Source organism: Nelumbo lutea, chromosome 5 (assembly GCF_056320005.1).
Source record: "Nelumbo lutea isolate HS-2025 chromosome 5, American lotus-T2T, whole genome shotgun sequence".
Lineage (NCBI taxonomy): Eukaryota > Viridiplantae > Streptophyta > Magnoliopsida > Proteales > Nelumbonaceae > Nelumbo > Nelumbo lutea.
The window spans coordinates 26,804,349-26,871,436 of NC_142688.1; the positions used below are offsets into that span (position 1 = coordinate 26,804,349).

At 37.8% G+C, this 67,088-nt stretch overlaps 4 protein-coding genes, 1 non-coding gene and 3 pseudogenes across 7 annotated transcripts in view; 6 read left to right on the top strand and 2 right to left on the bottom strand.

Annotated features, from left to right (window-relative positions):
• The first annotated feature begins 3,297 nt into the window (after nt 1-3,297).
• On the top strand, nt 3,298-3,669 carry LOC148851212 (putative calcium-binding protein CML25 pseudogene; annotated as a pseudogene).
• Nucleotides 3,670-7,733: 4,064 nt separating this feature from the next.
• Nucleotides 7,734-15,048, top strand: LOC148851213 (calmodulin-like protein 12). The gene is made up of 6 exons (XM_088945669.1): nt 7,734-7,874; nt 8,767-8,949; nt 10,518-10,595; nt 10,677-10,850; nt 11,732-11,899; nt 14,800-15,048. The coding sequence occupies exons 1-6, from the start codon at nt 7,734-7,736 to the stop codon at nt 15,046-15,048; spliced, it is 993 nt and encodes a 330-aa protein (XP_088801795.1).
• A 12,931-nt stretch (nt 15,049-27,979) lies between these two features.
• On the top strand, nt 27,980-31,801 carry LOC148851214 (putative TPR repeat-containing protein At1g05150 pseudogene; annotated as a pseudogene). Of its 2 annotated transcripts, none has more exons than XR_016099924.1 (2): nt 27,980-28,234; nt 28,405-31,801. The product of XR_016099924.1 is annotated as a putative TPR repeat-containing protein At1g05150 pseudogene, transcript variant X1 (transcript). The 2 variants fall into 2 exon arrangements; XR_016099925.1 differs by having other exon boundaries at nt 28,116-28,309.
• Nucleotides 31,802-33,964: 2,163 nt separating this feature from the next.
• LOC148851215 (aspartic proteinase NANA, chloroplast-like) lies at nt 33,965-39,660 on the top strand (annotated as a pseudogene).
• LOC148851216 (protein FAR1-RELATED SEQUENCE 5-like) lies at nt 39,647-44,589 on the top strand. The gene is made up of 4 exons (XM_088942673.1): nt 39,647-39,805; nt 39,887-39,963; nt 40,044-40,140; nt 41,496-44,589. The coding sequence occupies exon 4, from the start codon at nt 41,499-41,501 to the stop codon at nt 43,827-43,829; it is 2,331 nt and encodes a 776-aa protein (XP_088798799.1). The 5' UTR covers nt 39,647-39,805; nt 39,887-39,963; nt 40,044-40,140; nt 41,496-41,498; the 3' UTR covers nt 43,830-44,589.
• A 6,758-nt stretch (nt 44,590-51,347) lies between these two features.
• On the bottom strand, nt 51,348-51,420 carry TRNAE-CUC (transfer RNA glutamic acid (anticodon CUC)). The gene has a single exon. It is a non-coding gene; the product is annotated as a tRNA-Glu (tRNA).
• A 1,477-nt stretch (nt 51,421-52,897) lies between these two features.
• Nucleotides 52,898-56,462, top strand: LOC148851218 (putative pectinesterase 53). Its single transcript, XM_088942849.1, has 4 exons — nt 52,898-53,603; nt 53,698-53,887; nt 54,729-55,171; nt 56,116-56,462. The coding sequence occupies exons 1-4, from the start codon at nt 53,194-53,196 to the stop codon at nt 56,258-56,260; spliced, it is 1,188 nt and encodes a 395-aa protein (XP_088798975.1). The 5' UTR covers nt 52,898-53,193; the 3' UTR covers nt 56,261-56,462.
• Nucleotides 56,463-66,610: 10,148 nt separating this feature from the next.
• Nucleotides 66,611-67,088, bottom strand: part of LOC148851219 (endoglucanase 23-like) — a 3,530-nt gene continuing 3,052 nt past the window's right edge. The window contains exon 5 of the mRNA XM_088942420.1: nt 66,611-67,088. This exon is cut by the window's right edge and continues 246 nt beyond it. Coding sequence (XP_088798546.1) covers nt 67,008-67,088 — 81 coding nt within the window. The 3' untranslated portion in view covers nt 66,611-67,007.

Sequence of the window (67,088 nt, forward strand, 5' to 3'; positions counted from 1 at the left end):
GAGAAAATCAATAATGAACTCATTTATTGGCACTTAAGTGACATTAAGCATCACATCAACAAAATAGTGAATAAACACCTACCCGTTGGAGGATGCACTAAAATGAAGCTTCCCCCAACGATAAGCACGCATATAAACCAAAGCCTACTTTTGTAAGTCCCTATGTGTACGGATTCACATAATGGGGGAAATGTTAAAATAGTGCCTATGTGGCAGTGTTTATTTAATAAATGCCCATGGTTCTTGATGATGCGCGATCCGGTGCTCCTAACTGGAAGGTAGCTTTGACATCGGTCTAACACGTGGCCGGTCAAACTGCAAGAAAAGCAGTATCAGAGGTCCTTAGGTGCTTTACCCGGTGTAGGCACTCCGATGCTTAAGTTAACGAAGAGTGTTGTAGCGAGTTAGTTTGCTTATAAGTATGAGAGTACGAGAGCTAAATCGCGCGTACCTCGTGAGTCTGGAGGTGATGCCCTTATATAGGCGAAATGTCGTAGGCCTCACAAAACATATCGGAGATCTCCGGCCCGCATAACCAAGAGTCCATTTTGCACTCGGAGATAGACTTCGTGTGAGCTAATAAGGCTTATCGAGTCCATCCGATCTAGGCGGGATAAGGATAAGGCTCGTTGACATGCGGTGTAATCCCGGAGAGGTTGGAGATGATTGGCTAGCTTCTAGAATAGGGCTATGTGGCACCTCGGCAGGTTGGGACACCACAAGCTACTCGGACCTTGGTCTTAGCCAAGGTATCTGAGATGCTCGAGCTAACCTAGCCTATTGAGGTGTTCGGAAATGTTGAGTTGTCATCTAATCATTAGGTTACTCCACGTGTTCGCGAACTAACGGGTTAGGCCAAATTACGCTTCATCAATTGCTTCCCACTCTTGTGCCTAAGGTGCTCAACTCGGGATGGGAGTTCATAATGAGTTTAGGTGAACTTGGCCCGATCACTAGTTTGGCTAAAATCTGACCTATGGGTCAAATTTGAACAACCCAAATGACTCAACCTTAGAGCAAGATTGTGTCTCAGGTATGCACGAACGTCACGTGGACTGTAAATTCCATGGATGTCAAAAACCCACTCAACCGATTTCAAACTCAAAATTTGAGCGATTACCTACCTAGGAGCCATTGGATCTAATCGATTTGGACAGTTCGTGATTAGAGCAATCACCATTTGGAGGTCGCGGAGCGTGTTGTCGTTGGTGGTTTCAGTATCATCAAGTCGGTCTTTCTTAGTTGGGTTCAATAATGGAGAACTTGGGAAACCCAGCGACAGAAGAAGAGTTGCAGAAGATGGTGAAGGTGGTTGATTTGGACGACAATGGGTTTATTGATTTAAACAAGTTTATTGACTTGAACATGAGTGAAGTTGATTCCGAAAAGGTTGTAAAGGATTTGAGACACGCGTTTATGATATTTGATGCAGATGGGAACGGGTGCATATCACCAGAAGAGTTGTAGGCGGTGTTCAAAAGTCTAGGGGACGATAAGTGTTCGATCGTAGACTGTAAGAAGATCATTCGTGGGGTTCATTCCAATGGAGATGGGTTGGTAAGTTTTGAAGACTTCAAGAGTATGATAATGGGCTCGTTCTCTCCTAGCTCGTGCTCTCCAATAATATTGTCAACGTTCCAGGCACGGGGTACCTACCTTCCTTCTAGATAATATTGGATAAGTACTTGAGGTCGGCGGTGGGCTGGTGAAATAGGTTGGCGTGCCTTTGGTAGTTATCACACTTTTGGACGAGCTCAAGTGCATCCACCTTTATCATAGGCCAATAATATCCTTGCCTTAATGCCTTTTGGACAAGCGCCCAGCCCCCTCCCCCCGGTGTCCTCCACAAAAACCATCGTGGATCCCGTGTAACACATGTCCTTCTCGTAACGTCACCTGCACTGGCCAACTTTGAAAGCGCATTGGCCTCTCCATAGAGTCCTAGAAAGAGTCTAAGATTTTCATTTTGAATAGGTTTAATCTCTATTTTAGTCAATAAATATGATGTAATTATAACACTAATTAATGCAATCTTTCTAACTTTCCTTATCATCAATCATAGTATTAGAGCCAAAAGTCTGAATCTAGAGGCCTCACACCATGCTTCCAATGTCTCTGGCGGGAGGCAAGAATCATAGCCACTCATTGGGTCCCCGCTGTCTATTGTTTCATTTAGACTTCCATTCATATCTCTTTTTTATATCCAATTCTAGTTTAACTTTTACTTAGGTTCGATAATGGAGAAGTTGGGAAACCCGGCGATGGAAGAAGAGTTGTAGAAAATGGCGAAGGTGGTTGATTTAGACGACAATGGGTTTATTGATTTAAACAAATTTATTGATGTGAAAATGAACAACGTTGATTCGGAAAAGGTTGTAGAGGATCTGAGACACACATCTATGATATTTAACGTAGATGCGAATGGATCCATATCACTAGAAGAGTTGGAGGAGGTACTCAGAAGTCTGGGGGACGATAAATGTTTGATCGCAGACAATAAGAAGATCATTCGTGTGGTTGATTCCGATGGAGATGGGTTGTTAAGTTTTGAAGAGTTCAAGAGTATGATGATGGACACGTGCTCTTCTGGTTCGTCCTCTTTAATAACATCATCACTTCAAACATTATTGAAGACATCATCAATCCTGAACTCATAAATAGTACTTGATTAGGTTGCCAAAGTTCTAAACGTAGGGTACCTACCTCCCTTCCAACGTCTCGAGCTCGTGCATCCCTTCACTGAGCACTTGTCATACTCTATAAGAACCTTTCCAATACGGTCCTAACTTACCTAGATTGGTCTCAAGCACCATAACTTTCTAAAGTCCAAGATTGTCAACTCGGAAAAGGGTTCTTAATAAATATAATTTGCTATGTTATGATAAGGGTGATTAAGAGTTCTTAATAAAATATAATTTGCTATGTTATGATAGACTTTGAAATGGATTAAGATAGACTACATAGAATGTAAGAGTTTGAGTTTGAATAGGTTTGATATCTGTTTCAATCTATAAATATGATATAATTATAACACTCATTAATGCAATTTTTCAAACTTTCCTTGTCTTCTATCATGGTATGAGAGCCAAAGGTTTGAATCTAGAGACCTCCCACTGTGCTTCCTATGTCTCTAGCGGGTGGACAGAATCGTAGCCACCCGCCGGGTCCTCGCTATTTCTTGTTTAATTTAGATTTCCATTCATATCTCTTTTTTATAACCAATTCTAGTTTAGCTTTTACTTGGGTTCGATAAAAGAGAACTTGATAAACACGGCAAAGGAAGAAGAGTTGTAGAAGATGGCGAAGGTGGTTCATTTGGACGGCAATTGGTTTATTGATTTAAACAAGTTTATTGACTTGAACATGAATTGGGTTCATTCGGAAAAGGTTGTAGACGATCCGAGACACGCGTCTATAGTATTTAACGTAGATGGGAATGGATCCATATCACTAGAAGAGTTGGAGGTACTCAGATGTTTGGGGGATGATAAGTGTTTGATTGCAGACTATAAGAAGAGCATTCGTGGGGTTGATTCCGATGGAGATGGGTTCGTAAGTTTTGAAGAGTTCAAGAGTATGATGATGGACATGCACCCTCCTGGTTCGTCCTCTCCAATAACATCATCACTTCAAACATTATTTAGGACATCATCAATACCAAACTCATAAATAGTACTTTCATTGGTTGCCAACGTTCTAGGCACGACGTACCAACCTCTCTTCCAACGTCTCAAGCTCGTGCATCCCTTCACCGAGCACTTGCCATACTCTATAAGGACCTTCCCAATTCGGTCCCAACTTACCTAGATCGGTCTCAAGCATCATAACCTTCTAAAAACCAAGATTGTCAACTCGGAAGTAGCATCTCTTGACTTGGGCATTATAATACCAGGTTACTAGCTTTTGGTAAGCCGTAGTAGTTCGGATATATGTATGGGCTGTTATGATAAGGGTTATTAACAATTCTTAATCACAGAGAATTTGTTATGTTATGATAGATTTTGAGATGGATTAAGATAAACTACAAACAGTCCTACATAGAGTCTAAGAGTTTGAGTTTGAATAAGTTTGATATCTGTTTCAATCTATAAATATGATGTAATTAAAACACACATTAATGCAAAATTTCAAACTTTCCTTGTCTTCAATCATGGTATGAGAGCCAAAGGTTTCAATCTAGAGGCATCCCACCGTGCTTCCTATGTCTCTAGCATGTTACCAGAATCGTAGCCAACCACCGAGTCCTCATTGTTTTTTGTTTAATTTAGATTTCCATTCATTTCTCTTTTTTATAGCCAATTCTAGTTTTGCTTTTACTTGGATTCGATAATGGAGAACTAGGGAAATCCGGCGATGGAAGAAGAGTTGTAGAAAATGGCGAAGGTGGTTGATTTGGACAGCAATTGGTTTATTGATTTAAACAATTTATTGACTTGAACACGAATAGAGTTCATTCAGAAAAGATTGTAGAGGATCCAAGACACGTGTCTATGATATTTAACATAGATGGGAACGGGTCCATATAACTAGAAGAATTGGAGGAGATACTCATAAGTCTAGGGGACGATAAGTATTTGATCGCAGACTATAAGAAGATCATTCGTGGGGTTGATTCCGATGGAAATGGGTTGGTAAATTTTGAAGAGTTCAAGACTATGATGATAGACGCGCACTCTCATTGTTCGTCCTCTCCAATAACATTATCATTCCAAACATTATTTAAGACATCATCAATCCCGAACTCATAAATAATATATTCTTAGGTTGCCAACGTTCTAGGCGCGGGGTACCTACCTCCCTTCCAACGTCTCGAGCTCGTGCGTCCCTTCACCGAGCATTTGTCATACTTTATAAAGACCTTCCCAATTCGGTCCCAACTTACCTAAATCGGTCTCAATCACCATAAGTTTCTAAATTCCAAAATTGTCAACTCGGAAGTAGCATCTCTGGCCTCGGGCATTATAATACCAGGCTACTAGCATTTCTTAAGCCGCAGTCCGAATATATGTATGGGTTGTTATAATAAGGGTTATTAACAGTTCTTAATCAGATAGAATTTGTTATGGTGGAATAGAGTTTGAGATGGATTAAGATTGACAACAAACAATCCTACATAGAGTCAAAGAATTTTAGTTTGAATAGGTTTGATATCTGTTTCAATCTATAATTCTGATGTAATTAAAACACTCATTAATGCAAATTTTCAAACTTTCCTTGTTTTTTATCATGGTATGAGAGCAAAAGGTTTGAATCTAGAGGCCTCCTACCGTGCTTCCTATGTCTCTAACAGGTGGTCGGAATAGTATCCACCCACCGAGTCCTCACTATTTCTTGTTTAATTTAGATTTCCATTCATATCTCTTTTTTATAACCAAATGTAGTTTAGCATTTACTTGGGTTCGATAATGGAGAACTTGGGAAACACAGCGATGGAGAAGAGTTGTAGAAGATGGCGAAGGTGGTTGATTTGGACGGCAATTGGTTTATTGATTTAAAGAAATTTATGGACTTGAACACAAATAGGGTTCATTGGAAAAGGATGTACAGGATCCGAGACACGCGTCTATGATATTTAACGTAGATGGGAACGGGTCCATATCACTAGAAGAGTTGGAAGAGGTGCTCAGAAATCTAGGGGACGATAAGTGTTTGATCATAAACTATAACAGAGCATTCATGGAGTTGATTCTGATGGAGATGGGTTGGTAAGTTTTGAAGAGTTCAAGAGTATGATGATGGACACGTGCCCTCCTGGTCGTCCTCTCAAATAACATCATCATTTCAAACATTATATAGGACATCATCAATCCCGAAATCATAAATAGTACTTTCATTGGTTGCCAAAGTTCTGGGCGCGGGGTACTTACCTCCCTTTCAACGTCTCGAACTCGTGCATCCCTTCACCAAGCATTTGTCAAACTCTATAAAGACTTCCAAATTCGGTCACAAATTTACCTAGATTGGTCACAAGCACCATAACTTTCAAAAGTCCAAGATTGTCAACTCGAAAATAGCATCTCTTGACCCGGGCATTATAATACCAGGCTACTAGCTTTTCCTAAGCCGCAGTCCGAATATATGTATGGGCTGTTATTATAAGGATTATTAGCAGTTCTTAATCATATAGAATTTGTTATGTTATAATAGATTTTGAGATGGATTAAGATAAACTACAAACAGTCCTACATAGAGTCTAAGAGCTTTAGTTTGAATAGGTTTGATATCTGTTTCAATATATAAATATGATGTAATTAAAACACTCATTAATGCAAATTTTCAAACTTTCCTTGTCTTCTATCATGGTATGAGAGTCAAAGGCTTGAATCTAGAGGCCCCCTACTGTGCTTCCAATGTCTCTAGTAGGTGGCCGGAATCGTAATCACTCGCCGAGTCCTTGCTATTTCTTCTTTAATTTTGATTTCCATTCATATCTCTTTTTTATATCCAATTCTAGTTTAGCTTTTACTTGGATTCGATAATGGAGAACTTGGGAAACCCGGCGATAGAAGAAGAGTTGTACAAGATGGCGAAAGTGGTTGATTTGGACGGAAATTGGTTTATTGATTTAAACAAGTTTATTGACTTGAGCACGAATAGGGTTCATTCAGAAAACATTGTAGAAGATCCGAGACACAAATCTATGATATTTAATGTATATGGGAACGGGTCCATATCAATAGAAGAGTTAGAAGAGGTACTCTGAAATCTAGGGGACGATAAATGTTTGATCGTAGACTATAAGAAAATCATTCATGGAATTGATTCCGATGGAGATGGGTTGGTAAGTTTTGAAGAGTTAAAGAGTATGATGATGGACACGTGCCCTCCTTGTTCATCATCTCCAATAACATCATCACTTCAAACATTATTTAAGACATCATCAATCCCGAACTCATAAATAGTACTTTCATTGGTTGCCAACATTCTATGCGCGAGGTAACTACCTCTTTTCCAACGTCTAGAACTCGTGTATCTTTTCACCGAGCACTTGCCATATTCTATAAGGACCTTCCCAATTTGGTCCCAATTTACCTAGATCGGCCTCAAGCATCATAATTTTCTAAAATCCAAGATTGTCAACTCGGAAGTAGCGTCTCTTGACTCGAGCATTATAATACCAGGCTACGAGCTTTTGGTAAACCGCAGTCCGGATATATGTATGGGCTGTTATGATAAGGGTTATTAGCAGTTCTTAATCAGATAGAATTTGTTATGTTAATATAGATTTTGAGATGAATTAAGATAGGCTACAAACAGTCCTACATAGAGTCTAAGAGTTTGAGTTTGTATAAATCGATATCTGTTTCAATCTATAAATATGATATAATTAAAACACTCATTAATGCAAATTTTCAAACTTTCCTTGTCTTCTATCAAGGTATGAGAGCCAAAGGTTTGAATCTGGAGGCCTCCTACCGTGCTCCCTATGTCTCTAGCAGGTGGTGGGAATAGTAACCACCCGCTGAGTCCTCGCTATTTCTTGTTTAATTTAGATTTCCATTCATATCTCTTTTTTCTGGCCAATTCTAGTTTAACTTTTACTTGGGTTAGATAATGGAGAACTTGGGAAACCCTGCGATGGAAGTTTATTGATTTAAACAATAAACTTTTTTCTGGCCAATTCTAGTTTAACTTTTCTGGCCAATTGATTTATTGATTTAAACAAGTTTATTGACTTGTACACGAAATGGGATCATTTAGAAAATGTTGTAAAGAATTCGAGACACGCGTCTATGATATTTAACGTAGATGGAAACGGGTCCATATCACTAGAAGATTTGGAGGAGGTACTTAGAAATCTGGCGGACGATAAGTGTTTGATCGCAAACTATAAGAAGATCATTCGTGGGGTTGATTCCGATGGAGATGGATTGGTAAGTTTTGAAGAGTTCAAGAATATGGTGATGGACATGCACTCTCTTGGTTCATTCTTTCCAATAACATCATCATTTCAAATATTATTTAGGACATCATCAATCCCGAACTTATAAATAGTACTTTCATTGGTTGTCAGCGTTCTATGTGCGAAGTACCTACCTATATTCCAACGTCTCGAGCTCATGTGTCCCTTCACCGAGCACTTGTCGTACTCTCTGAGGACTTTCCCAATTTGGTCCCAACTTACCTAGATCGGTGTCAACAACCATAACTTTCTAAAGTCCAATATTCTCAATTCGGAAATAGTGTCTCCTGACTCGGGCATTATAATACCAGGCTACTATCTTTTGTTAATTCGTTGTCCGGATATATGTATAGGCTGTTATGATAAGGGTTATTAACAGTTGTTAATCACATAGAATTCGTTATGTTAGGATAGATTTTGAGATGGATTAAGATAGACTACAAATAGGCCTACATAAAGTCTAAGAATTTTAGTTTGAATAGGTTTGATATCTGTTTCAATCTATAATTCTGATGTAATTAAAACACTCATTAATGCAAATTTTCAAACTTTCCTTGTTTTCTATCATGGTACGAGAGCAAAAGGTTTGAATCTTGAGGCCTCCTACCGTGCTTCCTATGTCTCTAGCAGTTGGTCGGAATAGTAACCACCCACCGAGTCCTCACTATTTCTTGTTTAATTTAGATTTCCATTCATATCTCTTTTTTATAACCAAATGTAGTTTAGCATTTACTTGTGTTCGATAATGGAGAACTTGGGAAACCCAACGATGGAGAAGAGTTGTAGAAGATGGCGAAGGTGGTTGATTTGGACGGCAATTGGTTTATTGATTTAAAGAAATTTATTGACTTGAACACATATAGGGTTCATTGGAAAAGGATGTACAGGATCCGAGACACGCGTCTATGATATTTAACGTAGATGGGAACGGGTCCATATCACTAGATGATTTGGAGGAGGTATTCAGAAATCTGGGGGACGATAAGTGTTTCATCGCAGATTATAAGAAGATCATTTGTGGGGTTGATTCCGATGGAGATGGGTTGGTAAGTTTTGAAAAGTTCAAGAGTATGATGATGGACACGCGTTCTCCTGGTTCGTTCTCTCCAATAACATCATCACTTCAAACATTATTTAAGACATCATCAATCCCGAACTCATAAATAGTACTTTCACTGGTTGCCAACGTTCTAGGTGCGAGGTAGCTACATGTCTTCCAACGTCTCGAGCTCGTGCATCTTTTCACTGAGCACTTGCTACAAACAGTCCTACATAGAGTCTAAGAGTTTTAGTTTTATTAGGTTTGATATCTGTTTCAATATATAAATATGTAATTAAAAAACTCATTAATGCAAATTTTCAAACTTTCCTTGTCTTCTATCATGGTATGAGAGCCAAAGGATTGAATCTAGAGGCCACCTACCGTGCTTCCAATGTCTCTAGCTGGTGGCCGGAATCGTAACCACCCGCCGGGTCCTCGCTATTTCTTGTTAAATTTTGATTTCCATTCATATCTCTTTTTTATATCCAATTCTAGTTTAGCTTTTACTTGGGTTCGATAATGGAGAACTTGGGAAACCCGATGATGGAAGAAGAGTTGTAGAAGATGGCGAAGGTGGTTGATTTGGACGGAAGTTGGTTTATTGATTTAAACAAGTTTATTGACTTGAACACGAATAGGGTTCATTTGGAAAAGGTTGTAGAGGATCCGAGACATGCGTCTATGATATTTAACATAGATGGGAACGAGTCAATATCAATAGAAGAGTTGGAAGAGGTACTCTGAAATCTAGGGGACGATAAATGTTTGATCGTAGACTATAAGAAAATCATTCATGGAATTGATTCCGATGGAGATGGGTTGGTAAGTTTTGAAGAGTTAAAGAGTATGATGATGGACACGCGCCCTCCTTGTTCATCATCTCCAATAACATCATCACTTCAAACATTATTTAAGACATCATCAATCCCGAACTCATAAATAGTACTTTCATTGGTTGCCAATATTCTAGGCGCGAGGTAACTACCTCTTTTCCAACATCTCGAGCTCGTGTATCTTTTCACCGAGCACTTGCCATATTCTATAAGAAACCTTCCCAATTTGGTCCCAATTTACCTAGATCGGCCTCAAGCATCATAATTTTCTAAAATCCAAGATTGTCAACTCGGAAGTAGCGTCTCTTGACTCGGGCATTATAATACCAGGCTATTAGCTTTTGGTAAACCGCAGTCCGGATATATGTATGGGCTGTTATGATAAGGGTTATTAGCAGTTCTTAATCAGATAGAATTTGTTATGTTAATATAGATTTTGAGATGAATTAAGATAGGCTACAAACAGTCCTACATAGAGTCTAAGAGTTTGAGTTTGTATAAGTTGATATCTGTTTCAATCTATAAATATGATGTAATTAAAACACTCATTAATGCAAATTTTCAAACTTTCCTTGTCTTCTATCAAGGTATGAGAGCCAAAGGTTTGAATCTGGAGGCCTCCTACCGTGCTCCCTATGTCTCTAGCAGGTGGTGGGAATAGTAACCACCCGTTGAGTCCTCGCTATTTCTTGTTTAATTTAGATTTCCATTCATATCTCTTTTTTCTGGCCAATTCTAGTTTAACTTTTACTTGGGTTCGATAATGGAGAACTTGGGTAACCCTGCGATGGAAGAAGAGTTGTATAAAATGGCGAAGGTGATTGATTTGGACGGCAATTGGTTTATTGATTTAAAAAAGTTTATTGACTTGAACACGAATTTGGTTCATTCTGAAAAGGTTGTAGAGGATCCGAGACACGCGTCTATGATATTTAACGTAGATGGGAACGGGTCCATATCACTTGAAGAGTTGGAGGAGATACTCAGAAATCTGGGGGACTATAATAAGATCATTCGTGGGGTTGATTCCGATGGAGATGGGTTGATAAGTTTTGAAGAGTTCAAGAATATGGTGATGGACACGCGCCTTCCTAGTTCATTTTCTCCAATAACATCATCACTTCCAACATTATTCAGGACATCATCAATCCCGAACTCATAAATAGTACTTTCATTGGTTGCAAACATTCTAAGTGTGAGATACCTACATGTCTTCCAACGTCTAGAGCTCGTGCGTCCCTTCACCGAGCACTTGTCGTACTCTCTAAGGACCTTCCCAATTCGGTCCCAACTTACCTAGATCAGTGTCAACCACCATAACTTTCTAAAGTCCAAAATTCTCAATTCGGAAATAGTGTCTCTTGACTCGGGCGTTGAAATACCAGGCTACTATCTTTTGGTAATCCGCAGTCCGGATATATGTATGGGGTGTTATGATAAAGGTTATTAGCAGTTCTTAATCACATAGAATTCGTTATGTTAGGATAGATTTTCAAATGGATTAAGATAGACTACAAACGGTCCTGCATAGAGTCTAAGAGTTTTAGTTGAATAGGTTTGATATCTGTTTGAATCTATAAATTTGATGTAATTAAAACACTCATTAATGCAAACTTTCAAACTTTCCTTGTCTTCTATCATGGTATGAGAGCCAAAGGTTTGAATCCAGAGGCCTATTACCATGCTTCCTATGTCTCTAGCAAGGGAACGGAATCGAAAACACCCGTCGAGTCCTTGCTATTTCTTGTTTAATTTTCATTTTCATTCATATCTCTTTTTTATAGCCAATTCTAGTTTTGTTTTTACTTGGGTTCGATAATGGAGAACTTGAGAAACCCGGCGATGGAAGAAGAGTTATAGAAGATGGCGAAGGTGGTTGATTTGGACGGCAATTGGTTTATTAATTTAAACAAGTTTATTGACTTGAACACGAATAAGGTTCATTCGGAAAAGGTTGTAGAGGATCCAAGACACGCGTCTATGATATTTAACGTAGATGGGAATGGGTCCATATCACTAGAAGAGTTGGAAGAGGTACTCAGAAATTTAGGGGACGATAAGTGTTTGATCGCAGGCTATAATAAGATCATTCGTGGAGTTGATTCCGATGGAGATGGGTTGGTAAGTTTTGAAGAGTTCAAAAAGTATGATGATGGACACGCGCCCTCCTGGTTGTCCTCTCCAATAACATCATCACTTCAAACATTATTTAGGACATCATCAATCTCGGACTCATAAATAGTACTTTCATTGGTTGCCAACATTCTAGGCGCGAGGTACCTACCTCTCTTCCAACGTTTCGAGCTCGTGCATCCCTTCACCGAGCACTTTCCATACTCTATAAAGACCTTCGCAATTTGGTCCCAATTTACCTAAATCGGTCTCAAACATCATAACTTTCTAAAATCCAAAATTGTCAACTCGGAAGTAGCGTCTCTTGACTCGGGCATTATAATACCAGGCTACTAGCTTTTGGTATGCCGCTGTCCTGATATATGTATGGGCTGTTATGATAAGGGCTATTAGCAGTTCTTAATCAGATAGAATTTGTTATGTTAGGATAGATTTTGAGATGGATTAAGATAGGCTACAAACAGTCCTACATAGAGTCTAAGAGTTTGAGTTTGAATAAGTTTGATATCTGTTTCAATCTATAAATATGATGTAATTAAAACACTCATTAATGCAAATTTTCAAACTTTCCTTGTCTTCTATCATGGTATGAGAGCCAAAGGTTTGAATCTAGAGGCCTCCTACCATGCTTCCTATGTCTCTAGCAGGTGGTCGGAATAGTGGCCACCTGTCGAGTCCTCGCTATTTCTTGTTTAATTTAGATTTCCATCAATATCTCTTTTTTTATAGCCAATTATAGTTTAGCTTTTACTTGGGTTCGATAATGGAGAATTTGGGAAACCCGACGATGGAAGAAGAGTTGTAGAAGATGGCGAAGGTGGTTTATTTGGACGGCAATTGGTTTATTGATTTAAATAAATTTATTGGCTTGAACATGAATTGGGTTCATTCGAAAAAGGTTGTAGAGCACCCGAGACACGAGTCTATGATATTTAACGTAGATGGGAACGGGTTCATATCACTAGAAGAGTTGGAGGAGGTACTCAGAAATCTGGGGACGATAAATGTTTGATCACAGATTATAAGAAAATCATTCGTGGGGTTGATTGCGATGGAGATGGGTTGGTAAGTTTTGAAGAGTTCAAATGTATGATGATGGACACGCGCACTCCTGGTTTGTCCTCTCCAATATCAGCATCACCTCAAACATTATTTAGGACATCATCAATCCCGAACTCATAAATAGTATTTTCATTGGTTGCCAACGTTCTAGGCACGAGTTACCTACCTCTATTCCAACGTCTCGAGCTCGTGCATCCCTTCACCGAACACTTTCCATACTGTATAAGGACCTTCCCAATTCGGTCCCAACTTACATAAATCGGTTTCAAACATCATAACTTTCTAAAATACAAGATTGTCAACTCGGAAGTAGCGTCACTTCATTCGGGCATTATAATACCAGGCTACTAGTCTTTTTGTAAACCGCAGTCCGAATATATGTATGGGCTGTTATGATAAGGGTTATTAGCAGTTCTTACATAGATATAATTTGTTATGTTACGATAGATTTTGAGATGGATTAAGATAGGCTACAAACAGTCCTACATAGAGTCTAAGAGTTTGAGTTTGAATAAGTTTGATATCTGTTTCAATCTATATATATGATGTAATTAAAACACTCGTTATTGCAAATTTTACTTTCCTTGTCTTCTATCATGGTATGAGAGCCAAAGGTTTGAATCTAGAGGCCTCCTACCATGCTTCCTATGTCTCTAGCAGGTGGTCGGAATATTAACCACCCGCCAAATCCTCGCTATTTCTTGTTTAATTTAGATTTCCATTCATATCTCTTTTTTATAGGCAATTCTAGTTTAGCTTTTACTTGGGTTCAATAATGGAGAACTTGGGAAACCTGGCGATGGAAGAAGAGTTGTAGAAGATGATGAAAGTGGTTGATTTGCACGGAAGTTGGTTTATTGATTTAAACAAGTTTATTAACTTGAACATGAATAGGGTTCATTCGGAAAAGGTTGTACAGGATCTGAGATACGCGTATATGGTATTTAACGTAGATGGGAACGGGTCCATATCACTAGAAGAGTTGGAAGAGGTGCTCAGAAATCTAGGGGACGATAAGTGTTTGATCATAAACTATAACAGAGCATTCATGGAGTTGATTCCGATGGAGATGGGTTGGTAAGTTTTGAAGAGTTCAAGAGTATGATGATGGACACGTGCCCTCCTGGTCGTCCTCTCCAATAACATCATCATTTCAAACATTATTTAGGACATCATCAATCCCGAACTCATAAATAGTACTTTCATTGGTTGCCAAAGTTCTGGGCGCGGGGTACTTACCTCCCTTTCAACGTCTCGAACTCGTGCATCCCTTCACCAAACATTTGTCAAACTCTACAAAGACTTCCAAATTCGGTCACAAATTTACCTAGATTGGTCACAAGCACCATAACTTTCTAAATACCAAGATTGTCAACTCGGAAATAGCATCTCTTGACTCGGGCATTATAATACCAGGCTACTAGCTTTTCCTAAGCCGCAGTCCGGATATATGTATGGGTTGTTATTATAAGGATTATTAGCAGTTCTTAATCATATAGAATTTGTTATGTTATAATAGATTTTGAGATGGATTAAGATAAACTACAAACAGTCCTACATAGAGTCTAAGAGCTTTAGTTTGAATAGGTTTGATATCTGTTTCAATATATAAATATGATGTAATTAAAACACTCATTAATGCAAATTTTCAAACTTTCCTTGTCTTCTATCATGGTATGAGAGTCAAAGGCTTGAATCTAGAGGCCCCCTACTGTGCTTCCAATGTCTCTAGTAGGTGGCCGGAATCGTAATCACTCGTCGGGTCCTTGCTATTTCTTCTTTAATTTTGATTTCCATTCATATCTCTTTTTTATATCCAATTCTAGTTTAGCTTTTACTTGGATTCGATAATGGAGAACTTGGGAAACCCGGCGATAGAAGAAGAATTGTACAAGATGGCGAAAGTGGTTGATTTGGACGGAAATTGGTATATTGATTTAAACAAGTTTATTGACTTGAGCACGGATAGGGTTCATTCGGAAAACATTGTAGAAGATCCGAGACACGCGTCTATGATATTTAATGTAGATGGGAACGGGTCCATATCAATAGAAGAGTTGGAAGAGGTACTCTGAAATCTAGGGGACGATAAATGTTTGATCGTAGACTATAAGAAAATCATTCATGGAATTGATTCCGATGGAGATGGGTTGGTAAGTTTTGAAGAGTTAAAGAGTATGATGATGGACACGCGCCCTCCTTGTTCATCATCTCCAATAACATCATCACTTCAAACATTATTTAAGACATCATCAATCCCGAACTCATAAATAGTACTTTCATTGGTTGCCAATATTCTAGGCGCGAGGTAACTACCTCTTTTCCAACGTCTCGAGCTCGTGTATCTTTTCACCGAGCACTTGCCATATACTAGTACTCAGAGATCTTGGGGACTATAATAAGATCATTCGTGTGGTTGATTACGATGGAGATGGGTTGATAAGTTTTGAATAGTTCAAGAATATGGTGATGGATACGCGCCTTCCTAGTTCATTTTCTCCAATAACATCATCACTTCCAACATTATTCAGGACATCATCAATCCCGAACTCATAAATAGTACTTTCATTGGTTGCAAACATTCTAAGTGTGAGATACCTACATGTCTTCCAACGTCTCAAGCTCGTGCGTCCCTTCACCGAGCACTTGTCGTACTCTCTAAGGACCTTCCCAATTCGGTCCCAACTTACCTAGATCAGTGTCAACCACCATAACTTTCTAAAGTCCAAAATTCTCAATTCGGAAATAGTGTCTCCTGACTCGGGCATTGAAATACCAGGCTATTATCTTTTGGTAATCCGCAGTCCGGATATATATATGGGCTGTTATGATAAAGGTTATTAGCAGTTCTTAATCACATAGAATTCTTTATGTTAGGATAGATTTTCAAATGGATTAAGATAGACTACAAACGGTCCTGCATAGAGTCTAAGAGCTTTAGTTGAATAGGTTTGATATCTGTTTGAATCTATAAATTTGATGTAATTAAAACACTCATTATTGCAAAATTTCAAACTTTCCTTGTCTTCTATCATGGTATGAGAGCCAAAGGTTTGAATCCAAAGGCCTATTACCATGCTTCCTATGTCTCTAGCAAGTGAACGGAATCGAAAACACCCGTCGAGTCCTTGCTATTTCTTGTTTAATTTTCATTTTCATTCATATCTCTTTTTTATAGCCAATTCTAGTTTTGTTTTTACTTGGGTTCGATAATGGAGAACTTGAGAAACCCGGCGATAAATGAAGAGTTATAGAAGATGGCGAAGGTGGTTAATTTGGACGGCAATTGGTTTATTAATTTAAACAAGTTTATTGACTTGAACACGAATAAGGTTCATTCGGAAAAGGTTGTAGAGGATCCGAGACACGCGTCTATGATATTTAACGTAGATGGGAATGGGTCCATATCACTAGAAGAGTTGGAAGAGGTACTAAGAAATTTAGGGGACAATAAGTGTTTGATCGCAGACAATAATAAGATCATTCGTGGAGTTGATTCCGATGGAGATGGGTTGGTAAGTTTTGAAGAGTTCAAAAAGTATGATGATGGACATGCGCCCTCCTGGTTGTCCTCTCCAATAACATCATCACTTCAAACATTATTTAGGACATCATCAATCCCGGACTCATAAATAGTACTTTCATTGGTTGCCAACATTCTAGGCGCGAGGTACCTACATCTCTTCCAACATTTCGAGCTCGTGCATCCCTTCACCGAGCACTTTCCATACTCTATAAATACCTTCGCAATTTGGTCCAATTTACCTAAATCGGTCTCAAACATCATAACTTTCTAAAATCCAAAATTGTCAATTCGGAAGTAGCGTCTCTTGACTCGGGCATTATAATACCAGGCTACTAGCTTTTGGTATGCCGCAGTCCTGATATATGTATGGGCTGTTATGATAAGGGCTTTTAACAGTTCTTAATCAGATAGAATTTGTTATGTTAGGAGAGATTTTGACATGGATTAAGATAGGCTACAAACAGTCCTACATAGAGTCTAAGAGTTTGAGTTTGAATAAGTTTGATATCTGTTTCAATCTATAAATATGATGTAATTAAAACACTCATTAATGCAAATTTTCAAACTTTCCTTGTCTTCTATCATGGTATGAGAGCCAAAGGTTTGAATCTAGAGGCCTCATACCATGCTTCCTATGTCTCTAGCAAGTGGTCGGAATAGTAGCCTCCTGTCGAGTCCTCGCTATTTCTTGTTTAATTTAGATTTCCATCAATATCTCTTTTTTTATAGCCAATTATAGTTTAGCTTTTACTTGGGTTCGATAATGGAGAATTTGGGAAACCCGACGATGGAAGAAGAGTTGTAGAGGATGGCGAAAGTGGTTTATTTGGACGGCAATTGGTTTATTGATTTAAATAAATTTATTGGCTTGAACATGAATTGGGTTCATTCGAAAAAGGTTGTAGAGGACCCGAGACACGAGTCTATGATATTTAACCTAGATGGGAACGGATTCATATCACTAGAAGAGTTGGAGGAGATACTCAGAAATCTGGGGACGATAAATGTTTGATCATAGATTATAAGAAAATCATTCGTGGGGTTGATTGCGATGGAGATGGGTTGGTAAGTTTTGAAGAGTTCAAATGTATGATGATGGACACGCCCACTCCTAGTTAGTCCTCTCCAATATCAGCATCACCTCAAACATTATTGAGGACATCATCAATCCCGAACTCATAAATAGTATTTTCATTGGTTGCCAACGTTCTAGGCACGAGTTACCTACCTCTATTCCAACGTCTCGAGATCGTGCATCCCTTCACCGAACACTTTCCATACTCTATAAGGACCTTCCCAATTCGGTCCCAACTTACATAAATCGGTTTCAAACATCTTAACTTTCTAAAATACAAGATTGTCAATTCGGATGTAGCGACACTTCATTTGGGCATTATAATACCAGGCTACTAGCTTTTTGTAAACCGCAGTTCGGATATATGTATGGGCTGTTATGATAAGGGTTATTAGCAGTTCTTAATTAGATATAATTTGTTATGTTACGATAGATTTTGAGATGGATTAAGATAGGCTACAAACAGTCCTACATAGAGTCTAAGAGTTTGAGTTTGAATAAGTTTGATATCTGTTTCAATCTTTAAATATGATGTAATTAAAACACTCGTTATTGCAAATTTTACTTTCCTTGTCTTCTATCATGGTATGAGAGCCAAAGGTTTGAATCTAGAGGCCTCCTACCGTGCTTCCTATGTCTCTAGCAGGTGGTCGGAATATTAACCACCCGCCAAATCCTTGCTATTTCTTGTTTAATTTAGATTTCCATTCATATCTCTTTTTTATAGCCAATTCTAGTTTAGCTTTTACATGGGTTTGATAAATGGAGAACTTGGAAAACCCGGCAGTGGAAAAAGAGTTGTAAAGATGGTGAAGGTGGTCGATTTGGACGGCAATTGATTTATTGATTTAAACAAGTTTATTGACTTGTACACGAATTGGGTTCATTTAGAAAATGTTGTAAAGAATTCGAGACACGCGTCTATGATATTTAACGTAGATGGGAACGTATCCATATCACTAGAAGAGTTGGAGGAGGTACTTAGAAATCTGGCGGACGATAAGTGTTTGATCGCAGACTATAAGAAGATCATTCGTGGGGTTGATTCCGATGGAGATGGATTGGTAAGTTTTGACGAGTTCAAGAATATGGTGATGGACATGCACTCTCTTGGTTCGTTCTTTCCAATAACATCATCATTTCAAATATTATTTAGGACATCATCAATCCCGAACTTATAAATAGTACTTTCATTGGTTGTCACCGTTCTATGTGCGAAGTACCTACCTATATTCCAACGTCTCGAGCTCATGTGTCCCTTCACCGAGCACTTGTCGTACTCTCTGAGGACTTTCCCAATTTGGTCCCAACTTACCTAGATCGGTGTCAACAACCATAACTTTCTAAAGTCCAATATTCTCAATTCGGAAATAGTGTCTCCTGACTCGGGCATTATAATACCAGGCTACTATCTTTTGTTAATTCGTTGTCCGGATATATGTATAGGCTGTTATGATAAGGGTTATTAGCAGTTGTTAATCACATAGAATTCGTTATGTTAGGATAGATTTTGAGATGGATTAAGATAGACTACAAATAGGCCTACATAAAGTCTAAGAATTTTAGTTTGAATAGGTTTGATATCTGTTTCAATCTATAATTCTGATGTAATTAAAACACTCATTAATGCAAATTTTCAAACCTTCCGTGTTTTCTATCATGGTACGAGAGCAAAAGGTTTGAATCTTGAGGCCTCCTACCGTGCTTCCTATGTCTCTAGCAGGTGGTCGGAATAGTAACCACCCACCGAGTCCTCACTATTTCTTGTTTAATTTAGATTTCCATTCATATCTCTTTTTTATAACCAAATGTAGTTTAGCATTTACTTGGGTTCGATAATGGAGAACTTGGGAAACCTAGCGATGGAGAAGAGGTGTAGAAGATGGCAAAGGTGGTTGATTTGGACGACAATTGGTTTATTAATTTAAACAAGTTTATTGACTTGAACACGAATAAGGTTCATTCGGAAAAGGTTGTAGAGGATCCGAGACACGCGTCTTTGATATTTAACGTAGATGGGAACGGGTCCATATCACTAGAAGAGTTGGAAGAGGTACTCAGAAATTTAGGGGACGATAAGTGTTTGATCGCAGACTATAATAAGATCGTTCGTGGAGTTGATTCCGATGGAGATGGGTTGGTAAGTGCTGAAGAGTTCAAAAAGTATGATGATGGAAACGCGCCCTCCTGGTTGTCCTCTCCAATAACATCATCACTTCAAACATTATTTAGGACATCATCAATCCCGGACTCATAAATAGTACTTTCATTGGTTGCCAACATTCTAGGCACGAGGTACCTACCTCTCTTCCAACGTTTCGAGCTCGTGCATCCCTTCACCGAGCACTTGCTACAAACAGTCCTACATAGAGTCTAAGAGTTTTAGTTTTATTAGGTTTGATATCTGTTTCAATATATAAATATGTAATTAAAAAACTCATTAATGCAAATTTTTAAACTTTCCTTGTCTTCTATCATGGTATGAGAGCCAAAGGATTGAATCTAGAGGCCACCTACCGTGCTTCCAATGTCTCTAGCTGGTGGCCGGAATCGTAACCACCCGCCGGGTCCTCGCTATTTCTTGTTAAATTTTGATTTCCATTCATATCTCTTTTTTATAGCCAATTCTAGTTTAGCTTTTACTTGGGTTCGATAATGGAGAACTTGGGAAACCCGACGATGGAAGAAGAGTTGTAGAAGATGGCGAAGGTGGTTGATTTGGACGGAAGTTGGTTTATTGATTTAAACAAGTTTATTGACTTGAACACGAATAGGGTTCATTTGGAAAAGGTTGTAGAGGATCCGAGACATGCATCTAAGATATTTAACATAGATGGGAACAAGTCAATATCAATAGAAGAGTTGGAAGAGGTTCTCCGAAATCTAGGGGACGATAAATGTTTGATCGCAGACTAAAAGAATATCATTCATTGAATTGATTCCGATGGAGATGGGTTGGTAAGTTTTGAAGAGTTAAAGAGTATGATGACGGACACACGCCCTCCTGGTTCATCCTCTCCAATAACATCATCACTTCAAATATTATTTAGGACATCATCAATCCCGAACTCATAAATAGTAACTTCATTGGTTGCCAACGTTCTAAGTGCGAGGTACCTACATGTCTTCCAACGTCTCGAGCTCGTGCATCCTTTCACTGAGCACTTGCCATATTCTATAAGGACCTTCCCAATTCGGTCCCAATTTACCTAGATCGGCCTCAAGCATCATAATTTTCTAAAATCCAAGATTGTCAAGTCGGAAGTAGCGTCTCTTGACTCAGGCATTATAATACCAGGCTACTAGCTTTTGGTAAACCGCAGTCCGGATATATGTATGGGCTGTTATGATAAGGGTTATTAGCAGTTCTTAATCAGATAGAATTTGTTATGTTAATATAGACTTTGAGATGAATTAAGATAGGCTACAAACAGTCCTACATAGAGTCTAAGAGTTTGAGTTTGTATAAGTTTGATATTTGTTTCAATCTATAAATATGATGTAATTAAAACACTCATTATTGCAAATTTTCAAACTTTCCTTGTCTTCTATCATGGTATGAGAGCCAAAGGTTTGAATCTAGAGGCATCCCACCGTGCTTCCTATGTCTCTAGTGGGTTATCGGAATTGTAGCCAACCGCCGAGTCTTTGCTGTTTTTTGTTTAATTTAGATTTCCACTCATATCTCTTTTTTATAGCCAATTCTAGTTTTGTTTTTACTTGGGTTCGATAATGGAGAATTAGGGAAATCCGGCGATGGAAGAAGAGTTGTAGAAGATGGCGAAGGTGGTTGATTTGGACGGCAATGGGTTTATTGATTTAAACAAATTTATTGACTAGAACACGAATAGAGTTCATTCGGAAAATATTGTAGAGGATCCGAGACACGTGTCTATGATATTTAACATAGATGGGAATGGGTCCATATCATTCATGGGATTGATTCCGATGGAGATGGGTTGGTAAGTTTTGAAGAGTTCACGAGTATGATGATGGACACGTGCTCTCCTGGTTCGTCCTCTTCAATAACATCATCATTTCAAACATTATTGAGGACATCATCAATCCCGAACTCATTAATAGTACTTTCTTTGGTTGCCAACGTTTAGGCGTGGGGTACCTACCTCCCTTCCAACGTCTCGATCTCGTCCATCCCTTCATTAAGCATTTGTTGTACTCTATAAAGACCTTCCCAATTCGGTCCCAATTTACCTAGATCGGTCTCAAGCACCATAACTTTCTAAAGTCCAAGATTGTCAACTCGGAAGTAGCATCTCTTGACTCGGGCATTATAATACCAGGCTACTAGTTTTTCGTAAGCCGTAGTCCATATATATGTATGGACTGTTATGATAAGTGTGATTGGGTGTTCTTAATAAGATAGAATTGGTTATGTTAGGGTAGAATTTGAGATGGATTAAGATAGACTACATAGATTCGTACATAGAGTCTAAGAGTTTCAATTTGAACAGGTTTGATATTTATTTCAATTTATAAATATGACGTAATTAAAACACTCATTAATGCAAATTTTTAAACTTTCCTTGTCTTCTATCATGGTATGAGAGCCAAAGGTTTGAATCTAGAGGTGTCTTACTGTGCTTCCTATGTCTCAAGCAGGTGGCCGGAATCGTAACCACCTGTCAGGTCCTCGCTATTTTCTTGTTTAATTTAGATTTCCTTTCATATCTCTTTTTTATAACAAATTCTAGTTTAGCTTTTACTTGGGTTCTATAATGGAGAACTTGGGAAACACGGCGAAGGAAGAAGAGTTGTAGAAGATGGCGAAGGTGTTTGATTTGGACGGCAATTGGTTTATTGATTTAAACAAGTTTATTGACTTGAACATGAATTGGGTTCATTCGGAAAAGGTTGTAGAGGATCTGAGACACGCGTCTATGGTATTTAACGTAGATGGGAACGGATCCATATCACTAGAAGAGTTGGAGGAGGTACTCAGATGTCTGGGGGATGATAAGTGTTTGATTGTAGACTATAAGAAGATCATTCATGGGGTTGATTCCGATGGAGATGGGTTCGTATGTTTTGAAGAGTTCAAGAGTATGATGATGGACACGTGCTCTCCTGGTTCGTCCTCTCCAATAACATCATCACTTCTAACATTATTTAGGACATCATCAATCCCGAACTTATAAATAGTCCTTTCATTGGTTGCCAACATTCTAAGCGCGAGTTACCTCCCTCTCTTCCAACGTCTCGAGCTCGTGCATCCTTTCACCGAGCATTTGTCATACTCTATAAGGACCTTCCCAATTCGGTCCCAAGTTACCTAGATCGGTCTCAAGCATCATAACTTTCTAAAATCCAAGATTGTCAATTCGGAAGTAGCGTCTCTTGACTCGAGCATTATAATACCAGGCTAATAGCTTTTGGTAAGCCGCAGTCCGGATATATGTGTGGGCTGTTATGATAAGGGTTATTAGCAATTCTTAATCAAATAGAATTTGTTATTTTGTGATAGATTTTGAGATGGATTAAGATAGACTACATAGATTCGTACATAGAGTTTAAGAGTTTAAGTTTGAATAGGTTTGATATCTGTTTCAATCTATAAATATGACGTAATTAAAACTCATTAATGCAAATTTTCAAACTTTCCTTGTCTTCTATCATAGTATGAGAGCCAAAGGTTTGAATCTAGAGGCCTCCCACCGTGCTTCCTATGTCTCTATCGGGTGACCGGAATCCTAACCAACCACCGGTCCTCGCTATTTCTTGTTTAATTTAGATTTCTTCTCATATCTCTTTTTTATAGCCAATTCTAGTTTTGCTTATACTTGGGTTCGATAATGGAGAACTTGGGAAAACCGGCGATGGAAGAAGAGTTGTAGAAGATGGTAAAGGTGGTCGATTTGGACGGCAATTGGTTTATTGATTTAATCATGTTTATTGACTTGAACACGAATAGAGTTCATTCGGAAAAGATTGTAGTGGATCCGAGACACGTGTCTATGATATTTAACTTAAATGGGAACGGGTCTGTATCACTAGAAGAGTTGGAGGATGTACTCAGAAGTCTGTGGGATGATAAGTGTTTGATCGCAGAATATAAGAAGATCATTCGTGGGATTGATTCCAATGGAGATGGGTTGGTAAGTTTTGAAGAGTTCTAGAGTATGATGATGAACACACACTTTCCTGGTTCGTTCTCTCCAATAATATCATCATTTCAAACATTATTGAGGACATCATCAATCCCGAACTCATAAATAGTACTTTCTTAGGTTGCCAACGTTCTAGGCGTGGGGTACCTACCTCTCTTCCAACGTCTCGAGCTTGTGCATACCTTCACCGAGAACTTGTCATACTCTATAAGGGCATTCCCAATTCGGTCCACACTTACCTAGATCGGTCTCAATCACCATAACTTTCTATAGTCCAAGATTGTCAATTCGGAAGTAGTATCTCTTGACTCGGGTATTATAATACGAGGCTACTAGCTTTTCCTAAGCCGCAGTCTGAATATTTGTATAGACTGTTATGGTAAGTGTGATTAGGTGTTCTTAGTAAGATACAATTGGTTATGTTAGGATAGAATTTGAGATGGATTAAGATAGACTACATAGATTCGTACATAGAGTCTAAGAGTTTGAGTTTGAATAGGTTTGATATCTGTTTCAATCCATAAATATGATGTAATTATAACACTCATTAATGCAGATTTTCAAGCTTTCCTTGTCTTCTATCATGGTATGAGAGCCAAAGGTGTTAATTTAGAGGCCTCCCACCGTGCTTCCTATGTCTCTAGCAGGTGGCCAGAATCGTAGCCACCCACCTGGTCCTTGTTGTTTCTTATTTAATTTAGATTTCCACTCATATCTCTTTTTCATTGCCAATTCTAGTTTTGCTTTTACTTGGGTTCGATAATGGAGAATTTGTGAAACTCAGCAATGGAAGAAGAGTTGTAGAAGATGGCGAAGGTGGTTGATTTGGACGGAAATTGGTTTATTTATTTAAACAAGTTTATTGACTTGAACACGAATAGGGTTCATTCGGAAAAAGGTTGTAGAGGATTCGAAACACGCGTCTTTGATATTTAACATAGATGGAAACGGGTCCATATCACTAGAAGAGTTGAAAAAGGTACTCAAAAATCTGGGGGACGATAAATGTTTGATCGCAGATTATAAGAATATCACTAGTGGGGTTGATTCCGATGGAGATGGGTTGGTAAGTTTTGAAAAGTTCAAGAGTATGATGATGGCCACGCGCTCTCCTGGTTCGTCCTCTTCAATAACATCATCACTTCAAACATTATTGAGGACATCATCAATCTCAAACTCATAAATAGTATTTTCTTAGGTTGCCAACGTTCTAGGCTCGGGGTACCTACCTCGCTTCCAACATCTCGTGGTCGTGCGTCCCTTCACCGAGCACTTGTCATACTATATAAGGACCTTCCCAATTCGGTCCCAACTTACCTAGATCAGTCTCAAGCACCATAACTTTTAAATTCCAAGATTGTCAACTCGGAAGTAGCATCTCTTGACTCAGGCATTATAATACTTGGCTACTAGCTTTTGGTAAGCCGCAATCCGGATATATGTATGGGTTGTTATGTTAAGGGTGATTAGGAGTTCTTAATAAGATTGACTTTGTTATGTTAGGATAGTGTCTGAGATGGATTAAGATAGACTACATTGAGTCCTACATTGAGTCTAAGAGTTTTAATTTGAATAGGTTTGATATCTGTTTCAATCTATAAATATGATGTAATTATAACATTAATTAATGCAATTTTCCAAACTTTCCTTGTCTTCTATCATGGTATGAGAGCCAAAGGTTTGAATCTAGAGGCCTCCCACTGTGCATCCTGTGTCTCCAGCTGGTGGTCAGAATCGTAGCCACCCGTCGGGTCCCTACTGCCTCTTGTTTAATTTAGCTTTCCATTCATATGCTTTTTTTTAGCTATTTCTATTCTATCTTTTACTTGGATTGGATAATGCAGAACATGGGAAACCCGACGACGGAAGAAGAGTTGTAGAAGATGGCGAAGGTGATTGATTTGGACGACAATGGGTTATTGATTGAGTTTATTGACTTGAACACAAATAGGGTTCATTAAGAAAAGGTTGTAGAGGATCCGAGACACGCGTCTATGATATTTAACATAGATTGGAACGGATCCATATCACTAGAATAGTTTGGGGAGGTACTCAGAAGTCTGGGGGACAATAAATGTTTGGTCGCAGATTATAAGAAGATCATTTGTGGGGTCGATTCCAATGGAGATGGGTTGGTAAATTTTGAAGAGTTCAAGAGTATGATGATGGACACGCGCTCTCCTGGTTCATCATCTCCAAAAGCATCATCACTTCAAACATTATTGAGGACATCATAAATCCCGAACTCATAAATAGTAATTTCTTAGGTTGTCAACGTATTAGGCGTGGGGTACCTACCTCCCTTCCAACGTCTCGAGCTCGTGTGTCCCTTCACCAAGCACTTGTCATACTCTATAAGGACTTTCCCAATTCGGTCCCAACTTACCTAGATCGGTCTCAAGCACCATAACTTTCTAATGTCCAAGATTGTCAAATCGGAAGTAGCGTCTCCCTACTCGGGCATTATAATACCAGGCTACTAGCTTTTGGTAAGCCGCAGTTCGGATATATGTATGGGCTGTTATGATTAGGGTGATTAGGAGTTCTTAATAAGATAGAATTTGTTATGTTAGGATAGAGTTTGAGATGGATTAAGATAGACTACATAGTGTCCTACATAGAGTCTAAGAGTTTGAGTTTGAATATGTTTGATATCTGTTTCAATCTATAAATATGATGTAATTCTAACAGTCATTAATGCAATTTTTCTAGTTTTCCTTGTCTTATATCATGGTATGAGAGCCAAATGTTTGAAATAGAGGCCTCCCACCATGCTTCCTATGTCTCTAGCGGGTGGCCAGAATCGTAGCCACCCACCTGGTCCTCGCTATTTATTGTTTAATTTAGATTTCCACTTATATCTCTTTTTTATAGTCAACTTTAGTTTAGCTTTTACTTGGGTTTGATAATGGAAAACTTGGGAAACCCAACGATGGAAGAATAGTTGTAAAAGATGGCGAAGGTGGTTGATTTGGACGGCAATGGGTTTATTGACTCAAACATGAACAAGGTTGATTTGGAAAAGGTTGTAGAGGATCTGAAGCACGTGTCTATGTTATTTAACGTAGATGGGAATGGGTCCATATCACTAGAAGAGTTGGAGGCGGTGTTCAGAAGTTGCCTGATAGTTACAGAGGGCACCTCGAGTTGGATGGCAGGTTGCTCTTTCCCTCAATGACTTGCATGTTGTTTTCGTTGGCATTAACATTGCTTGAGGATGTCGTTGATGATGCATGCTTTGGTTGCTCCTAGTTGGAAGGCAGTTCGAACATCGGTTTAACACATCAGTGTAGGCACTCTGATGCTTAAGTATGATAATATGAGAGCCAAATCACGCATACCTTGTGAGGTTAGAGCTGATGCTCGTATTTAAGCGAGTTGTCATAGGTCTCACGAAACATATCCGAGTTCTCCAGCCCGCGTAACCAAGAGTCCGTTTTGCACCTGGATCTAGACTTTGTGTGAGCTGATAAGGCTTATCGAGTCCGTCCGATCCAGGCGGGATAAGGATACAACTCGCTAACATGCAGTGTGATCCGAAGAAATCAAAGACGGTTGGCTAGTTTCTTAATGGAGGTGACCGAGGTGCCCAATCTGACCTATCATGCTGAGGTGTTCAAAAATGCTAAGTTGTCATTTAATTATCTCTCTCCACATATCCGCATATTAACAAGTCATGCCAAATTACCCCTCATCAATTCCAAACACCCTCAATATATAAAGAATAAGGGGCAAAATTAGTTAATTTCCTAAACCATTAAGGCACTTTAAGAAATTTGCTCAAGGCATTTGTATTAACGGGTGTTTAACGATACATACTATATTGCACATTTTGAAAGTTTAAGAAAAAAAATGACACTAAACCCAAAGTAATTATTTGGAAAATTTCCCAAAACGGGGGAAGAGAATCCGAATGTATCAGTCTATACACGTTATAAATTTATATTCACACGTTGACAGAAAGAAACATTGCTGACGTGGCATATCACAGGTCACGAGTAAATACGGGGAATTACGATTCTGATATCATCATCGGGAGATGTTTTCAATACACAGCGGATATGTGATATGAGAACCGTTCCCCCGTAGTACAAATGAAGTGGTCCCACGTTCCAAGCTCCTTTCGCTTGTGCTAGGCTGGCTCTTGACTGCTTTTGCTTTGCCAGAGAGGTTGTAAAAAAGAAAGCCTAATGCCCAAAAAAGCAAAAAAGCTAAAAAAAAGTTCATCAATTGTGTATGTGTGTCATTGATAAAAGTAGATGCATCTAATATGCGGAACTGGATCTGCTACTCTCATTTAGGCGCCGGAACAACTTCCATCAATAATAACTTTATAATTACGGGAGATGTTCCTAATGAATGATAGGATATGCGTGTGAGGCGCCCTATATGAGCAACTATTCCGAAATACGTGCCATCGGAATGGATACGGTATGGTCAAGCAGAGATGATCTTACTCCTTCACGGAGACAAAGCCGAAAAAGCTTATGGTGTCACGGTCATTATAATCATAGAAGCCACCTCCATTAGTTCAGGTTCTGTTTAACCTTTTTTTGGCAAGTAGACTTCCGTTGATGATGTTCAGGCTTTGAATTTGAATCCATGGAAATGTAATATGTGAGATGAGTATTGAGTCGCAAACAGTTTATTTCTGTAATACAACTTTACCAGCCTCATTCGATTGCTTTCTTCTTGATCACATCAGGTTATATTTCCACGTAGCGGACTACAGAAGAAGAATGATCATCGTCTATACCTGCCTGGACTGGAATCTGGAGTCTGCACCAAGAATGGAGAATGCACATAAGATTTACTGCTTTGTTGACGATCCATGCAGTGACTTGTGACAACAGAGCCCGGCTCCGGCAGGGCTGCTGGCAAGGCAGAGAGTAGATGGGCAGGCCCAGCCAACCAAACACTTGAGCCCCACGAGACGAGAGAAGCAGCAGGAGCAGGAGCTTCCTCGTCATCCCAGCCCCACCACACCCAAATTCACCAGTGACCCCTTCTGCTGTTCCTTTAATCTTCCTCCTTCACGCCTGCACAGAAGGACAGAGCCTCTCAAAAGAAGAAGAAAAAAAAAAGAGAAAGCAAAGCCGTCGCCATTCATCCTCCTCACCTCTTCTTTTTCTCCTCTTCACGGATCCATTTCGAATTGAAACTTGAACCCCCCCCCCCACCCCCCCCCCCCCCACCCCCCCCGGAAAGAAAACTGACGACACTAATAACATATTAGAGCATATTAGAGAGAGTATCAAATCGGTTTTGGATTTCTGACGCTGAAAGAGAAGTCCATTAAGCTTTTCTCCTTTAGATCAAGACCCATAAAGCTTTCTCATCTTATTTGTCTTTCTTCATCTTCTCTTCGCTGTTATTCTCAAGAAAACAAAGCAGAGAGCTCCAACCAATAGGAACAAAAACACCTAAAAATGGATTCAAGGGGTACCAGAGCAGAGAAGGTTAAAAGAATTTTCCAGCAATTCGACATGAATAAAGACGGATATCTCAGTAGGCAAGAAATGTCGTTTCTCGTCGTCGCAGTAAACCCTAGGGTTAAGTTCAGCGACGATCAGATCAACGCAATCCTTGACGAGGTCTTCAAAACCTACGGGGACTTCATTAACGGCGAAAAGGGTCTCTCCTATGAAGGTCTTCTTCGGACCTACGACGATGGTGCTGGTGATGTTGATCGCGACTTTGATGCCCTGGGTTTGGACCTCAATAATGACGTTGGTAAAGCTTCCCGGGCTTCTGAGGCCTCTTCCTCTTCAATTGCCGATGAGCGGATGGTGGAGTCAAACAATAAGCAAAGGACTGCTGCATGGGCAACGTCTCCAAATCACGGAATCATCTTTGATTATACTTGGAAGATTGTCGATGATTTGGAGACTCTGATAAAAAGGTTGAAAGCGAAGCAGGCCAAGGATGGGAAGATGAAGGGGGAGAATTCTGATGTATGCTCCGACCCCGGTTGGTCTAGGGAATTGGGACCCTCTTCGGAGCTTTCGGAGAAGAAAGTCTCGTGGGATGAGTCTGGGCACGATTATGCTGCATTCGCTAGGGAATTGGCGACCTTGAGAAGCAAAGCGGATGGGGCCAGGTCGAGGGAAGAAGCTTTCGACAGGCACATGGCGATAGGTCGGGTCCTCTACGAGCACCAGCTGTTTAAGGAGTCTTTGGTAGATTTCAAGCGGGCTTGCGAGCTTCAACCGACTGATGTGAAGCCGCATTTCAGGGCTGGGAATTGTCTCTATGCTACTGGCAGGTATGGGGAGGCCAAAGAGGAATTCTTGTTGGCTCTTGATGCTGCCGAAGTGGGTGGAAACCAATGGGCTAACCTTCTCCCTCAAATTCATGTTAATCTAGGAATTTGTCTCGAGGGGGAAGGCATGGTTTTAAGTGCTTGCGAGCATTATAGAGAGGCTGCCATTCTTTGTCCGACACATTTTAGAGCTCTGAAGCTTTTGGGTAGTGCGCTTTTTGGGGTAGGAGAGCATAGGGCCGCTGAGAAGGCATTGGAAGAGGCTATATTCTTGAAACCAGATTATGCTGATGCACATTGCGATCTGGGTTCTGCATTGCATGCGATGGGAGAGGATGAGAAAGCAATTCAGGAGTTTCAAAAGGCCATTGATTTGAAACCAGGGCATTTGGATGCTCTGTACAATTTGGGTGGGCTTTATATGGATATGGGCAGGTTCCACAGGGCCTCGGAGATGTATACCAGGGTACTAGCTGTATGGCCTAACCATTGGCAGGCGCAGCTCAACAAAGCTGTATCCTTATTGGGGGCTGGAGAGGCTGAGGAAGCCAAGAAAGCCCTAAAGGAGGCTTTCAAGATGACTAACAGGGTTGAATTGCACGATGCAATTGCTCATTTGAAGCAGCTGCAAAAAAAGAAGCTGAAGGGCAATGGGGGTGCTGAAGGAGAGGGTACTTTTCTTGTTGTGGAACCATCAAAATTTAAGGGAGTAGGCCAGAAGACTACGCTGAGGCAGGACTTGGCCAATGCTCTTGAAATCAGGGCTTTCCAAAGGCTCACCAGGTTGATTCGTTGCAATGTGGATAATCTGAAGAAGGAAATGAATGAACCAGAGGTACCAATATCCTATTCTGGTGGTGGTGCTCCTGAAAAGTCCATCCGCAAAGCTGCACTGGAGGGGATTCTTCGCAAATTGCTTAATTTTCTGAAGCCAGAGACTTTCCAAGGATCTGTAAAAGCCATCAATGAGAGGGTTCTGTCTGTCATGGATGTTTCAGGCTCAGGTAGGGTCGATTTGGGTATTTTCTATGCTGTGCTTGCTCCCATTTGTAGTGGTCCTCCTGACAAGCGTAAACGGGTTGTATTTGATGCACTTTTATGGCGACCAGTGAATGAAGGTAGTGCTCAGATTAAGAAAGCTGATGCTATGAGATATATCAAGTTGTTGAGGGCCATCTATATACCATCCCATGGGGTCAGTGAAATGCTGGAAATCCATGGAGAAGCAGATGTTTCAATGATCTCTTTTCCTGAGTTCCTTCAGATGTTTGATGATCCAGAATGGGGTTTTGGAATCATGGCCACTCTGGTGAAGCTTGAAAATGGTGACAGGACCCGCCATGGTCACCATACATGCACTGTTTGCCGATACCCCATTATTGGCTCCCGCTTCAAGGAAATGAAATTGTGTTTCAACCTCTGTAATGAATGCTACAGTGAAGGAAAGGTTCCATCATCCTTAAAGCAGGAAGAATACAGATTTAAAGAGTATGGAAGTGAGTCTGAAGCCACAAGAGATAAGTGCTTGTTCTTTAGTTTGCATTCCAAAAGCTCCTCCAGAAATGATTCATAGCTAGTCTGTATGAAGTGATTGAAAACTTTGATATCCCACAAAACTGCTGTAATTGTTCAGTGTGAAATATAGGTTATAGATGTGTTTTATCATCAGCTTGTGCCCATGTATAATAAATATCCTTTGAAGCAGCAGCTCAGAATTCTCTCTGAAGTAATTATTTATTTTGTCCTTTTTTCTTTTATTTTGTCCACGGTTAAGTGTAAGAAAAAAATCATTCATGTGTATACTATTTTTCTATAATTCCATAATTGGGGTCTTGTTCCATTCTGAGACTCTGGTGCTTCTATTTTTTTTTTTCTAATCACTGGTATATCCACCTTAAGGATTTGAAAATAAAATTGGCATAGTGCAAAGTAGCAGGCAATGGAATCAATTAAGTGACTGCTCAGAGGAAAACACACTAACAATGCATGATGCGCTTTTTAACCAAATGTGGTCAAGTGGAGAAGTAAAAATAGATGTGACAGATACTGCTGAAGACAAAGTTAATTTAATCTATCCACATTGTTTTTGAGTGACTTGGGCTATTTGGTATGGAAATATAGTTTCTGAGGCTGATCAACAGTATTATTTGCCTCTAATTTTGCAAGGTCATTGATTTCCCACAAACCTTTGACATGTGAAAGCAAAGTTTTGAATCACTATAAATTCACTATACTAAGCAGTGAGTGTATGCTGTTTGAAAAACTTACAAGCTCCATATTATCTGATATTATTGATTTTATGATTAATAATGAAATTAAGAACATAAGATTAGGAACATCTGGCTCCAATTTCATGGCACTACTATTACTGACCTATGAGATTCAACTCTACTGTCATGAAATAATTCCAATACTACAGGTATATTACATGGGAAATTATAAATCACAATATTATATCACGAGTAAGTAAACTTGAGAAGAATATGCCTTTAAATTTCAATAACCTCATAGCTGATTACTCAGAAACTCAATTTCTTCCTATTTCTAGATGATTCATTGAGAGTTCAAACTTGCTGCCTTTTGAGCTCTAATATCAGGTGAACCCAACAACAACCTGAGGACCCACTAAACATTTACCACACTTCCAGTTCCAGCTGGGGAAACACCAACCCAGCTACATTGTTCTTAATGCTTGGCGTATTCAAATTAAAATCAGTATACCATAGAAAACAGAATATATTGAAATGCTTATAGAGCAAACTAATTCATAATAGGCATACAAAGATCCAAAGGAAGCTAGTTTTTTTGTATTAGTTTTAGTATGATAGAGTGACGTGAATTATTCAATTTTGTAGCATGGAGTTCATTTTTTTCCTATGAGTATCCATTTGATCTTTCAGGCTGATTCCTCTCATTCTCTGTTAAAGAATTCTAGCCATGAGGTGTCAACTATCACTCTTAATCAGCAAGAGTGAAAATGGAGATGGGTGGTTGGATTACTTTATTACAAAATTTTGATGGTTTCAGACATGACTTCTGTACTGTTACAGGCATCTTACAACATTGTCAATTATGTACCCATAACATGTCTTGGACTCATTTTAAAACTTCCTGCATGGTAGGTCTTTTCTTTTCCCTTACTGGGTTGAGCAATTTGGAAGAAGTTGTCTGTTCTGCTTTTGCCATAATACACATTTGGATGGTTTTTTTTTTTTTTTTCTTTTTTTGGGTGGAAGGGAGAGCTGTCTAGGAAATGAAACTAAGGTCATGTTTAGTTGCCTAGGAAATAAAGGAAAAATTGTGAATCTAGAAAAAAGTTTTCTACAGAAAATTAATTTGAGGTTGTTTGATTGGCCAAGAAAGCTTGCAGGCCAGTCTCATGTTCTCTGACTGGGGGAATAAGTTTTCCCAAGTTTCAGAACTGGGGGAATAAGTTTTCCCAAGTTTCAGTACTGGGGGAATAAGTTTTCCCAAGTTTCAGTTTAAGTTTTCTTGCCCAAACCAATATCAGAGAATACAAGTGGTACATTTTCTAAATTACAGTTACAATTCATTGATTGCAAATCAGGTGCATCCAACATCACTAAAAGGAGTACTGGAACTCCTCCTGGTTGTGAAATTTAAGAAAAGATTCCTTTTGATTTCTTTCCTTGTCCTCCCTTTTTTGTTTCTCATGCAGGTTGGGCAAAATGGAGGGGTGCATCTGGACTTTTGTGTGGTAAGAGAATACCACTTAGATTAGGACTTTTGTGTGATAAGAGAATACTGCTTAAAAATTCTACAAAACAGTTGTAAGGCCAGCTATGTTGTATGGAGGAGAGTGTTGAGCAGTCAAGAAACAACATGTTTATAAAATGAGAGATAGGGGTAGAACAAAAAGGACATGGGTAGTAGTAAGAAATGATTTAATCACTAATAATTAACAAGTGGATATATGGCTTTAAATGGAATGGATTGGCAAAACAGGATTCATGTAGTGGACCCCATAGAGTTGCGATAAGGCATGGATGATGATCATGGTGATACAGTCAAACACTGTTTTAATAATCTGGTTGAAAGTTTCTTTTTTCCTATGAATAGTTCCTCATACATGATACATGTTTGGACATCAGGTCATTTGTATCATCCTGGTTTAATTTTGGCAGGAGCGGTTGGATTTCAGGCTTCTGCTTCCCAGTCCCTCTGAACTTGTGCCATGTGTGACATGGATGGAGAATGGGGTATTGGCCTTCTGAATTTTTGGTATCCTTCAATATGCAATTATGCGGGCTAATTTGTGCAGCTGGGATGTCTGAACATTGTTCCGTTTTTTCTTTTCCTGTTTTTTGGGGGTGGGGGAGGGGGCATGGTTGATATCATTGGGCAACATCAACCAAGAGTCCTTGCTCCTAGTCAATTGAGTACTTAAATATTTTTGTTTGTTGCAAAATTCAATGGTATTTAGGAGCTTATCTAATATAACCTATCAAGGGAAAAAAGCGCTTTGTTGTAGGCACCATAATTGTAGTTTGTGATTTGAAATCATTATCTTCTAAAGCTCTTTGATAAATGAGAGTGGATGATATGCTTGTTGAAGCAACTTATAGAAACATGGGACTGTCTTGTTTCTTGCATGCCATATGAAGGGTCACTTCCTAGTGATCTAGTGTTCAATGGTACATTAGGAAAGTAGATTGAAAACCATATAAGAAAGGAATAAGGATGATCATGGAGACACAATCCATGACAATGTGTGCGGTTGTGAGAGCCTTCAATGTCTTAAATGTTTTGGGTTGGTCACGTGGCAGTATTGGAATGTGATGAAAGAGATACAAGAGCTGGGGAGGGGAAGAACTGAGTGATGATCAAGTGTAATTTAATGGTAAAGTGAACAAACTTGGGTTAGACAGCAAGGGCTAGCCTAAATGTGTCTTGGGGGTGCATGGCACTACTCCCTCTTGTACTATATCATTCTTTAATTCTTTAAGTGCAATCTGAGATGTTACCAATAAAAAAACTGTTTGGGATGACACTCTGTGACGTAGAGTGGGGTAGGGATCCTACTAATTTAAGATATTTTGGTGGGCTTTGTGGGGTGGAGAGAGAGAGAGAGAGGAACAACCAGAATGCACTATACCAAACTTTACTTCATCAAATCAACTCTCCATAATTGCAATTGCAATGACTATTTATAGATTCATGAAACTCAGAAGTCCCTTTACAAATTCTAATCTGGACTAGAAAACGGATCCAGAACAAATTTTAATTGCTTTAATGCTACATCACTTTGTTTATAGGAGCAAATTAGCTGATTTTCTTGGTGTATTTAGGCCATATTATCGAGGGGGATTCTTAAAAACTCAAATCCTCTCATTATTACATGGACCCTTATTTTTCTCCTTAGATTTCAGGGACCTTTGGTAGAAGGTGATTTAAAGGCAATGCTGAGTTGGATGCCCTCACGTCCAATCTGAATAGTTTGTTCATATGGATCTCTAGATTTGTAAATACAGCAGAAAATGTCTAGCAAGAGAGGGAGGTTGGAGCGGCTGTGTTATGGGTCTAACAACTTGGTTAGTTAGCATACCTCATTTAAGAGAGAGCATTGTTTTTTCCCTTGTTTTTGCTTGTCAGTGATTCTTACTTGTTCCTTCTTGATTAGCATCCAGATGTGGGGGTCCAGCTTTATTCTCTTTTCTATTCATCATGAACAAAATCTCTTTGATCATGTTAATGATAATAATAAAAAAAATTGAGGCAGATACAAGTCACATGGTAATTTGGTTCTGATGTTGGAAGTGATTGGACATACATGACAATTTTTTGCCAAAGTAGGCTTGGTGCTGTCATGCTGTGACTTGAAAGTTGCTCAAGGAATTCATGGATGGATGTTTGAAGTTCATTGGAGGGAAAGTTCCTCATAGCTTAGCTTGAAGAGCACGTTGGATAGAAACTGATGGAGGAATTGCATCAGACTCATGTCACGCCTGCTCCTTTTTTACTCTTGCATTGACTTTCAGCAAGAACTATAACATCACTGACATAGTTGTTTCTACATATGTATATTCTTACCAACTGGGCTTCATGAATTGTTTTTTAGCATTTATTAATTCTTACTTTTTTACCTTAAATTATATTTTCTTCTATGAATAGAATGACTACAAGATTCTTGAATAATGAGATCTTCCATTTTCCATTTTTTTCCCTTTTAATAGTAGATACAGAATAATTGATATTCTCACGCTTCAATTACCATTATGTGATATAAGCAGATAGGTCAAATAATCAGATTACCTAGAGTCACAAGGTTTGAGTGAGTTCGACCATGGATAAGGCTGCTTCCCCTTTAACTGGGATATACTTGAGTTGACATCAGGCAAGATATGTAGAATAAGAGAAAGAATAGCTAGCTAAACATCAAGCAAGCTGAAAGTTTTGAATCAAAAGCCATCTGTTGTGGTTTTTATACAACCAAGCCATTCGTTCTGTACATTCATCGTTATGAACTTTACATTTTTATTCATATATATTCTTAGTTATATCCATTCAGTTTGCAGTTTCGTGCCTGGAACAGTCACCATATTTTGATACCTACAGCTACAGGGAGGTGATGAAAGTATCTTTTGCTTCTGGAGAGTCAATGATGTTGTATTTCGTTGATGCTCGTTGGAGTGTGCCCCCCATGACCATGACTGGAGTTCTTACCAACTGTTGAGCGTGGGAAACGCATCATTTTGTTTTGTTGAGTGTTGAGTGATCAATACGTTTTCTTTTATCTTTGTTCCTCATGTACATCTCAACCGCTTGCATAAATCAATAATCATACACATCATTCAACTGATGCATGTATCCATGCTATGGGCCTGCTCGCCATTCCCTCTAAACAGGGGAGAAAAACATATGGGCTTCTATGCAGTGTGTAGTCTTCGTTCTAACAGAGAAGTCTCCGTCACTTGTGACTTGTCACTGATTTTTTTTTTTGATAATTAAAAATGCACATTAACAAAGAAAGAAAAATACAAATATAAGGTTCAAGCTGAATTCGCTTCAGTGAGGGCAAAGTCCGTTCAAGCAGCCTATATAGCCTTGCATTGAGAATATCTCCCTGCTTATATGCTTTATTTCATGGGGAGATATTTCCTTGTAAAAGACTGTTGGAATGGTGTGGGCACAGGCTTGCCCTGAGGGAAGCCGGTTCAAGCTAGACCGGCGGCTTATGCCACCAGTAACAACTAACAAGCATCATTTAGCGCTAAGACATGAGCTGCTTTAGTCAACGATCTAGATTTATATACAAATTTTATTTTACCAAACTGAAAGTCTTAACTAAAGACAATCCTATTTATATTTCTAGCAAATTTCCAGGGTTAGTAAAGTTTCACTCCCTTGAAGAGTCTTAATCGCTATCTATGAGTCTACGTAAACCACTACAGAGTACAGAATTCCATCCTTGGGCCTTTGCAAAAGAAATAGCCTTGAAATAAGTTCCCAGTTCAGATTCAATAGGCTCCTGAACACAACCCAAATTTCCCCTGCAGCCAAAAGAAAATAATATACAGATACAGAAGCCATAAGCGATTTTCCTATCAGGGGGCAAACTGCAATTTAATGAAAAAATAAGACTGCAAACTGATTAAAACATTTTAGTGCATGTCAAACTAAGGCTTAAGTGAATATAAAACCGGTTTAACTGACACTCTTAAGAGAGATAACATCAGAATTTTGCAAAATGTTAGGATCGATGGTAAGGTCAGCCTAGTTAGACTTAGAGGGACACCGAGATCCCTGATTATTTTATTTCCGTGTCGCACTCCAACCTCACTAATTTAATTCTACTTGAATCTCTTCTCTTCGGTCTCACCGGACCCAAATATCAATTAACACCAGTCGCTTGTGACTAGTGAGTCTGGTGGGTTGATATTCGTGTGCTTTGTTTTTGTATTTTGTTTCGTATTTCTCCACTTGCCAATCGTTATCTTATCTTGGGTTTGTCAGAACCTCAACAAACACTCTTCTCCAAAGTTGTATAGAAATGGTTTTGGGGTTGCCATTGCTTGGTTTAGGAATGATTTGAGGATAAAAGACAATGAGGGCTTATGTTCCTCAAAGATTGTCATGACCCAAGATCCTTGAATATCTAAGGACTGGATCTGGTTAAGTGGCTGCCTCTTGTTCTTCTTCAGTTTTACGACCCATCTTTTTCCTTAAAAAAAAAAAAAAAAAAAACTCCTCGGTACTGTAATAAAACCTTGGTGCGTTGGGCCAGCCTCTACTTGAATACTACCAGGACCTCATTCAACAAATTTAACTTGCATTTCTTGAGTTTGGACTTCAATGCCTAAAATAACAGTTTATCAATACGTCTTTGCATGATATCATAAACTTTCTCAATTCAGTAATATCAACTACTATTGCACCTTGTGTCATCCTTGGTCCGATTCATTGTTAGATTAATTCAATTATTGGGTCACCGCCTCCTCTCACCTCAGTTACACCATCAACAGTTTTCCATTCATCCGACTGAGAGAGGAGTGAAAGTGGTAGACATTAACGAAAGAAACTCCGAGGGACGAACAAAAAAAACGAAGACCGTCTCTTTGCAATGTAAGCTTTTGGGACTCGGGTTCGAGTCCGGCAACGGAATTATTATTTATTATAAGCTTAATAATCTTTTCTTCTTCTCCTAAAAAAAGAGAAAAAAAGAAACAAACAAGAATCAATTCATTAATGTGTAAGAACTCTGTTGAATCTAGCCGAACATTGAGAACATCTCCCATGGGTGTTATATGAATATCAAAACCCCTAACCAGTAGCCACCACCTCTAGTACGGCAGCAAATGGCCCTTCCACAGAAGTAGCGATGCTAGCAATGGCCCCTTTTGTGAACTGTTCATTGTCCTCAATCTTGAGAAGAAGAGCAGAGCGACGGTGATAAATACCCCTGCTCCTTCCGATTTGAGCAATGGGCACTCGCCCTGCCAAATTTGTTGCTTCAACTTTGAATCAGGATACAGGAGGGAAGCTCCGGCCAATACAGATAGCTATCTCGTCTGGGTCAAGTGCTCTGCTTATCGGAACTGTACTAAACACACTCCAGGCTCGGCCTTTCTGACCCGCCATTCGACGACATTTGCTCTGATTCATTGTTATGACCTAGCGTGTCAACTCGTCCCTCACCCTGTTAAACACCAGCCCGCTGCAACCATACTCTCCATCACAATACTTGCCGCTACGATTACTCCTACGCAGATGAGTCTAGAATAAGTGGGTTTTCTCCAAGGAGACGGTGACGTTGAACACGAGCTTTGGACGAGTTGCTCGACTGAAAAAGCTCGCTTTTGGTTGTGGATTTCACCTCTCTGGTCCGAGTGTTTCAGGTGCAAGCTTCAATAGCGCCGATGGAGTTATGGGACTTGGGCGAGGGCCCACCTCCTTCTCCTCCCAAGTGGGTAAGCGGTTCGGCTACAAGTTCTCTTACTGTCTCATGGATTATACGATATCTCCGCCTCCGACGAGCTATCTCTTGATCGGAGAAACGCAACCCATTACGAGGAAGCAAATGATGAGCTTCACTCCATTACATACAAGCGTTTTCTCTCTCTCGTGGCTTCAGTCCAGGCATCCACAGTGAGGGATGCGCCACGTGTCCTCCAATTCGTGTAAACGGTTGAAGCATGCGAGGATGCTTCACGGCGTTGGTTAAGCCAAACCTATTTTCGAATACCCTCCTCTCCTCTCCTTGAATGTCGCACACGACACACTCGTTCTCTTCTCTCTCTCTCTCTCCCCTCATTCACCCGCCGGCGACTTAACATCTATTACCACTGGCGACAAATAACCATCACCGGCGGACGGATCAACCTCAGTTATTATCTTCTGTGCATCTCTTTTTCTTTGCATATCTTCTTCTTACATGAAAACTAACCCTAATCGTTTTGGATGGCAGCCATCCACCCGACGGCGATTTAACAATCATTACCGCTGGCGACAAAAAGCCATCACCGGCGGCGGGATCAACCTCAGGTATTGTCTTCTTTGCATCTCTTATTCTTCCATGAAAACTAACCTTAATCGTTTTGGAGTCTAATCGTTTTGGATGGCAGCCATCCACCCGGCGGCGACTTAACAAACATTTCTTTGCATCTCTTCTTCTTCCATGAAAAGAGGGGTTTATTCCATTTAATTTAACATCAGTTTCAGGTGAGTTTTTTGTCTTTGTTATTATTATTTTTTTAATGTACAAAATGGATAGATCTTTGTTTTTTGTCTTTTTTTAATGTACAAAATGGATAGGATTTCTTGCTGGCCCCTCCAACAACAGAAAAGATGGGTTTATTCCATTTACCTTAGTTTTTCTAGTTTTGTAATTTACCATCAGCAATTTTTTAAATTCTTTGTAGGATTTTATGTCCAATGGTTTAGGGTAGAATGTAGAATAGATTACAGCTATTATTAGTGCAGAAATGTGTTCAAGGCCATCTGATGTATATGTAGCTAATCTGAACCCATTATGATAATGTGAATGTCCAAACCTAGGTAATCTCATAGTAAAATATATATATATATATATATATATATATATATATATATATATATATATATATATATATATATATATATATATATATATATATATATATATATAGATTCTCTGGGCTTCTTATTTGGGGTATCTTTTCCTGCTGCATCTTGCTTGTTGAGTGCTAGGTGCCAACGGCTTTTTTTTTCCTGATTTCAACTTGAAGCGTCATTGGGATGCTACAAGAAGTAAACAAGTGTGTCTTGCCTTAACTGGGGAGGGATTTGTTTTCTATAGGGTATCTTGCCTGAAAAGGCAGAGATTCCTATTCCATAAAAAAGCCTTATACTCTATTTTTATTTAATAAAAGAAAAGCTATTCTGCACGGTTGCAATGTTTTTTTCTTCAAATCTTATTCTTATTTTATTTTAGAGGAACAATTTATTCTGTCTTGCAGGGGTTCCACCCCATTGTTTCCTTGCTGTTTGGTGCCTATACTGCATTTGAAACAGGGTAGTTAGATTATCAATATCCTTTCTTTAAGAAGGAATCTATGATCAAAGAAAAATACAGATCTTCTTGTGTCCTTTACTTGGAGGAAAAAATCCTTGCTCCCCCTAGAAAACAGTAAAGAACCTTTGCAAGATTATCAACAATCAAATTAGCATACATTGGAACAGACTAGAAAAGAAGTTCAATCTGGATCCAATAATCTTGCATCTTTTATACTATGGACATTATCCATGGGGCCATAGGACAAGTCCCTAATTATAAAAAAACGTCCACATGATCTGCTGAGAACTAAGCTACATTTCTGCAAATCATCATTATAGCCTTCTGCAAGTTTGTTCCAATCAACTAATTGTTGTCCTCTAAGAAACATGCTTAATCATGGATTTTTTCTTCACCTGTCCCTATTAATAAGCAAAAGGAAACTAGAGTTCTGCAACTTTGATTTTCAAAGGTTGATTTTTATTTCTCTATCACTTTTTGTTGTTTCGTTTAATAATTGGTTAAAATTTGATGTGTGAAACAGTAAATGGATGGTATCCCCCACTCCATGCAGAAACTAAACTTTGAATTGGATGAAGGCATAAGTGGAAAAGCAAACCCTTCACTCAACACCACATTTGCGCCGAATGATGTACAACCTTCTCTTGACATAAGTGGACCATCCAATCGGAATGATGATTTGCCTACATCTAAAGAAACTGTAGGCATTGATACAAGCATACAAAATAAGGTTAGAGAAAAATTAAGTCTCATTCCTGAAAAGTGGACACCAAAAATTGGTATGATATTTCCAACAGTGGTGGAGGCATATGACTTTTATAATGCATATGCTGGAAAAGTGGGATTCAGCATTCGGAAAGCAAGTAGGTCATTATGCAAACGGTCCAATCAAGTAAGATATAGTAAGTTTTGTTGTTCCAGAGAAGGAAAGCGTAAGGCAAATGGATCTTTGAATGCCAAGATTCATCGACCAGAAACAAGATGTGGTTGTATGGCAGCTATGACGATAAGTCGTGTGAAGGATGGTTATCGTGTCATTGGTTTCAATGAGACTCACAACCATATGTTTGCGACCCCTATGAAATCACATATGTTGAGATCACAAAGAAGGGTTAATGACATGCAAGCTAAAATGGCAAATGATGTGGGAATAGCTCCAAAAGCAATTATGGAAAGAGAAGTTGATGGTCATGAAAATGTTGGGTTTACTTCAGTTGATTTAAAGAATTGTTTGCATTCACACCGAACTCGGAATATGGAGAAGGGGGAAGCAAGTGGTATTTTACAGTATTTTGAAGACAGACAATCTCAGGATCCATCATTTGTCTATGCAATACAACTTGACCAAGCTGAGTTAGTCACAAATATGTTTTGGGCAGATGCACAAATGATAGTGGATTATTTTCATTTTGGTGATGTGGTAAGTTTTGACACGACATATAGAACAAACAAGGAGAATAGGCCACTTGCGGTTTTTGTGGGAGTAAATAATTATAGACAAACAATAATTTTTGGTGCTGCATTATTATATGATGAAACAATGGCTTCATTTGTATGGCTATTTGAGGTGTTTCTCAAAACAATGGGAGGAAAACAACCTCTGACAATTCTCACTGATGATGATGCAGCTATAGAAAAAGCAATTAATTTGGTAATACCTAAATCACATCATCGGTTATGTGTTTGGCACATGTTCCAAAATGCTGCAAAACACCTTGGCGGTGTATTTGAGAAGTTCAAGTTATTCTCACAAGATTTTAAAAGATGCGTGTACGAGTATGATGATGTTGATGAATTTGAAAGTGCATGGAAGAACATGATTGATAAATATAGACTTCAGGAGAATGAATGGTTGCAAAAATTGTACAATAAAAGGCACAAATGGGCTTTAGTGTATGGACGACAAACATTTTCTGCCGGCGTGAGCATAACACAGAGAAGTGAGAGTTTGAATAACTGTCTGAAGAAATACCTCAATATTAAGCATGACTTGTCAAGGTTCCTTCAACACTTCGAGAGGGTAGTTGCTGATAAACAATATGAGGAGTTAAAAGCTGAATTTGCAGCAACACAAAGCACTCCATTCATGGTAGCAAATATGGCAATTTTAGATTTTGCTTCTCGTGTGTACACACCACCTATTTTTTCCATATTCCAGAATGAGGTATTGCAACAGTTAAATTGTAGGATTGAAGATGAGTGTGTTGTGTCTGAAACATCAATTGAATATACAATTCATTTGTATGGTGTGAACCGTCAATATAAGGTCACTTTTGATCCAAGAAACAATTCGGTCAATTGCAGTTGTAGGAACTTCGAGTTTGTTGGAATCTTGTGCAGGCATGCTTTGAAAATACTTGAATATAGACATGTAGAGGTTTTGCCCTCATGCCATGTATTGAGGAGGTGGACTATCAACGCAAAAAAATCTGGGAGTGAAGCATCACATGGACATTTGGACCAAGCTAGAAAAATGGCAACCCACAAGAAAGAGCTATTTCATTTGTTCACCCAGATAGTTAATCAAGCTGCACCTAATGATGATGCTTACAAGATAGCTATGCAATTAGGAGAAAAGATTTTAGAAGAAGTGACAATGTGTTTAAAACAAGCAACCACTAAGCAATCATTTGTGGCATTTGATGGCATCAAAGTTGATGGGTCTCCTTACATAGATGATGGCACACAAGTTGAAACCAATGACACACAAATGGATGCTTGTGGCACACAAGGTGAAAAAGATATCAATTGCAACCTGAGGGTGACTCGGTATTCTCCCCACCAGCAAGGAACTACTTCATCGGCGTTGAGTGCCTGGCTATGCAACCTGTCACCACCCCGTCGTGCTTCTCAATAATAGAGAATTTAATGCAACGAGGGTTTTTGTTTGAGTTCGACAGGGACAGGTGGCAGTTGGGTTTTTTTTCGCCCTACCATAAGTGTAAGGCGAGTTCAGTGGAGTGCAAGGTGCCTGGGTTTATAGTCTCACTATCGGTGGAGCTGTGATCAGCTTCCTCCTTGAAAAGGAAAAATTGCAGATTAGTACCCTATATTTTGGGCTTAGTCTCACTTTGGTCCTCAATCTTCAAAATGTGTCAATTTAGCTACCTACCATTAACTAGCTATTAAATGGCATTTGAAAAAATACAAATGCCTTTTGGGTATCATGTAATTTTCTTTACCAACCATCCAAATACCCTTTGGTCTCTTCTTCTCTCTTCTCTCTTTCTCCATCTCTGTTTTTCAACTAATATTGAATATGCCAGGCCCTACAAACTAAAAAGTGGCGGTGCTTTCAAGAAGGGCTTGAAGAACAAGTAGACAGCGACTGTAAAGGATTTTCTGCTTCAATTGTGGTTGCTGTTATTTTTGCCGCAGTCAAACAAGATTCTATTTGACAGTAATAGAAGGCAATATACAGGGTGCAAAATTATATTGTTGATAAAATCCTAGTTCCAAGATAAATGCACTTCGGGATTTCACAATTATGTGAGTTGAATTTCTGTTATTAAAGAATCTATAGATAACTCAAGATGTATTAGAAAGCACTCTAGATGAATTTACTTGTGTCATTGACGGGTTGTCAGTATAATCCTAGAGCTCACATGTTTTTCATATTTGTGGCTTTATGCTCTTGAATTTGTTAATGTCATCTGATTGATCTCTTCGAGCAGAATTTTCCCCAGTCCAAAAATCAACGTTTCGAAGAGGACTAAAAAACGTTGACAGAGGTGACCCACCTGATGACATGAAAGACACTTGGCAAGCTGTTGAAAATCGCCTCCAACAAATATGGAGGAAGATCAGCAGGGCAGCCCTCCAGCTTCTCCCATTCAATTTCAGATCTTGTACCATTATCAACTGCACTCCTCCCCTGTTTTTCATATTTATGCACTCCGTGGACTGGACTGTAAATTGATCTCCGGCTATTAGAGGCTTCTCCATGTCTTCTGCAGTTCTATAAAATATGTCCCAACACACGTGTTCTTTACGAAGAACTCAGACCCTTATAATCCACAGAAAATTCACCATTTCTTCCATTGGGAAAAACAACAAGAACACAGTCAACACAATCAGGGTGTTCGAATTCAATCTCGGGCATCTTACCCTTCACCGGACGAGACGGAATTTTGATGGGAGAAAAACTCCAATCCCATAAGTTTCTCCAGATCAGAATAACCCAACCCATTGAGGAGCTTCACACCCCATCTAAACCCACCTGCGGCCATGGCGATTGGCGATAACAGCAATCACATGGCTCACATCATGGTTACAACACCGAAACATGCGTTCTCCATACTTGAAGTGATTCCAACAAGGAGCCTTTAGGAAAGAACTTGGGCAGGAAATCAGATAGGATTATATTTATACATTCATTTCATCAGAAGATGAACAGTTTTTTTATTTCAAAGGATAATTTTAACATTTTTAAAAATTTAAAGTTGCACATGATGTCATATGATGCATATAACTGGCTATGATTAATGATAGGTACTAAATCGATACAATTTGGAGTTCAGATACTGAATTAGCACATTTTAAAGTTCCGGGCGCCCAAAGTTCAGGTGTGAATTTGCAATTTTTCCTTTTTAAAACGTCTTTCCACTTCAATATGAATAACCCTTTTTTGTTGAATTATTTTTATAAAATAAAATAGGTTTTTGTATTTGCATGTAGGATCGATTGACAGTCAACCACGTCTGCTATGACCCATTTCGGTGTGGAGTCGAAGTAAAATTCCTTTCTGTCCAAACGAAGATGATCCGGACTGTTGGTCATTACACATTTACACCCATAAAACAAAGCAAACTCTTCCTAGAAGAAAAAAGAGCAGCCAAGTTTCTGATGTTGAAAGTAGTCCTTTTATCCTCAACTGACTGAAGGACATGGACATCTAGCGAAGATGTTTCCTGTCACAAAGTGCAAAGTGGCAAATAAAAAAATGGACTCTGTGAAAACAAGGATCAAAGTTATAGGATATGGTAACTTGGAAAGTAGGTAACTATTACTTACAGCAAAAAACAATCAATATACAACCAAAAAATGGAAACAGTAATATTTTCAGACGCTTCTATCTAAGGTATACCAAATTGCCATTTGCCAATCAATCTAAGCATAAGCAGCAGCAGGCGATCAATTGCCATATTACATTTTGATGATGGAATCATCTCTTCCCTCCTTCAAGTCATCTGACAATCAAAAATTCCTTGTCAGATATCATATGGAAAAACAATCAATATACCCACGCATTCAATAGATATTCATATCCACGAATTTTTTAGCATTGTCGCCATGCTATAACAAATAACTTTGCATTACATTCTATGAACACACATTTAAACAGAGGATCGATACTCTAAAATATTATCGCTTGTTGATCCAAGAACCCATATTCTACCAGTAATATTGCAATAAATCATATCATTCAAATTTTTTTCACCTGTTGCTCTGTGCTAATGCACAAATTGTTTCCCTTTTCCTTCAATTCGGAAATTCTAAAAGTTACCCTTCAAGACAATAAATATCTTTGACCAGGAAAATCAGAACAACCTCAGTAACTCAGTTTGATCCCTTGGCTTGGTTGCATCATCTTCTAAGCCTATCAATCCCACAGTTACCTATTTCAACAATAGAGAAGCAACAAAGAAAGTAAGTTCACACCAGAGTAGCATGATAAGACTACAAATTGAGAGATAATTAGGACGGTGATCCTTTCATTTCTTCATAACTCGTCATATACAGCTATTAATGAAAAAAAATGCAGAAAGAAAACCATATATAATTCGTTTGTGTTTGTGTATACTGCTTATAAGTGCATGATAAACCACACATTTGGAATGTCGTGTCAGTCCAGGTGGAACCCCCAGACAATATTCAAAATGTGCAGTGTAAGACGCAAAAAGTGTATCCTTGGCATTGCTCAAATAAAAGACCTTTGTCCGTTCCCCTTGAAAGGTGGAACTTCTAGCTCCAGGAATGTTATTTGCATAGTATCCACTATCTTCTTCATTTGAATCTTTCATACCGCCTGGAATGGAGTCAATCTTAAATCCATATCTTCTCCGGGAATAGTAGTTTGCTTGGTATCCAGTATCTTTCTCACTTGAATCTTTCATGCCACCTGGAATGAAGTAAATCTTGATTTCTTATAATCCCATCGCACAGGCTGGTAAGTTTCATAAACTGCATATTCTTGACTTTACTTTCAACTCTTTTTTTTCTCCTTAATACTCCAATTTATCTTCAGTCTTTATTGTTATCAGGGAAGATTTTCAGAAGATAACACTCTATGAAAGGAACCCAATAAGACTTTAAAGTCTACATTATTCATCACTAAGTGCATGTTTGGCAAGTCTTTTCCAAAATATCTGATGGTTAAAAGACAATGTGAACTTTTGCAAATAGATCTTGGAAGACCAAAAGACTATTTGGTTGAAATATTTTACATAGATCTTACAAAAGACCATAAAGGCTATAATAAATTCAAAGATTAAAGTATTGATATTGAGTATCATATTCAATCACTTGAATATAAATATGGATACAGATACAGATACACTTTAGAAATGTATAGATACAAATTAAAAAACATGAAGACACTTGGATACATTAGAGAACGCATATAAATTCCATGAATATATTAACAACATTACATTTAAGGTTAAAATAGCTAAATGTATAAATGCATAGAAAATGTATATTCTAATGGTATTTGTGAATAAATATATTACAATTAATATAGCAGGATGCATAGAAATCATACAATTTTTATTGACAACTAGAGTCCTAAAGTATATTATATAAATTTTTAGAAATTAATACATGCACAAAGCTATTATTCATTTTCAATTGAAGTTCATGTCACAAAAGCACATGCAACTATTATATGTAATTATTATATCAATTATTTTTATTTTTATATCTTTACATTTTAACATTAACAAAATAATCAACTAAAAATTAATTCTCAAATGTTTAGTAAACAATATTTTTATTTTTGTAAACAATAAAAATGTTAATATAAAATGTAATTAAAATATCAATTAATAATTTATAAAAAAAAATATAATCTTAACGTAAACCATCTCAAAGATACTAAAATTTCTAAGATACATATCGTATGCAAATTCATAATCTTTAATTACTAAAATTATTATATTATTATTAATATTTTTATGAAATAAATTATCATTTTTGTAAATAATAAATATATTTTTATTTAATTAAAATTAAAATATTAATTAATAATTTATAAAAATTTTAAGCTACATTTCACATTCAATTTTATAAATTTTAAGTACTAAAATTATTATCCTATTATTAATATTTTTATTTTTGTAACTTTTTTTAGATTAAAAACCTCTTTTTGATATGAATGTGGATTTGAGAAATTATTTACTCCATTAGTTTATAAAATATTAATTTTGAATAACATTATTTAATTTTACTTAGAATTGTTGAACATATATATATGTTATATGTTAGGACTAGATATAGGCATTAAATAAAGAATTATTTTATTTCAATTACTAACCAAAGTTAATGGTTGTCTTAGTGGCATGCAAACGTGAAGTTTGATGTGTAGGGTGACTTGGGTTCAAATTACGCCAGTTACAATTTTTTTTTTAAATTAAACATGTAAAAGTGTGAAAACGTGAACCACTCGTGTATTGATCCTTATCGGCATGTATTGATCGAGATAACGGATATGTGTGTCACTCCGATATGGACGATTCAGGGGATGCATACCCTGAATGTTTCTTATTTCCAAAATTATGGGTTGAGGTCAATTCAATTTAGTAGTGTTGTATATGAAATGACATAGTTATCATGTTTTAGAAACAAACAGTATTTAAACATACATACATACATCATACATGTAATATATATGTATTGACAAAAATTTCTTATATAAATTCAAATACAAGAAAATCTTTTTATACATTTGAAATAAATGGGATACAAACTCTTTCGAATTGAAACTCTCTTACAAAAGAGATAGAACCTCTAATTCTCTCTTGGTGATGTATTTCTTGCAACCTAACAATTTGGATTGAGTTGAAGCCGAGGGTCAAATAGCATGCTCCTGTATTTCAAAAAATTGTGGAAATTACTTCCTTCAATTAGGCTTTAAAAGCTTGATCAAAAGAGGGATTCTACAACAACTCCAAGAGTATTGTAACTTTACTCTTCATAAAGTTGTGGATGTGTTTCCTCCTTCTCCAAGAGCTTTCTCACTTTACTTAGTATATGTTTAGTTCTGTGGGCGTTTATGAAAAAACGTTGCCACATCAGCACCACATAGGTGTTGGTGTTTATTGCATATGGAACCACTGTTTGGTTTTACCATTTATCAAATAAACACTAGAAAAGTGAAATGCTTTGATTTATATCCATGATGCATTTAGGGAAACATCAAATTCATGTTTTCCCCAATGCTTTGCCTAGGCATTTCTTGAAATGAAATGTTGATGTGGCACACTTTATCTGAGGTGAAAAACAACTTTATGGGGTGTTACTTAAAATGCCCATAAAACATCCAACCAAATAGAAAAGGAAAAAATCGTTTAAAGTATCATTTTTTTGGATAAACATTTATCTAAACTCAAAAAACTCCCACGGAACCACACATATACTTAGTTTATCCTTGATTTCAAAAGTCCCTCCCTCTTGATGGGAATCCTTATTTATAGATTTCTTAGTCCCATCTCTTAGTCCCCTTGATTAAGGATTTAATTAGCTTTCCTTACCCTTTTTAGAGAGTGAAAGTTTGTAATTATTGTCATTTTTGGAGAGAATAATTTATCATCCAATATTATCACTTCAAACATTGACTAGTTTCCATATATGGGAAAATGTGCTTTGATTGACTAGATATTTGGTTGACTCTAATTACCTTTCATAAAGAAGAGGGGCTCACTTCAATCAGGATAGGGCTGTTCACGGGTCGGGTTGAGTCGGTTTATTGAGATTTTTTCAACTGACTCGACCTAATCGGGTTACCTGAAATTGAAACCGAAATCGACCATGTGTTAAGTAAAACCGACCTGATCAACTTGAGTCGGGTTTGGTCGATTTGGGTCTGTTTTGGCTCTAAGTTCAACCATGGTAATAAATTGGTAGATTGGAGAAAGAATACTGAAATTTGATGTAAAAAATGACATCTAATTCTATTAGAGAAAGAAGACTGAAATTGGCAGGAGGTGGACAAAGTTAGAATAGAAGTTACCAAGAAAATAGAAAGTCAAACTGTATTAGAGAAAGAAGACTGAAATTTGCATATTTCAAGAAACCTTCTAATCTAAGTAAGAAATGACACCTAATTCTAATTGTAATTGATTGCCTATTTGGTGTAAAAGACCATAAAAACTAGGGTCATTTGATTCTTTTCTTTAAAATTTTTCAAAAAAATTCCTTGTCTAGTTGTCTTACAATACTTGCCATTAATGTCATTCTTAACTAGAAGACTAGAAATTAAGTTAGGTTGTAACTATGATAAAAACAACTAAGTAGGAACTAAGTAGGTTATAAATACTAATATGAAAACCGAAACCGGTCTGAACCATTGGTTTATGATTTTTTACAACTCGAAACCGATCGGTGCTGAAGAAAACCCGGCCGATTCGAGTTGAGTCGGTCTAGATTGGCCAATTTGGTCGGGTTGGGTCTTCTTATGAAGAGTCCTAAATCAGGAGATGTTCTCAAATCACGGCAAGAATATGCCGTGGGACATTGTGGAAAACTATCTTGTGGGGGACTGACTTGAACTCATTTATTTAATGCTTATATATATATATATATATATATATATATATATATATATATATATATATATATATATATATATATATTAGTTATTTATTTAATCAGATGCAATTTATTCAACCCAATCCAATCCAAAATCTTATATGGAAATATCCAAATCCAACAAAATAAGATTGGATTCGAGTTTACATCGCATCATGATCCAATCCATTTTCTGATTAAATGTTGTTTTCATTTTTTTTTTCAAACCATGCATTGGAAATTAAGAAATGTGTATTTCAAGAAAATGTCATCTTTTAATGTTTTTTTAACACCTGAAAAGGCATGATCTCAGAAAGGTGTGGCTGATGTGGCATTAAAAAACAACTAAATGGCAGCAACAGTCATAAACAAAAATAATGTCATTTTTCTAAGAGAACGGCATAAAAGTGTAACACCATTTTCTTATAAAACAACGCTGAAAAAAAAGGTATTGATTCCAAACTTCACCCTAATTAACGTATGCCCAGATGGAGTGATGAACAAATGAGAAGATTAAAAAAATAAATTAATAAACAATTAAATGTTGACTAAAATTAATGCTAAAGAAGTTAAAAATCAAATTATTACCTTCCGTTGCCGGGACTCGAACCCGGGTCTCTCGGGTGAGAGCCGAGTATCCTAACCAACTAGACTACAACGGATTTACGTTCTTTCGGGCACAGTTCTTTATTTGTACATAGCCATTGCCACGCTGAAAAGGGCTCAAACGAACCAAATAAATTAAAATTGGGAAACTTAAGAACCCAAATGGCCGTTTGCAGAGTTGATCATCTTCACTCCACTCCTGTGGGCCCAACGAATAAAAGGAATTGGTGTGGCTTCTTGTCATACCCGAAGAGATGCGTCCGATTTGCCTGGTTGGTCTCTCTCCACTCCACAAGAATGGTGCTGGTACAGACACAATCTCCTTTTTGCCAAATCCATGTATCCAGCGAGCCTCATCATGGTACTTCATGGTTCATATCTTCTTTGTCATCTTCTACTCACGCCTCTCACCAAACATTCCCAACTTTTTATTTTATTAACTTTTGAGTTTTGACAATAAAATAAAATAGATTGGGAAATGAAGAGAAGCAACAACTTTATAATAATAAATTATTGAATTATACAATCAATATATGAATATTCTACCGTCTGCCGGCCTTACCTATATTGGTCCAGTATTCCTATTCCTTCTTAGTTAATTTAATATACACATTCAAGTATTAAAGTTTATGGTGAGCTGGAAGCCAATTTTAGAACTGGTTGGAGCTTTAACTTTATAGAATTTGATTTTCAAGCCCAATCCTGATGGTCCAAACTTCCATGTTTGAGGCTTGGTTGAAAGTTGAGTTGGCACAGCTTTACCTAGCCGTATTCAACCTATTAAAATAAAATTCCCCTCAATATTTATTTGCTTGTAGTGCTATTTCATTTGCATTGAAATAAAAGTATGAGAGTTCAAATGGGTTGAGAGCAAAATTAGGTTTATTTTTGTATCAGTGCAAGTGAATTTGCAATGCAAGTAAATAGAGTTCATGAGCAAATTCTGGATCCTGCCATATAATCCAAGAAAGGGTTGTGATTAGTGTGAAACCCTAATTAAAAGAAAGAAAAATGTGATGTTACTTAGGATCTGTTTGGTTTACAGTTGTAATTGGAATCAGAATAGTCCATTCCCATAGTTTGTTTAGTTCAGACAGGAATAGGAATGAGAATTAAAATAAACAAGAAAGGGATTTCATTCTCAAGGGAGGGGCAAGGAATGACTATTCCCTCAAATGGGGGAATGTCATTTCAATGGAAATGAGATTCTGATTCCACCCAACCAAACAGTTGGACGAAAAAGGGTTGCAATTCTAGACCCTATTCCCGCAAACCAAACAGGGCCTTATTTATTTATTACTTTAAGAACCAGGCCAGGTTAGACTGGGACAACACACCACAATTCCAGATTTGGACCATTAGACTAAGTATGAGCTAAGGTATCTTTCTCTGGTATTATGCATAGGCGGACATAGGCAGGCTCTGCAGAGTGCACTATCTAATATAATATAGTGAAGTTGTCTGTAGTTGTGGACCAGCTCATCTAAAATAGTGCCTACACCCATGACCACAAAACCAAACAAACACAAATAAACAGTTTGACAGAATGGTCAAATGGCTGTATTGTAACCTTGCAGGAAGAGATAACTAGATACGGCCACTCCTGCTGGATTCTTCACCCCAGCTCCCTTCATTCCCTTTCTTTGTTTTTGAACCTCTCGTTTCACCAGCTTTTCTTTTTACTTTACCTTTCTTCAATTCCTTTCTCAACTCACACAGTCACAGTTGCTGCTCCCACACCCATAGATTTGTTGCTTTCAAGTTTCAATAGCCACATTTCTCCCCTTCTCAACTGTAACAACTCACATACAGGTAGAACCCAAAACTCTATGGCTGCTAATCCCAACTCTCTCTTCTCTTTTTCCTCCTCTTCAGTCATCACTGGACTTGTTTCACGTCCTGCATTTTCAAAACTTCGAGTCGATATTCGTCTTCCTATGTTATCGAGTCTGTGTCTGCTTATCTTGCTGTTTGAAGGTGCGCCTTCATCTGTTAGTCTGAATGGGACCAACGGGACAGTGGTAATTCAGGAAGGCTACCTGAACTGGATCAAACAGATGGGTTCATTGACCCACTCTTTGTACAGCAAAGCAGAGAATAAGCTCAAGCCTTGCTTGACAATAACAGTAGACAAAGACCCAAAAAAGGGAGATTTTATTACGGTTCAAAAGGCGATTGATTCTTTACCAATTGTCAATCAATGTAGAGTGCTTATCAAAATTCACGCAGGGATTTACAGGTAAGAATGAGTTTACCTACCTTTGCTCGTTTTGTTATTTACAGGGTTTCTGTTCAGGGATAAATCTCCACTTAATGACTTGATGGGAATGTAGGGAGAAGGTTGATATTCCTGCAACGAAGGCATTTGTTACCTTAGAGGGTGCCGGTGCAGACAGGACGATTCTGCAGTGGGGCGACACCGCAGATCGAATGGGGTCCGACCGGCGGCCATTGGGAACCTTTGCTTCTGCGACATTTGCTGTTAATTCTCCTTACTTTGTCGCCAAGAACATCACCTTCAAGGTCAGCACAAACTCCTTGGATAAACATTTTCTTGCTTTTGCTTCATCGAATCAATTTATGCTGCTGATTGCTCTAATAGAATAAACTTACAATGGAAGAGAAAATCACTTTGTGCATATCATCTCATCCGCCTGTAGCAGACCATAATATGATTTGATTCGATACCCAGTTATCAATTGGGCCCAAACTCAATGAAGTAGGAGTCTAGGTAGGATTTTTTTACAAGTAGTCTATAGAGCAAAGGTAGGCCGTGGCCGGCCCTGAAAGTGAATGCTTAGTTGGGCCTGAATAGAACTCTGACACAAACTGGCACATTGTGTAATTAATGGACTGTGGTTGAGCAGGCCCATTGCAAAATCTGGACAAAAAAAAAAAGCATACACCCAAAAAGTTTCCAAACAGTGCCTAGGTCACTGCTTAACTGTGGGGAGTAGGTTAGGAAACAAGAATGGCCAGATATGATTAAGCTAATGGAATTGAATGGCTGTTTTATATTGTATAGTCAGTCCCTTTTAACCTACTGACACTAAGACCCCTTTTAGTTGGCGGGAATAAGGGTCTCAAATGGTTATTCTGATTTCAATTGTTTGGTTGAACAGAAATGAAATTCCATTTTCATTAGAATGACATTCCCCATTTGAGGGAATGGCCATTCTGGCATTCCCTGCCCCTCCCTTGGAGATGATATTCCATTCCTGTTGATTCTAATTCTTATTCTCATTCTTTTTTTAATCAAACAGACTCGATTTCGACTGCAAACCAAATGGACTCTAATAAATAACCACTACGTAGAGAGTAAAAGTAAATAGATAATGACTTAAGAGTACAAATTTGGATGCAGAATACAGCGCCATTGCCACCTTCAGGAGCACTTGGAAAGCAAGCGGTGGCGCTGAGGATATCTGGTGATACAGCGGCCTTCTTCTCGTGTAACTTCATAGGGGCGCAAGACACATTATATGACCATATAGGGAGACACTACTTCAAGGACTGTTATATCCAAGGATCGGTGGACTTCATATTTGGAGATGGGCTGTCGCTGTATGAGGGGTGTCACTTGCATGCCATAACAAACAGCTATGGAGCGCTGACCGCTCAGAAGAGGGAGAACATGCTAGAGGAGACGGGATTCTCGTTTGTGAACTGCAGGGTGACGGGGTCGGGAGCCTTGTACTTGGGGAGGGCGTGGGGAAGCTTCTCTAGGGTGGTCTTTGCCTACACTTATATGGACAAGATCATCACCCCCAAGGGATGGTATAACTGGGGAGATAAGAACAGGGAATTGTATGTACCTCTCTCTTTTTCTCTCTCTGAGCAAGGGTCATTGGTCAATGAAGAAAGGTGCTGAGGTGGAATTGGGATCTGCTGCTCACATCCACATCCACCGTGTATTGGGAATATCTCCTGTGAATAATAATTAATAAATATGGAAGATGTTCCCAATACATGATAGGATGTGCGTGTGAGTCGCCTGTGAGGCGCCAGGTGTGAGGAGAAGATCTGGTCTCCACACTGACCTTTCACATTCCACTTGTATTAGGAACATTTCCCCATAAATAATAAATACAAGTAGAGAGATATTTCCCAAGGCCAGGACATGTTGTAAGATCGGTGTAAGGTGCATTTCATGAGGAGCAGATCTAGACTCGCCAAGATGACCTTAGCTCAATAACGCAACTGAAGCTTTAGCCATCCCAAACAGACCCTAACCTTTGTATTTTAGGGCTTAAAATGGGTTTGGGTTTAGATTAATAATGTTTATAAAAGTTAACTCTTATCAAATGCTCAAAACATGTTTTGGCTCAATTTTGACTCCCACGCCCAAATGCTCAAAAACAAAGTCAAGTAAAGGACGTGGGCAATTCCTGTTAATATTATAAATCTGAGCCCCATCATACAGGTGGGATGAATTCTGACTGGATAAATGTTAAATCAACAGACAGGATGCACGGGATTACTAATAGAATAGGAAGGGGCTATAATTTCAGATTTTTGAAATGGAGTGCAGTCTAATTATCCCTGAATCCCAAGATGCTTGCAACGTCAAGAAAAGACTATGATAACAAATACATAGTCCATATAGGAATATGATAAGTGAATCGGATGCAAAATTTTAACTGCACAACCATGACCCTTGCCTAAGTGTGCTAAATGCCTGATATTTTGCTTCTGGTATAAGTTCATTTTATGCTGACATTCTGATTCTACATGAATCTTGTGTGCACTAGGACTGTGTTTTATGGACAATTCAAGTGCTCTGGACCAGGTGCTGATTTCGGCGGGAGAGTATCATGGTCGAGAGAACTCACACAACAAGAGGCCAAACCATTCATTTCCCTTAGTTTTATTGATGGTTATGAATGGCTTCCTTAATGTATTATCATATATAATCTGGTTATGCTATATGATATTCTCTCTCTCTTTTTTGTTTTTCTTTTCTTTCTTCAGGTACGATATACTAAGGGCGTCATGCCAACGTTTCAGTCCATTAATTGAATGTTGAATGTAAGGCTCAGACCGGATATAGAACTAGGTCACAGTTTTGCTAATTAACCCAGTGGTCAGTTGATTCGAACCATGGTTTTTGAATTGCTATTAATCGGGATGGTTGAACCATTTGGTTCAGAGCTGTTCAGGCAATCAGTTCTACTTCACCCCTGACCTGGTCTTTTATCAAAAATCGTTGATTTAATTAGTAACTTACTGATTCAAATGGTCAAACCGTCAATTCAAACAACAGTTTTTTACCATTTTTTTATTTTAATGTTTTTCTTATTTAATTTTTTTAAATTAATTGAAAGCGGCAGCCGGAGCCACTAATCCATTCTACCCATATCTCTTGCATCTACCACCATTTCTCCAATGTATTTCCACCATGTTAGTGTTATATTCGCTTTTTTTTTCTCATTTCTTTAGGTTTTCGTATCCTTTTGCTCATGTGACGGCACTAAATATCAATTCAAAATTTGCACACAACCCAAAATAACTTTACCGAATTCTAAGGCATAATCATTACCTGAAAAATTTTGGGTATTAAACATGGCCATATTGTTTAGGCTCAGTTTGGAAAGAATACAAATATAAAGTGTAAAAATATGTATTTTATATTATTTTGTATGTATTTATACTATATATATATATATATATATATATATATATATTTGTATTTTTCCTAAATTGAATTTTAATTACAAAATCAAACATAATTTAGTCATCTATTAAATAAAAAACCAGTCTAGATGCTTCAAGAATTACTAAACCGATGGTAGGCCCCAAATAAGATATTGAATAAATTGGAATGACGAAACAGGACCCCATATAGTTGAAATATTTAGAGATTTAGATGATGGTGATAATGATGATAGTGATAAATTTAGCTTGTTTGATAACAATAATGAAATTTTTTTTTTTTTCTACTCGAGTTTATCTTATGCTTGGAATCTTTCTCTCACCAAAGTCATAGAATACAACATAACTTTTGAACACAGACCAACTTGCCAAATTGATGCGTAAGGACTAAGGTCTAAGGTGTCAATTTGCAAGGTGGGAGCCTACGCAAAATAATTTGATTTTTTATATTTCAGTGCGACCCACACATTGAACCATACTATGATACACATAAGGTGGAAATGTAGAATGAATCATCCAATCAACCTAACCAATTGCAGTTCCTAGAGTCTGGTTCTTTCTTTTTGAGGCTCCGTTTCCGCACAAAAGGGAGTAGGCTGTTATTCAATATGTAAAAAAAAAAAACTATGTTTTATTTTTTTGTCCTTTTAAAGCCCAAACTGTTTTCTGCCCCTCTGATATGTAAACCAAACAGAACCTTAGACTCTGTTTGGTTCTTTCAAAAATTTTGTTAGGGAAAGAGGCTCTGTTTGGTTCCTTCCGAAATTTGACAAAGAAAATGATAAACAATATAGCTAGTTGTTTGGACGGTGGAGAAGGATTTAAGAGAAATAATCCCTAATTTAAATCCCCAACCAAAGACACAAATAAGAACAAAACCAAGAGGGCAATTTTATTCATGAGAACAACACATTCTTATTCTTAATAGACTAGTCAAATCTTGAAGAAAATATCACTGTAAAATTAAATGGAAGACCTTTTTTCTCCCTTTCAAAAGGAAAATTAATAAACTGATTTTTCTTAGAAGTGTTACTTTCAATTGTAAAATGTACTTCTAGTGTGCCACCAAGACACTAAGGCTGCATTTGACATTCCTTATTCTAAGGACTTATTTCCTTTTTGCAGTGAAAAACTCAACTTTTATTAAGGGCATTTTAACTGCAAAATGGAGATAAGTCCTTCAATTAAGGAATGCCAAATTCTGCCTAAGTGGTTCTCAGGCCAAACAATGCATTCCCCTTGGTTTTTTTTTTTTTTTTCTCTGGGAATTGCCTAATTAAAAAGGGAAATTTATGATAAGTGACTCTTTTTAATTGTAGGTAGGAAGATCACAATTTCTCCTTTCCAACTGCTAAATAATAAGGGGGAAGTTGCCTCGGAAAACCTTTTCCATTTCAATCTTAACAGAACGTAATCTTATAAATTATTTTCTTTATTTTCAAAGACCCATCTCTCTCTCTCTCTCTGGAATTAGCCAAATAATTTGTTACTTAATTAGCTTCTCTAGAGATGTGAGAGTAGACAATATTCCACATGAGCATCCCACATATGTTGAAGCATTTCTCTATGATATTTCTGATTTTCCAGGGAGGTTCGGCCTTCCTTTCAGGCATTCAATGAATAATCTTGAGCCTCCCTCAATTTGGATTTTCTTTGTTTTGAATTTAGTGGCCACTTCATGGACAACCAAAGCAGCCCAAGCTGCTGCCAAGTTAACAGTTTCCAGCCCAATTGATTAAGACATGATATTGATAACAGTGGCAGCCCAAGCTGTTTGCAGCTTATTTCTTGTCTTAATGGGGGAGTTGAGAGAGAGAGAGAGAGAGAGATTTCTGATATAAACTGAGATCAATAGTAGATGAACGAAATGCATCCAATGTAGGGTCAGTTGTTGCCTCGTGCCAATTCAAAGGATATGAAAGAAAATAATAAGATAAGAACTCATTGCAATAAGGTCATATTTGGGAGTGCTTATGTTAAAATAACTACTTATTGAATAAGTACTTAAAAATAATTGTTTATTTAAATAAGCATGCATTTGGCACCCAACTTTTTCAAGTGTTTATTATAAAAAATAAGCGCTTATTTTATATTGGGTGTTCGGTGGTCTTTTTCCCCCATTAAGTTTTTAAATAAGCAACTGTGATTCTTTTGTCGATCATTTTCTTTCAAATTTTCAAAACATCTAATCCAAAGTGAATGAATAAAAGTACTTCGATAGAAGTGCTTTTATAAAAGTATTTTTACAAAAGTTCTTTCATAAAAGTATTTTTATAAAATTATTTCTATAAAATACTTTTATAAAATCACTTTCGTAAAAGTGTTTTTATAAAAATACCTCAATAAAAATATTTTATAAAAGTGTTTTCATAAAAGTAGTTTGATAAAAATAATTTTATAAAAGTACTTTGATAAAAATACTTTCATAAAATGTTCAATCCACCATGATCCATTGTAAAATAATTCCTTAATTCAATGGGACACCAACGACAGCATTGCAAGAATAGTAGAGGGGGAAACGTACCAGCAACAGAGCATTTTGGCAGTCTCTGTCAATGTACAAATGATCTGCTTCAATTCAAGAAAAAGGGCAAAATAGGGTTTTTCAAATTTTAAACGGGTGAGATAACGTTACATATAAAGAAAATGAAACTTTTACTAATGAAAATTTAATCAATGCATAAAGCATATTTAAGTTTATTTAAAAAATTCAGAATATATTTAAGTCAATTTATGAAAATTCAAGATATATTTACTTTTACCTTTTTTTTTTTAATGCATAATCAAACGAAAAGGAACCTTCATGTGAGACAACTTCGCAACTGTAGCTCAAGGGATCATAGGCATAGAGGGGCCGAGCCCGTGGGGACCATTTGATATTGGTGCGTGGATGGTTGATGACAATTAACGCAGATATATATCCATCTCCTAAGCAACTGCAAAAATTAACTTCCACAACTTCCAATCACAAAAGACAAATTAGATTCGATAAGGAGTTCCATTCCAAGGTCTAACCCCTATTGCTTCCCTTTCACATGCTTTGTTGAATCTTCTTTGCACACTTCTGTGATGATCAATTGATCATTAATGAATCTCTAAAAGCAATCAAAGAAAAAGATGTGAATCTGTGAATGCTTTAATTCTTTTTCCTTCCCATCTACTAAAGGGGCGTTCTTTAATTCTTTGCTCACTTTTGTATGTATGTTTTTTTTTTTTTCAAAATTGAAGCAAAAGAGATGTTCTTCAATTCCTGAATCCTGATTTTAAACTTATGTTTTTGTTTATGTGGAAATTTTAAAAATAAATGAGAACAAAAACATTCAGCACCCCCTTAATAATCATGGGTCTTTATTCTCTCTAAGTCCTCCTCTTTGGAAACCATTTTTCCAATGCAAAGAGGCATGGCATTGTGAGATAATTGGATTGGATTATGTCATCTAAATCCTATTATTTAAAACTTTGATCCAAATCCAGTTGGGTCTAGGGACCTTGGATCAGATTTGGATTCAATTGAAGTTCACCTTATTATTTTTCGAAATAAATAAAGAATTAAATTTTGAAAAAGAAACTATTTTTAAATTTATATAAATATAAAAATGCTGGATTTATTAATTAAATATTTTATATAAATATAGTTATAATCCATGTATAAAGGTATAAATATAATGATATAAAATTTGGATTTTAAGGCTTCAAAAAAGTATTCTAATTTTGGATTTTAATCAAATTAGTATAATGGCATTCAATCGGATTATGTAAATGGGTTATCCTTTTTTTTTATTCAATATATCATCTGAATCTATACTATATATAAAGCAAGGTTGTCTATGTTACCCTTGTTCTCCGTTTTCCCTTCCCTTTAACTTTCTATCATTCCTCTATTCCCTCATCCCAGCCCTTTCATTAAGCTAAGTCACTAGGGGTTTAGTCTGTCTTCCTTCCTTTCAATAATCCAAATATTAAGAATCTACATCTTAAATTTTTTCCCGAAATCTCTCTCTCTCTCTCTCTCTCTCTCTCTCTCTCTTTCTCTCTATGTTCCCAACCACCTAAATCATCTCCTCTCTAAAAGTTTTCCTAATCTATCTTACTCTTAAAACATCTCCTAATTTATCTCATATGCCAATAAACCATCTAATTCTAATTATTAATAATATTTTAATATTGTCATTATAAAATCTCTCTCTCTCTCTCTCTCTATGGGATGTTTTGGGTCCCATACATCACTATTTGTATTTATACTAAAATTTGGAGAACACAATATTAAGAAGATAGGTCAAGAAAATATAAATTTTTAGTCACCAATTTAAACAATCTTCATTGATCAAGTTTGGTATGCCAAATCTGCTATGTAAATTTTGACAAAATATGTCTTAAAAATAAATATTAGAAACACTATTAATAAACATGTTTTTATTAAAATATTAATTCTACTATTAATTAAATTTAAACAATTTTTTTACATAAATTATGTGAAAATTTCACTACTACATTTATAAAAATATTTCTGTCAACACGAATTGTCTCTTTTGTCTTACACTCCACTACTATAAATTTTGGAAACATTTACTGATAGATCAAAAGGATTAGGTTGTTTCTCCAACCTTGTCAATTTCCTAGGAGAAGAAAAAAGCAAAATAACAAATGAAGTAGGGGCAAAAAATCACTACACATTAAGAATATGAAGTTCATAGGTTGAGTTATTTGAATACCTAAAACTGTCTGACTCACTAGCTTCAGTTATCAATTCAAACTAAACTAGCCGATCTAATTTGATCGTTTCAACCCAGTTATGCAATTTTGAAAACAAAAAGAGCAAATAAGAAATTTTTTCACTAAAAATAATTTTATTAATTCAAAATAAAATAAGTTAAGGGAAGATAGTAGAAAATTTTACTAACAATTTTGTTAATTAATTAATAGAAAAAATCGATAAAATAAGGGAAATTTTCTAAAAAAGGTAGAAAATAAGAAAAATTAGAAACTTAACTTTTTAATTAATTAATAAAAGAAAAGAAAATTTCATTAATAATAACATTTTTAATATATTAAAAGTAATATTTATTAAATTATTAAAAAATCAAAAGTAACAAAAATATAAATAAGGGAAAATAACAATAACAAAGCATCAACTTACTTTACATGATTAACTTAGGAATTAAAATAAATTAAATAATTTAAATTACTCTAAATTTAGTAAAATTAATTTTATAAAAAAAATTAATATTTAATACAAATTATTTTATTATTTAAAATTGATACAAATTAATAAAAACATAATTTAATTCAACTAAATAAAAATATTTTTAATTTAGCTTAATAAAAAACTAGTTCTCCCTCTCCCTAATCCCTTCTAGATTTTTTGTTTTTTTCTAATTTATTAAAAAACACACATAATACAGGAGTAATGCTAAGATGAATAAGGTTCAACTTGGCCCAATTAGAAATATCCTAAAGACTCCTCTCTAAACGTAAAAATTAAGATAAGTACTAAAAATCAACACAAACTTTTGTAACATGTAACCTAAAAATAGTTTGGATTGGACTTGATACCACTTGACTCAATTGATAGTATCATAAAGTTCTTTACACAATTTCTTTTAACAACACCCGTGCACCATAGAGAGTTCAAAATAATGAAATTAATGTGATGTATTATCAGCTTTATGATAAGAGCAGCAGATCCTAAATGTTATAGGAATTAATTGGAAGTTAATAACAACCAGATAAAGCCATCAATTCGAGTCGGGATTCCCTCCCAACAAAAAATATGACTTTTGATGTAGGGGTATTTGGCCAATTTATAGATTTTTGACATGTGACGTAGTCGGATGCATACTAATCATCCTGTGGATCCTGACATGTGGCATTAGTTGGATGCATTCTAACCATCCATCATCAATCACTATCACCTGCCACCACCTGCTCCCAATTATTCCTCCTTTTAGGCAATTCTGACTATAAAAAGAGCTCCCACATTGAGGTAAAGGAACACTAGAACTTAAGTTTTAACTCTCCTCTCTAGCTTGGTCCGACCCCTCACAGCTCTCGGCTAACGTGACCATCATAGTCTCTGCCCCTGTGATACCTCTTGGGGCCTCTAACATCTTCTTTCTCTCAACAAGTTGGATCCATTAGGGCTATTCATAAGAAGACCCAACCCGACCAAACTGACTAACCCGAACCGACCCAACCCAAGTCGGCCAGGTTTTCTTCAGCACTGGTCGGTTTCGGGTTGTAAAAAATCATAAACGATGGTTCGGGTGGATTTCATTTTTCATGTGTGAAAACTGAAACCGACCCGAACCGAACCGACTTAGTAGTTAGTTCCTAGTTAGTAGTTACAACCTACTTAGTTCCTACTTAACTAAGTTGTCTCTATCCTAGTTACAACCTAACTTAATTTCTAGTCTTCTAGTTAGGAATGACATTAATGGCAAGTATTGTAAGACAACTAGACAGTGAATTTTTTTGGAAAAGTTTAAAGAAAAGAATCAAAGGATCCTAGTTTCTATGGTCTTTTACACCAAATAGGCAACCAATTACAATTAGAATTACTGATTAGGTGTCCTTTTTTTTTACTTAGATTAGAAGGTTTCTTGAAATATACAAATTTCAGTCTTCTTTTTCAAATATAGTTTGACTTTCTTTTTTCTTTATAACTTCTATTCTAACTTGGTCCACCCCCCTTAGCCCCTCAACTCAAGCACAATCTCTAATACAATTTGACCCTCAAGAATCAAAATTTTGAAATTTCAAGTTCTCAAATCTCAACTTTAAGACATCACTCGAACTTGGCTCTCCCATCTTCTCATTCTCTCAATCCCAAATGCTTATCAATTTGTCTTCTTTTTGTCGTCTTCACTTCTAGCAAGAATAAATTCTCAAACTGACAACCCAAACTTGCACTACACAGGCACATGGGGGGCATGGTTGAACTTAGATTCGAAACCGACCCAACCTGACTCAAACCAACCAGGTCGGTTTTGCTTAACATAGGGTCAATTTCGGTTTCAATTTCAGATAACCCGACCAGGTTGGGCCGGTTGGAAAAATCTCAGTAAACCGACCCAACCCAACCCATGAACAGCCCTAGGACCCATCAATCTTAGACATTGGAAATTAATTTGTTGCCCTCGGCTCCACATTTGGCAACAACAATTGGCGTTGTCCATGGAAACACCTTCAAAACTTTCCCTTAGGATGCACTTGTTTTAGGTGTAAATTCAGTTTTACACCGATGGGAAATGTGAACCAGTTTAGTTCTCGATGGAAATTAGGACCAGTAGATTTTGAAAATTTACACCAACCTTTTTTGATTGTCAAAGTGTAAATTCTGTGAAAATTTACATAGAGGAGGAGGGAAGCAGAGGAAGAAGAAGAAGAAGAAGAAAAAGGAGGAGGAAAAGAGAGAAAGAGAGAGAACGAAAGAGAGACACATGGGAGGTGGGTTCAGATCTACCGCTAGTTGCAGCGGTAGTGACGGAACAGAGAAAGAAAAGAAAAGGGGGAAGAAGAGAGAGAGAGAGAGAGAGAGAGGGAGGAAGAAAGAGACATTGTAAAACTACACCGATAATTTCGATGTATATTTTACATCGATTATCGATGTAAAAAACTTCAAAAATCAGTTTTACATCAATTTACGGTGTAAAACTATATGCTTTCCAAACATATGGAAAATCGAACTAGGGTGTAAAGTTTACTCTGGTTCGATTTTCCACCCCAAGTAAATGTGGCCTTAAGAAAAAAACAAACCTAATTTAATTGACTAGTGTCCCTGAAATCACTAACAAGACCATGTCCTTAATGTCCGGAACTTAGTCACAATCGACCAGTTCGAGCTGGTCCTCAACAGGCTGGACAACTTAGCCCAGCAATTGGAATATATAGGGTGTCCGGAAAGAAGCGACCCACAGGGTGGCCACTCCGCTAGAAGCCATGGACAATGTAGTGGCGATCCGCCCAAACCCCGCTAAGCCAATGCTTGGGGGCCCGAAAGGGGTCAACCCCTAGGATTCTGACAGCAGCAGCCAATGAGCTAGCAAGCATCAATCCAAAACACCTCGGCTCCCCAACCAAGGGTCCCATTCTGATCGCAAGAATCACAACCATCCACACCATCACGCTGTGACCAACTAGGACAACGGCGAGCGCCTAGCCTACCACAGTCCCCCTCCGAGGCCAAGAGGTTATAAGTCTCACAACCAGAATCCGAGGCCAACATGTTGAGGACATGAATTCTTTACCTAAAGATGTTTGTTAAAGAAAGTTTAAAGGGTTGATTATTGATAACCTAAGTGTCCTCAATAGCTCCCGACGTAAGGTTTCGAGCAAATGGTGGGGAGTTGCTCAACCAACCTCCCTGTTTAAAGGAAAATGTATGACTCAGATCCAATTGACCAACGACCATGAACTGCCAATCTAACAGCCTGAACCGGTGGGCCCCATGTGGCACCAACCTTGGGAGACGAAACGATGCAAGAGATGGGACTGGTTTGCCCATTGACTCTAGCTTAAGAATATGCCAAACCGAACCCCACGCATCGTCTCGTGCACGACCTCATTCGGTCGACCCCAACACTCGTCCTGCGTACGAACACACGATGCCCGTCTTGTGTACGGACATATGACAAGTGACATCAACGCCCGTGCGAGGCACAGACAATGGACACGGACAACCTACGCTCGCATGGGCCACGATCACGTCCCCTCGACCAGATGTGGTTCTTCAATGACACAAATGGTGAACGGATGAGCAAGTGCCGCATAAGCCGCTTAGAAGAGCTCTTCGGCTGAAGCTGAGGCCACAACACAAATACTATACTCTCTTCGACCGAAGCTGAGGCCTCAACATAATCCACCAGCCGACCTCGATCGCTACGGCCTCGAAAATGGGGGTAAGTGATGTAGGGGTATCTGGCCAACCTGTAGATCTCAACATGTGGCATCGATTAAATGCATCCCGACCATCTCATAGACCCTGACACATGGCGTCAACCAAACCCATCCTGACCACCCATCACTTACCACTGCAAATAACCGCCACTTACACCCAATTACTCCTTTCAAGCAACTCTGTCCCTGATATACCTCCGGTGCCTTTTGACATCCCCTTTCTCTCAACAGTTTAGCCCCGTTGACCTCAAACACCGGAAATTATGTTATTACCCTCGACTCGCATTTGGCAGGAACAACATTAATTCTAACAAATTCCACTACATCTCACTATAAACTGATAACCACTGTGTATGAAATGTGCGGACACAGATTTGGACTTCTGGTTGATGGACCAATACAGCCAAAGTTTTTCCTTGTTCCACCTCTTAGAAACCCCAACGCTATACATAAATATACATGAAGATGAAAGGGTAGAACCGTCCAACTGTCGAAGTAGATAACGCCATTAGCCCATTAGTGGCTCTCGTGCGGATGCTTATTGTTCTGTGACCTGTGACAATACTGACACGAGTCTTTCGACAAAGAAAAAACAGCCATAGAACAATCACACCAAATTCCCTATTTGACCATTGTTTTGCCAAAACAAAGAGTGGTCAAATCAGAACGTGAATGAGAATTTGTCCCCACTAAACCAAATGACACAAACAGCCTTTCTATTAATCACATAAAAACTGCACAAAATTATAATACCCCAAATGACACCAAGGGTATATCCGGCATTTGACAACCCAACCTCCCTTTTCACTCACAGGTCACAACAAACCTTTGTAACTCTCTGTTTCTTTTTTTTTTTCTTTAATGTTTTTTTCTTCCAACCAACCAACCAAACAACCAATAACATATATTTTGTAAGTTATACATGAATGTCCCTTTCCACTTCCGCTAACGTAGCAAGCCTCTTCCTTCTTTGTTTCTCACAAGATGAGAGACTGTCTTCTGACTTCTTTTTATTCTTCTCTCTTTGCTGTGCTTTTCTGTCCGATTCGATCAGCTATGTACATTAATGTAGACTATAAAGTATAGACCAGGCACTTTAATTCGGGTTAGCAACAAAGTAAGCGAGCACCCCCACCAATGGAGCGTTGATGTAGGTAGTCGGTTCGGACTTTCGGAA

Bases quoted from the DNA above. Each gene is read 5' to 3' on its own strand.
- LOC148851213 (XM_088945669.1), top strand. From the start codon at position 7,734: ATGATATTTAACGTAGATGGAAACGGGTCCATATCACTAGAAGATTTG. The intron at 7,875-8,766 runs GTAAGTTTTGAA...GAACACATATAG, and splicing joins ATTCCGATGGAGATGGATTG to GGTTCATTGGAAAAGGATGT. The intron at 8,950-10,517 runs GTAAGTTTTGAA...GGCCAATTCTAG, and splicing joins ATTCCGATGGAGATGGGTTG to TTTAACTTTTACTTGGGTTC.
- LOC148851216 (XM_088942673.1), top strand. From the start codon at position 41,499: ATGGATGGTATCCCCCACTCCATGCAGAAACTAAACTTTGAATTGGAT.
- LOC148851218 (XM_088942849.1), top strand. From the start codon at position 53,194: ATGGCTGCTAATCCCAACTCTCTCTTCTCTTTTTCCTCCTCTTCAGTC. The intron at 53,604-53,697 runs GTAAGAATGAGT...ATGGGAATGTAG, and splicing joins ATTCACGCAGGGATTTACAG to GGAGAAGGTTGATATTCCTG. The intron at 55,172-56,115 runs GTATGTACCTCT...TGTGTGCACTAG, and splicing joins GGAGATAAGAACAGGGAATT to GACTGTGTTTTATGGACAAT.